The sequence below is a fragment of the Gymnoscopelus microlampas genome (genome assembly GCF_963454915.1).
Source record: "Gymnoscopelus microlampas genome assembly, chromosome: 1".
In the NCBI taxonomy this organism is placed as follows: domain Eukaryota; kingdom Metazoa; phylum Chordata; class Actinopteri; order Myctophiformes; family Myctophidae; genus Gymnoscopelus; species Gymnoscopelus microlampas.
The window spans coordinates 20,960,333-21,030,764 of NC_139962.1; the positions used below are offsets into that span (position 1 = coordinate 20,960,333).

The window sequence follows — 70,432 nt, forward strand, 5'->3', positions numbered from 1 at the left end:
GTTTTTTGTTTTGTTTTGTTTTACATTGGGAAACACATTTAACTGAGGCCAATTCAATTCTACTGGGAAAAATGTAAATCATTTAATCATACACCTTATTCAAACATGGCTATTTGAGATTCCCACATGGGCAAAAAAGAGTCAACTGGAGTCTCAGAGAGTAAAATGTGCCAGAACAACATTATTATTATTATTATAATACTTCAAATAATATACATTTGCTTAACAATTAAGACACACTGAGCTAGAGCTCTTGACGTCTGATTTAAGGATGACATTTTTTTAGACAATGTTTCACCGTGTTAAGGTGACTACATCATAGAGTTATATGACTACGTGGAAACAAGTCCCCAGGACTTTTTGTCTTTTAGCTTTAATGTCTTACTGTGTACAACATGCTGTTGTTTACATTTCTGTATTCAATCAATCAATAGGAGGAGTGCCTGTCTTACAAAAAAACAAGGGAAAATAAATACCATAAGTAAGTACTCGTCATGCCCGGCTACTGTTTACTGCTCAGTGCTGACCATTTACCATACCATTTACCATTTACCATCTACCATCTACCATCTACCATACCATTTACCATTTACCATTTACCATCTACCATACCATTTACCATTTACCATCTACCATCTACCATCTACCATACCATTTACCATCTACCATCTACCATCTACCATACCATTTACCATTTACCATTTACCATCTACCATGCCATTTACCATTTACCATTTACCATACCATTTACCATTTGTGAGCAGGTCTGGTGTTTTGGGCATCAAGTCGCCCATTGACAAAGATTAGAAAATAGCTTTTCTAACTTTTTTTTTTTTTTTTGTGATTTTCGTTTTTTTTTTTTCATATTAACACAGTTCGAATGTTGAAGAAGGTTTATAGTCCAAAGGATAGGTGTTTTAGAATCATTAAGTGGTTTAAATTACATTACAAAAACAGGAGTGTTTCTGTGTGTTTCTGTCGGTCTTTTGGGGGCGGAGAGTGGTTTTAACTTGCAGGGACAACATTAACATGTGAGTGGTTTTGGTTGGTTGTTGGCCCATTGTTCTCCGGTTACAAGCCTAATCCCCGCCCATCAGTATCACTCCTCTCTGTGGTGGTGTAACGTAACTTGCTTATCTCATGGCCACGGGTGTTATAATTATGTACGGGCCCTCATAAGTACCCGTATCTTCGGTATTGTTCAATAAAAAGCAGCTGATCTACAAGCTCACAACGCGTCGCAATGCGCATTGTGAGCTTGTAGATCAGCTATTTTCAAATAGACTATGTATAAAATGGGGCTAAAGTGATTAATGTATGTTTTATAATGTAATAATTTATATCTGCAAAGTAACTAGTAACTCAAGTTTAAAATGATTGTAGTGGAGTAAAAGTACAATATTTCCCTCTGATCTGTAGTGGAGTAGAAGTTAAAGTATTGGAAATACTCCAGTAAAAATACCTAAAAAAAATGTAATTGTGTTGCATCAAATTTCTATATAGTGGACAGCTGACTGAAAGGTGTCAATGGGGGAGTGATTAGAGGAGTGGCTAGGTTGAATAAATTACCCATTGTTCACGCCCATTACCTGGAGCTGAGAGGTGCTATAGAAGTGGAAATTCTTTAGGAGGGATTATCTCAGTTTGGACTATTATAGATAACAAGATTAAAATGGTCACATCTTCTTCAAATATATTCCAATTTCAATGAATGATACATCATATGAAAGCTTACATTCTATACTTTAACAATCTGTAATAAAATGAAAAACGCCCCCTTGCTGCCTAAAGCACTGTACCCGTTCACATTTACCATACCATTTACCATCTACCATACCATTTACCATTTACCATCTACCATTTACCATTTACCATTTACCATCTACCATTTACCATTTACCATCTACCACACCATCTACCATCTACCATCTACCATTTACCATTTACCAGCTACCAGCTACCATTTACCATTTACCATTTACCATCTACCATTTACCATTTACCATTTACCATTTACCATCTACCATTTACCATTTACCATTTACCATCTACCATTTACCATTTACCATTTACCATTTACCATCTACCATTTACCATTTACCATCTACCATACCATTTACCATTTACCATTTACCATACCATTTACCAATTACCATTTACCATCTACCATCTACCATTTACCATCTACCATACCATCTACCATACCATTTACCATTTACCATTTACCATCTACCATACCATTTACCATCTACCATCTACCATCTACCATTTACCATTTACCATCTACCATTTACCATTTACCATCTACCATCTACCATTTACCATCTACCATTTACCATCTACAATTTACCATCTACCATTTACCATCTACCATACCATTTACCAATTACCATTTACCATCTACCATACCATTTACCATTTACCATCTACCATACCATTTACCATTTACCATCTACCATACCATTTACCATTTACCATTTACCATCTACCATGTACCATCTACCATTTACAATCTACCATTTACCATCTACCATCTACCATCTACCATCTACCATCTACCATTTACCATTTACCATCTACCATCTACCATTTACCATCTACCATTTACCATCTACCAACTACTATTTACCATCTACCATTTACCATCTACCATACCATTTACCATCTACCATTTACCATCTACCATCTACCATACCATTTACCATCTACCATCTACCATACCATTTACCATACCGTCTACCATCTACTATACCATTTACCATCTACCGTACCATTTACCATCTACCATACCATTTACCATTTACCATCTACCATTTACCATCTACCATTTACCATCTACCATTTGCCATCTACCATACCATTTACCATTTACCATCTACCATTTACCATTTACCATCTACCATTTACCATTTACCATTTACCATCTACCATTTACCATCTACCATCTACCATACCATTTACCATTTACCATTTACCATACCATTTACCATTTACCATACCATACCATTTACCATTTACCATTTACAATCTACCATACCATTTACCATTTACCATACCATTTAACATCTACCAAACCATTTACCATTTACCATCTACCATTTACCATACCATTTACCATCTACCATACCATTTACCATCTACCATCTACCATTTACCATACCATTTACCATCTACCATACCATTTACCATTTACCATCTACCATACCATTTACCATCTACCATCTACCATCTACCATTTACCATTTACCATTTACCATCTACCATTTACCATCTACCATACCATTTACCATTTACCATCTACCATCTACCATCTACCATTTACCATTTACCATTTACCATCTACCATACCATTTACCATCTACCATCTACCATCTACCATTTACCATCTACCATTTACCATTTACCATCTACCATACCATTTACCATCTACCATCTACCATCTACCATTTACCATCTACCATTTACCATCTACCATCTACCATCTACCATTTACCATCTACCATTTGCCATTTGCCATTTACCATCTACCATTTACCATTTACCATTTACCATCTACCATCTACCATTTACTATTTGCCATCTACCATTTACCATTTACCATTTACCATCTACCATTTACCATTTACCATTTACCATACACCATCTACCATTTACCATTTACCATTTACCATCTACCAATCTACCATACCATTTACCATCTACCATTTACCATACCTTTTACCATTTACCATTGACCATTGACCATATACCATATACCATTTACCATCTACCATACCATTTACCATTTACCATCTACCATACCATCTACCATCTACCATTTACCATTTACCATTTACCATACCATTTACCAATTACCAATTACCATTTACCATACCATTTACCATTTACCATTTACCATCTACCATACCATTTACCATTTACCATTTACCATACCATTTACCTTTTACCATTTACCATCTACCATTTACCATCTACCATCTACCATACAATTTACCATTTATCATCTACCATTTACCATTTACCATTTACCATCTACCATAATATTTACCCTCTACCATCTACCATACCATTTACCATCTACCATACCATTTACCATTTACCATCTACCATTTACCATTTACCATCTACCATACCATTTACCATTTACCATTTACCATTTGCAATCTACCATTTACCATCTATCATTTACAATCTACCATCTACCATTTACCATTTACCATCTACCATCTACCATTTACCATTTACCATCTACCATCTACCATTTACCATTTACCATACCATTTACCATTTACCTTACCATTTAACATTTACCATCTACCATACCATTTACCATCTACCATCTACCATCTACCATACCATTTACCATTTACCATTTACCATCTAACATTTACCATCTACCATTTACCATTTACCATCTACCATACCATCTACCATACCATTTACCATTTACCATTTACCATCTACCATTTACCATTTCTAATCTACCATTTACCATCTACCATTTACCATTTACCATTTACCATTTACCATCTACTATACCATTTACCATTTACCATTTACCATCTACCATACCATTTACCATTTACCATTTCATACCATTTAACAATTACCAATTACCATTTACCATCTACCATCTACCATCTACCATACCATTTACCATTTACCATCTACCATACCATTTACCATCTACCATTTACCATTTACCATCTACCATTTACCATCTACCATACCATTTACCATTTACCATCTACCATACCATTTACCATCTACCATTTACCATTTACCATCTACCATTTACCATCTACCATTTACCATCTACCATCTACCATTTACCATTTACCATCTACCATTTACCATTTACCATCTACCATACCATTTACCATACCATTTACCATTTACCATCTACCGTACCATTTACCATTTACCATCTACCATACCATTTACTATTTACCATCTACCATACCATTTACCATCTACCATACCATTTACCATTTACCATCTACCATACCATTTACCATTTACCATCTACCATCTACCATACCATTTACCATCTACCATACCATTTACAATTTACCATCTACCATACCATTTACCATTTACCATCTACCATACCATTTACCATTTACCATCTACCATTTACCATTTACCATCTACCATTTACCATCTACCATCTACCATCTACCATTTACCATTTACCATTTACCATACCATTTACCCTCTACCGTACCATTTACCATTTACCATCTACCATACCATTTACCATTTACCATCTACCATTTACCATTTACCATCTACCATACCATTTACCATTTACCATCTACCATACCATTTACCATTTACCATCTACCATTTACCATCTACCATCTACCATTTACCATTTACCATTTACCATACCATTTACCCTCTACCGTACCATTTACCATTTACCATCTACCATACCATTTACCATTTACCATCTACCATTTACCATTTACCATCTACCATACCATTTACCATCTACCGTACCATTTACCATTTACCATCTACCATACCATTTACCATTTACCATCTACCATACCATTTACCATTTACCATCTACCATACCATTTACCATCTACCATACAATTTACCATTTACCATACCATTTACCATTTACCATCTACCATTTACCATCTACCATACCATTTACCATTTACCATCTACCATACCATTTACCATCTACCATTTACCATTTACCATCTACCATACCATTTACCATCTACCATACCATTTACCATTTACCATCTACCATACCATTTACCATTTACCATCTACCATACCATTTAACATTTACCATCTACCATACCATTTACCATTTACCATCTACCATACCATTTACCATTTACCATCTACCATACCATTTAACATTTACCATCTACCATACCATTTAACATTTACCATCTACCATACCATTTACCATTTACCATTTACCATCTACCATCTACCATACCATCTACCATACCATTTACCATTTACCATCTACCATTTACCATTTCTAATCTACCATTTACCATTTACCATCTACCATACCATCTACCATACCATTTACCATTTACCATCTACCATTTACCATTTCTAATCTACCATTTACCATCTACCATCTACCATTTACCATTTACCATCTACTATACCATTTACCATACCATTTACCATCTACCATACCATTTACCATCTACCATTTACCATCTACCATCTACCATACCATTTACCATCTACCATTTACCATCTACCATCTACCATTTACCATTTACCATTTACCATCTACCATACCATTTACCATTTCATACCATTTACCAATTACCAATTACCATTTACCATCTACCATCTACCATACCATTTACCATTTACCATCTACCATCTACCATACCATTTACCATCTACCATACCATTTACAATTTACCATCTACCATACCATTTACCATTTACCATCTACCATCTACCATCTACCATACCATTTACCATCTACCATACCATTTACAATTTACCATCTACCATACCATTTACCATTTACCATTTACCATCTACCATACCATTTACCATTTACCATCTACCATTTACCATCTACCATTTACCATTTACCATTTACCATACCATTTACCCTCTACCGTACCATTTACCATTTACCATCTACCATACCATTTACCATTTACCATCTACCATTTACCATTTACCATCTACCATACCATTTACCATTTACCATCTACCATACCATTTACCATTTACCATCTACCATTTACCATCTACCATCTACCATTTACCATTTACCATTTACCATACCATTTACCCTCTACCGTACCATTTACCATTTACCATCTACCATACCATTTACCATTTACCATCTACCATTTACCATTTACCATCTACCATACCATTTACCATCTACCGTACCATTTACCATTTACCATCTACCATACCATTTACCATTTACCATCTACCATACCATTTACCATTTACCATCTACCATACCATTTACCATCTACCATACAATTTACCATTTACCATACCATTTACCATTTACCATCTACCATTTACCATCTACCATACCATTTACCATTTACCATCTACCATACCATTTACCATCTACCATTTACCATTTACCATCTACCATACCATTTACCATCTACCATACCATTTACCATTTACCATCTACCATACCATTTACCATTTACCATCTACCATACCATTTAACATTTACCATACCATTTACCATTTACCATCTACCATTTACCATTTACCATTTACCATCTACCATACCATCTACCATACCATTTACCATTTACCATCTACCATTTACCATTTCTAATCTACCATTTACCATCTATCATTTACCATCTACCATCTACCATTTACCATTTACCATCTACTATACCATTTACCATACCATTTACCATCTACCATTTACCATCTACCATCTACCATACCATTTACCATCTACCATTTACCATCTACCATCTACCATTTACCATTTACCATTTACCATCTACCATACCATTTACCATTTCATACCATTTACCAATTACCAATTACCATTTACCATCTACCATCTACCATACCATTTACCATTTACCATCTACCATACCATTTACCATCTACCATTTACCATTTACCATTTACCATTTACCATCTACCATCTACCATTTACCATCTACCATTTACCATCTACCATTTACCATTTACCATCTACCATACCATTTACCATCTACCATTTACCATCTACCATTTACCATTTACCATCTACCATACCATTTACCATTTACCATTTACCATCTACCATCTACCATTTACCATCTACCATTTACCATCTACCATTTACCATTTACCATCTACCATACCATTTACCATCTACCATTTACCATTTACCATCTACCATACCATTTACCATCTACCATACCATTTACCATTTACCATTTACCATCTACCATCTACCATTTACCGTCTACCATTTACCATCTACCATCTACCATACCATTTACCATTTACCATACCATTTACCATTTACCATCTACCGTACCATTTACCATTTACCATCTACCATACCATTTACTATTTACCATCTACCATACCATTTACCATTTACCATCTACCGTACCATTTACCATTTACCATCTACCATACCATTTACTATTTACCATCTACCATACCATTTACCATCTACCATACCATTTACCATTTACCATCTACCGTACCATTTACCATTTACCATCTACCATACCATTTACTATTTACCATCTACCATACCATTTACCATCTACCATACCATTTACCATCTACCATCTACCATACCATTTACCATCTACCATCTACCATACCATTTACCATTTACCATACCATTTACCATCTACCATACCATTTACCATTTACCATCTACCATCTACCATTTACCATTTACCATCTACCATACCATTTACCATTTACCATTTACCATACCATTTACCATCTACCGTACTGTAGCGGCCCCCACCGAAAGATGGTCAAGACTTGAACTGATGATTATGAATTTATTAAAATCCAAAGACCACCGTAAGAACTGACAAGACAGTACAAAAACACAAACAAAAATACTCTGTTAGTTTCACACATTTTGTGAAAGAACAACAATACCATAACATTAGTTCAAATAAGCTACAAATGTAAATAACCAAAACTGTACTGAAAGTACTTTTTAACATGGCTTTTACCATCAGTCAGCATTGCTGTAATTACTTTTAGAATGAACTAAGACAAATATGACTTCAAAATCATCACTTCTAATGAACTCGTTTTCCTTATTTTTAGCAGTTGTTTTTAACTCAATAAAACATAATGAAATGCCTTTTTATAACATTTTTAAGTGCATATAATGACATGAAATAATGACGTTTTTTAACCAAAGTGCATGAAATACTGTAACATCAAATACCTTCCTTTGCAATTCAAAATGCAAACCTTTCAATGTCAACACCTTTTACAGAAAGAGTAGCAAACTAAACTCTGGTCTAGTTAGTTATCACTATCCTTAGCACCATATACCTTTGTTGCAGAAAAACTTTTCTTTCATTTAATGTCCATCAATATACCGTATGCTGAACAGCATGTAAACAAAACAAGCAATGCATTTTTAGCAAAGACCTGTCCTTTTATAACCAAAAAACCCTGTGTTGTTTTGTATGCAGTAAGCACAGTCCATGGCTACTAACCTTATGCCTCTTCGGGGGGTGCTAAAACTATAATTGATCATCTCAAAAGATAAACAATATGCGATCTTTTTGCAGCTAGGAACAGCACATGTGTCTCCACACTGCTGTTGTGTCAAAACTGTCTCTCTGCGCAACGCGCAGGTAGTAACGTCGTCCAAAAGTATTTTCAAAATAAAAGCATTTGGCTCAAAACACAAAATAAAAGGATACCAACTTAAAGCATTATCTGTTCACCCAGGATATATAATATTTTAGTGCAAAACGTATTTGGGTTCTTTACACTCCCACCAAAATTATGAATGTTTTCAAAGGATAAACCATGAATAATTTTCACACAAATAACAATAGTGTCCTTTCACTGTGCTGGGCTTACTGTGGACCAGATGATTGGGTTTGAGGGTGAGTGGTTGTAGGCCGTCAGGACTGTTCAAGTTGTCGCCAGGGAGAGGTCCACGGTGGGCCATCACCATGACTTTGCAGAAGCATCGTTGAATCTGCCATGAGTAGTGGTAGAATGGTCTTTATTTGGTGCTCCCACACGTCACCTGTATGACTAGAGTGGGGGGCGTTCAAGCCTTTTCCTTGGTGCCTTTTGGGGATGACCTTTGGGTGCTTGAATGAGTCAGGGAGTGATGCCTGGAGGAGTCTTCCTCCCACCTTGAGGATACCGCCTGTGTCTAGAAAGACATCAACGTGGTGCGGTTTGTTGCACTGTGGTAACTGCTTTCTTTTATTGAATTTCAGTAGACGTTCTATCTCATGTGCTTGACTTTGCAGATCTTTGACTATGACCTTTTCAGTGTTTTCCCATTTACTCACAGGTTCTGCGATCTCTGTTTTCGTGGTCAGAGCCCTTTTTGCTTCTGGATCTCTGATGGTCAAAACTGGAATTCCAGTTTTGGGGGTAAGTATTTCTTTTTTAGGGGAACAGGGGAATGTGGGAATAGTGCACTCTGTGTAGAACTTCCGTCGAATGTGACCGACTTCATCAAGCCTTTTATTATCAGGTAAGTGTGGCCGTTGTTTGAATGCTGGAGGCATCTCATAATGTCCCTGTTCCTTTTTCCTTATGCTGTCTTTGAGTGTGCAGAGAGCAATGAGAGCCTCTTGTGTCTTGACATCTCCTTTGGTATCCTTAAAGTCTGACTCCCAGGCACCCATCACATCCATAGCTGTCACTGGAGGGAGTTCCTTTACAATTACTCTGTGACACAGACTGAAGGATGCACCATCAGGGCATGGGGTTGAGCAGCCCACAATGCTCCATCCCAAATCTGTTTTAATGGCAAAGGGTTCATTGTCTTTTCCTGATAACACCTGTCTGGGGGTTAGTGTTCTGGGACAGTTGTATCCAATTAAGAGTCCTACATCACAGCTCAGGAGAGGTGGCATCTCATCTGTGATTTCTGTTAAGTGAGGCCATCGTTTAGCTGTGTCGTGGGTGGGTATGTGATCACGTTTTGCAGGAATGCCGTCTTTAGTGTATGAAGGGGGGAGGTCAATGTGCACAGATGAAGTGTAGCCCCTCACACGGAGACCATATACTTTCTCACATTCCATGATCATGTTCTCTTCTAACATAGTGGTGAGATTCAGTTTTACAGGGTAAGTATCTGCTTGTAACTTATTGCTTATGTCCTTGACAATGAATGTGCTGTCACTTTGAGTGTCTAATAATGCATAGACTAACTGTTCATTCAGTGGGTTTTTAACAGAGGACACCCACACAGGGACTATCATGGAGGTGCTGCGTGACTCACCCACTCCGGTGACATTGAGTGCCGTGGCTGTCATGTTTTCATTTGAAGCACGTGAAGATGTTGCTGTAGTGGGTACAGGCCTTTCTCTATTTTCAACCTTTCTGTAGTTTTCATCATGGAGACAGGTCGGGTGTCTTCCATTGCACACCTCACAATTGTGGCGGTGCTGGCATTCCTTTGCACTGTGACCTGGGTTTACACATCCATAACACAGCCTATTATCTTTCACGTACATCCGTCGATCATCAAGGGACCTTTCCATGAATTCTGAGCAGTTGTGGAGTTGATGCTCATTATCTTTGCACCAAGTGCAGGGGTAGAGGGGCCTTGGGTTTCCGTTCCTTGGTGTTTGTTCATCATCACTCTTCACTGCAGTTTGGGTGTTGAAGACATGGGCCTTGTTTCCTTTTATTTCCTTTGTGACTCTTTGCTCATGAGACGAGTCAGAAGAGTGAAGAGCGTGTAGGGAAGTTACTGGGTTGCATGCTATTTCTGCTTCTCTTGACACGTATTTAGAGAAATCTTTAAATGTGGGAAAATCTTTACCCTCCATGAGGGCTGTTGAGACCTGGCGATTCCAACGGTCTGCTACCCAGTCAGGAACCTTCTGTAGCAGCTTTTGGTTCTCTTCACAGTCGCTTAATATTTCTAAGCCCTTCACATGAGGCGTGGCTTGCAGGCAGGCGTTTAAGAAGTCAGCAAATTCTCTTAACCCTTCGACATCTCTAGACTGTATTTTTGGCCATTTTGATAGTTTATCTCTGAAAGCCCTTTGGACAACAAACGGCTGACCGTAGCGTTGGTTGAGCTTTTTCCATGCATCTCTGTATGCCTCATCATCATTACGATAGAAGGTACCTTCAAGGCATTTGTGAGCAGGGCCAGTGACATATTTCTTTAAATAATAAAGTTTATCAGCTGCAGAAATAGCTTTTCGGTCTATCAATGAAGTGAATGATGCTTTCCATTCAATGAAGAGGATTGGCTCTCCACTAAACACTGTGGGCTCTGGCGTTGGGAGTCTGTTTGTAGCTAAGCTGTCTTGGACTGCTTGGGCTAAATAGTAAATGTCAGTAGGGGGTGATAAGGTGCCACTGACAGGCAATGGTGTGACAGTGGAGGGGTTTCCGTTTTGTACAGGGGGTTTAGACAACTCCTGTCTGTTGCTCTGTTGTATGGGCAGTCCATCCGTTTCCTGCTTCATTTCTCTGTCATAGACTTCCAGTTTGGCACGAGAGGCTTCAATATCTCTTTTTACCTGTAGACATTCCAGTTGAGATTTTTGCATCTCTAATTCTTTCTTATGTTGTTCTTCCAACATTCTTATTTTCTCCTTTTGCTTCGTTTCTTCCTGCATGACTTTGTATTTGGCTTCACTTGCAGCAAGCTCTGCGGCTGCTTCAGTTCTTTTGACCGATATGGAGGATTCAGCGTTGGACAGGCTGGAACCTGACAGTGAGGCAGTACCATATATGGAGTAAGCGTAGTTGTGGGCAAGTAGCTGATGGAGACTTTGTCTTTCACGCTGTGCATCAAAATCCCCATCTATCTCTGCTATCCGTTCATAGATGATTTTCATAATGTTTCTAGTTACAGCCTCACATGAATCTATTTTGCGCCTCAGATCAGTGGATGGAGTGACACGTGCGTGATCTGATCTCCTCATAGTCTCTCATGAGGCCTTCCTTTCCATGTTCAATCATGTCTGCCATTGTAGCCAAATCCTTGTCTGGTATGTCATTTTTTAGATTTTCTCTGGATGTTCTGATCACAGTTTTCCATTGTTCATACATGCTAAGCAGTCTTTTCTCCTTTTTGCTCAGGTCACCCTTTTGATAGGCAAGCATTTTCTCTGTGGAGACTGAATCACGTGTTGTACGCCGTGGTAGTGTTCCATCGGTGTCATCCAATTTCAGTTGAAGCTTAGCAAGTTGTTTCTCCTTACAATCAATGTTGTCCTTTAATTCTTGCCTTGACATGTCTTCATGATGTCCTTGAGCTAGTAAGCCTCTGCTCTCTTGTATTTCCATTTGTAGCCTTTTTATTTGCTCCGTTATGTCATCCATCTTGAGTGTAACAGTCGTATTCCTTGACCAACACTCAGCTGCTGCAGCTCACTGCTTTGTGTACCGTGCCGTCTTGGATTCCGTAGGCAGCGTGCTGCAGCAGGTGAAGGTGAAGTTCTTACTGTAGCGGCCCCCACCGAAAGATGGTCAAGACTTGAACTGATGATTATGAATTTATTAAAATCCAAAGACCACCGTAAGAACTGACAAGACAGTACAAAAACACAAACAAAAATACTCTGTTAGTTTCACACATTTTGTGAAAGAACAACAATACCATAACATTAGTTCAAATAAGCTACAAATGTAAATAACCAAAACTGTACTGAAAGTACTTTTTAACATGGCTTTTACCATCAGTCAGCATTGCTGTAATTACTTTTAGAATGAACTAAGACAAATATGACTTCAAAATCATCACTTCTAATGAACTCGTTTTCCTTATTTTTAGCAGTTGTTTTTAACTCAATAAAACATAATGAAATGCCTTTTTATAACATTTTTAAGTGCATATAATGACATGAAATAATGACGTTTTTTAACCAAAGTGCATGAAATACTGTAACATCAAATACCTTCCTTTGCAATTCAAAATGCAAACCTTTCAATGTCAACACCTTTTACAGAAAGAGTAGCAAACTAAACTCTGGTCTAGTTAGTTATCACTATCCTTAGCACCATATACCTTTGTTGCAGAAAAACTTTTCTTTCATTTAATGTCCATCAATATACCGTATGCTGAACAGCATGTAAACAAAACAAGCAATGCATTTTTAGCAAAGACCTGTCCTTTTATAACCAAAAAACCCTGTGTTGTTTTGTATGCAGTAAGCACAGTCCATGGCTACTAACCTTATGCCTCTTCGGGGGGTGCTAAAACTATAATTGATCATCTCAAAAGATAAACAATATGCGATCTTTTTGCAGCTAGGAACAGCATATGCGTCTCCACACTGCTGTTGTGTCAAAACTGTCTCTCTGCGCAACGCGCAGGTAGTAACGTCGTCCAAAAGTATTTTCAAAATAAAAGCATTTGGCTCAAAACACAAAATAAAAGGATACCAACTTAAAGCATTATCTGTTCACCCAGGATATATAATATTTTAGTGCAAAACGTATTTGGGTTCTTTACAGTACCATTTACCATTTACCATCTACCATACCATTTACCATTTACCATCTACCATTTACCATTTACCATCTACCATACCATTTACCATTTACCATCTACTATTTACCATTTACCATCTACCATACCATTTACCATTTACCATTTACCATTTACCATACCATTTACCATCTACCGTACCATTTACCATTTACCATCTACCATACCATTTACCATTTACCATCTACCATACCATTTACCATTTACCATGCCATTTACCATCTACCATACCATTTACCATTTACCATACCATTTACCATTTACCATCTACCATTTACCATCTACCATACCATTTACCATTTACCATCTACCATACCATTTACCATCTACCATTTACCATTTACCATCTACCATACCATTTACCATCTACCATACCATTTACCATTTACCATCTACCATACCATTTACCATTTACCATCTACCATACCATTTAACATTTACCATACCATTTACCATTTACCATCTACCATTTACCATTTACCATTTACCATTTACCATTTACCATCTACCATCTACCATTTACCATTCACCATTTACCATCTACCATACCATTTACCATCTACCATCTACCATCTACCATTTACCTACTACCATCTACTATACCATTTACCATCTACCATCTACCATTTACCATCTACCATTTACCAGCTACCATTTACCATCTACCATACCATTTACCATTTACCATCTACCATCTACCATTTACCTTTTACCATCTACCATTTACCATCTACCATCTACCATTTACCATTTACCATTTACCATCTACCATTTACCATTTACCATCTTCCATTTACCATTTACCATTTACCATCTACCATTTACCATCTACCATACCATTTACCATTTACAATCTACCATTTACCATTTACCATACCATTTATCATTTACCATTTAGCATTTACCATCTACCATACCATCTACCATTTACCATTTACCATACCATTTATCATTTAGCATTTAGCATTTAGCATTTACCATCTACCATAGCATTGTTAAACAAAAAACAGTATTTGATAAATGAAATTCGGAAAACGGTTAGTATTCTAAATACTATTTAAAACTGGTTAAACAAAAAACAGAAATAGGTATTAGGTCCGGGTAATGACCCGATTCCCGATTTTCGTTGGTGTGGTTCTAAACAGAATTAGGAATTTAAAACAACAGTGCGCAAGCCGTACTGAATTCTGTGTCTCCATATTCCAGGCGCGTCTTTGCTATAGCCACGCCCCCTTCTGTCACGCACCCGGAACTGATGAGCAAACTTTTCTTTTTTTCGTTTTTACATTATTTATCGACAATAAATCAATATAAACAAACAAAAAACACACACAAACGCTGGGAGGTGTCTTAGAAGAGAGCCTTAGAAGATTTATGATTATCAAAAATCGCTAAAATAACTATTAAACAGCAGTGGAAAAAGTACTCAATTGTTTTTACTTAAGTAAAAGTATCAATACACGTAGAAATACTCTGTACAAGAAAAAGTCCGGAATTCAAAATATACTTGAGTAAAAGTACAAAAGTATTTTTATCAAAATGTACTTAAAGTAACAAAAGTAGAAAGTACTCATTATGCAAAAACTTTCCCATTTCACAAGTTTTTAAATGTATAAAAATATTTTGAACAGATCTACAAGCTCACAATGCATGGCATTGTGAGCTTGTAGATCGGCTATTTTCAAATGGCCGAAATGTATCTAGGGCTGAAGTGGTTAATGTATCTTTATACATTTCTGTCTAATAAAATATTCAATCAATCAATCCACCTGACCAGCTAAAAAAAATGGCATTCTGACATACAGTATATATACAGTATATAAATGTCAAGAGTGATTGTTTATTATATCCACAGTAATACCCATTATTATTATTATTAGTTATGAATTATTATTATTATTATGTATTATTATTATGCAGTTTTTGTTGTTGTTATCATTAGTTATACTAGTAGCCTTGGTTAGCTTTGGATTCATGAATATGAATTATCGCTAAAATGACAATGAAATTGATTATGTATAACCATAGAGTTATAATATGATAATATTTGTTTCAGACCTGTGGATCAAAGACAGCGCAGCACATAATATAAAAAGAGCAGTATATAACAAAACAAAAAGATCACTCAAGCACCCACCCCCCACACACATACACCAATACATGAGGCGGCTGTCTAGCTCTAAGTCAAAATATTCAGGAAAATAAATATAGAGGCTATTATGCCAGTGTTCTCTGAGCCTGGATGTGTATCGATAACTGCTTCTCATAGGGCTTGTTACAGCCTCTATGATGCTGTTCTCGGACACATCAAGCCGACACATAAAATTGTACATCTACTGTCTTAAAAGTGCATCACATGTAGGCACACCAGTGGACACAAACAATTGACTGGCATTATGCCATCTGGGAATGTGGAGCAACAACCTCATACCATCATTATAAGCCACTCTGAGCCTCTGCATACCTCCACTATGTATGAATGCCAGAGATGAGCCATATACAGAGGTGTGACATAGGCTCTGAACAGTGAACACTTAACATCAACAGAATACAATTTCAGGAGCAGCATATTGGCCTGTGCATTCATTGTCTGTAGACATCTCTGTGTCCATCCAATCATCACAGTGAGGACATGACTACAGTATTTTATTTCCTTGCAGATTATGAGAGGACTATCACACAATTGAAAAGCAGGGAAAGATAATTTCCTGTTCTCTCTGCTTCTCACGGTCATGATGTTATTTTTTTTTTGCATTATATTTTAGGTCAAAATCTTTGCAATACTGTGTGCAGATCTTCAATAATTGTTGAAGCCCAGCACTATACATATAACTAAATCACCAGCATACATGATTGACAACAGTCTCACCCACCCACACAGCCAGTGGTGCACCCATTTAACATTAAACAACTTAAAATCCCTCCCTGGCAGACCCATTACTGACATGGAATGGTTCAGAAATGTAATTGCCCCATTTTGCCTGAAACATCTGACGGGCATACCAAAAGACTAGTGTTCTTACTAAGTATTTTGGAACACCTCTATCAATCAATTCCATAAATAACTTCTTTCCAATATTTTAGACAAGACACTGGCAAGTCAATTAGGTCTATAATTGTCCATGCTATTTAGCTTCCCAGACTTGTCTTTCAGGACAGGCACCAACTAGAGATGCACGATAGACCGATATCCGATACCCGATTATTTGCTTGGTCATATCGGCCGATACCGATCCGATACCGATATATTATATATTATATTTATATTGAGCTCATTGCTGATTTGTTTTATTTTAATTGGTTTTACTGGTGAAAGCTGATGGTAAACTCCCCTCTCCACTAGCCCTACTGTGATGAAAAATATTTATGGAATAAATACATTAATTATATATATTAATGTATATATTAAATAACAAACTTAACTATGACATAATTTTTGTATGCTATAAGCCATCACAGAATTATTTGAATCTTTGTATAACACAAAACCATATGTTATGTGGCCTATGGAACTAAGATCATTGAATCTAGTTTGTTATTAGTGTTATTCATATTGTCTGTTGCCTAAATTAAATAGCCTCTGCTCGAAACAATAAAGCCCCCCTTAGGTCTCCCAATCACAACTCCCTGGAGCCACCACTGTGTGTGTGAGTGATATACAAACTAATCTTACCATAAATACAATCATTGTTTGGTTTATCACTAACTCTAACATTCTATAACATCAGTGAGTTTCGGAGAGGGGCAGCTTGCTTCGTACACTCTACACTACACTACACTACACTACACGTACACTATTGTAGCTGTTCGAATCCAGTAACGAGTGTTTGTTACGTCGATGTTAAATAACGAGGCAATGTACACATCATAGAGTTGGTACACATTCGTGTTGAAAATATATCCTACGCAGTGTTACTCTAATCTAATTTAAGATGTACAAGAAACCCTCTGACTGTTCTGGGTATGAACTATGGACGTGAAGAGTTTGTTTGCTGTTAGTTTGACAACTTCTCTGTTCACGCAGCAGCTTAGCCTAGCACCCTGCTGCTCACTGCACTGTCTGTCTGAGAGAGGACGAGAGAACGGCATGTGGAGGGGGGAGGGGCGACAGCTGATTCTCTTAAAGAGACAGGCAGACGGTCATTTTATTAATGCTCCTCAACATCGGTGAATTTAATCGGGTTTATTTTGAGATCGGTTCGATACCGATATGTCATTTTAGGGCCGATATCGGCCGATTCCGATACGTTACCGATTATATCGTGCATCTCTAGCACCAACAGTACAGACATAATGGATTCAGGAAGAACACCGTGAACCATGAGGCATGTGAAACACATAGCAAGCAGTGGACAGAGCCTATAGCTGGCATACTTTAGGTGTTCTGCAGTAATATAGTCCAAGCCACAAGCCTATAGTCCAGGGGCCAAGCCATATTTTGGTACCACCTAAGGTGACCGTAAAGTTTTTGTATTTTTGTCTTCCTACATGTCTCTAGTTTATATTTTGGTATGATAACCCTTCCAATCTTGTAGCTTAATGGCAGTTATCACTACCTACCGGCTACGGCTAATGTATTCGGTAGGAGACACAAAGTAGAATCTTTGTGTCTCCTACCGGAAATACACCCGGGCATCAAATTATTGCGACAAAAAACAAAATATATCCATGTATTCAAGGCTTCCTTGGGTGTGCAATTGATGGAAAATAAATATTTTTTTGGGTGAACTCCTCCTTTAAGTTTCCCAGGGGGACTCTCTACCCATTCAGCTATGACCACCCTAGACCGAAGGAGGGTCAACTTTTGCAAGCTTATGGAAAGCAGTCTTTTTGCAAACACCAAAAATCTTAGAAGTTATTGAGTACTTTTTCCACCACTGTTTAATAGTTATTTTAGCGATTTTTGATAATCATAAATCTTCTAAGGCTCTCTTCTAAGACACCTCCCAGCGTTTGTGTGTGTTTTTTGTTTGTTTATATTGATTTATTGTCGATAAATAATGTAAAAACGAAAAAAAGAAAAGTCTGCTCATCAGTTCCGGGTGCGTGACAGAAGGGGGCGTGGATATAGCACAGACGCGCCTGGAATATAGAGACACACGGCCGGAAACGGAAGGCCTACAAATTCACGCCCACTTTTGACACTCGGGGTCCGTTAGAACCATAGACATATAAAGGTAGACGCCTCCTTCGGCTCTGAAGCGTTCGTATCTCGGGCACGCTTCCTTGTTCCGCAGGGCTATCCCATATAAGGCTTGGGCAAGCTGGAAACCTCCGTGTGCGTCACAGAAGGGGGCGTTCGGTAGGCCAATCAAAGGCAGGTGGGGCCGGTCTTTTCTTAAGAGGCAGTCGCGCAGCAACTAGTCAGTTAGACACGCTGTGATTGGCCAGTAGTTAAAGCGATGTGATTGATCAGTAGTCAAACAGCCCTGCGGAAGAGCCTTGTATTGAGATACCAGTCGCTGCAATGAACTGCAGAGGCCAATGAGGTATCTAGGTTTCTATATCTATGGTTAGAACGATGAACTGCAGCTCTCAATGCAATCTCTATGAGAGGCATTGTAAAATACCGTAATTTCACTGGTTAACTACTGAGGCAGTAGCGATTTTTTTTGTGTTCTAATAAACTGTCCCATTTGTTTAATTTGTCCTTTTTAATGTCCCATATCTGTCATCTCGATATACTACCCACAATATACTATAATATACTCCATCAGTATGTCAAAACCGCTAGCATCGGAGATCTATAGTTTAAGTGGTCGCACGGTATATACGTCACGGACGCATCCCTTGAGGTTTTCAATACCCAGAAAACTGGCGAAAGTGTCCGTTTTCAATATGTTTTGGTCATTATCTCTGGAACAGAAGGTCCAATCTGCTCAATTGAAAGCTTGTTGGATGCGTGATTTTGAGGACATTAAGCACGCATTGACACATTTTCGGGTTATTTTTTTTATTTCTTTAGGGGAGGCGAGATCTTAGTTGGGCAGGCGACCGCCTGTCCTGTCTCTACAGCGAACAGCCTTTTTGCATGTAGTTTAAGCGCAAGGGGGCGGGGGGCGGGTGGGGAGAGAGTCAGCGCACTGAAGTCAAGGCACAGACTACTGTGTTGTTGACAGACAACGGATGCACGCTTATGAGAAACAACAAAAATAAAACCTGGCAAAACAGTTGCGTGCATTAGCGCAAGATGAGGATAAATGAAACATTCAGTCTAAATGTCCAGTAATTCGCAACTACTACCACTACTTTCGCATTTGAAACTTTAAATTTCTCTAAATATTGTTTTAAAAAAAAATGAAAAGGCTACTATAGGCTACAGTGAAGTCGGACTGAATGACTGAAACGTTTTTTCTTTTTTTTTAACTCTCTTGGTGATTATCTGGCACAGTAGTTGTGAATTATTAGCAAACTGGACTGGTCTCTACAGTGGGTACACCACTGGTCAGCGCTCGGCGCTCGTAAAGACAGTGATGTCACTGAAATGCGACAACTTGTCTGTCTGCCGTCTACCCTCTGCTGTGTTAACATTATGGGTAACTCGTTAAAGTGGCAAATTAAATGTGAAACACATCAACTATTAAGAAAACAAGAAGATATGTTGACAAAGACACTCCATACATTTGGAAACATATTTTTATTTAAATCAATATCGTCTCCAGTTAATGTAGGAATATTTTAAACGTAGGCTAACTCTCATGTCCTCTCATAGGGAATGCATTGAGAGCTGCAGTTCATCGTTCTAACGGACCCCGAGTAGCGGCGCAAATCCAAAAGTGGGCGTGAATTTGTAGGCCTTCCATTTCCGGCCGTGTGTGTCTATGGAGACACAGAATTCAGTACGGCTTGCGCACTGTTGTTTTAAATTCCTAATTCTGTAGAACCACAACAACGAAAATCGGGAATCGGGTCATATAATACCTATTTCTGTTTTTTGTTTAACCAGTTTTAAATAGTATTTAGAATACTAACCGTTTTCCGAATTTCATTTATCAAATACTGTTTTTTGTTTAACAATTTCTAAATAGTATTTAGAGAACGGACCGTTTTCCGAATTTCGTTTACCAAATATAAAATTAGAATTCAAATGGCCGAAAAATACACGGACCAGCCCGCCTACTGGATCTGGCCTTGTACCCTTGTACACACATTAGTCTCGCGTCACCAGACAACTATTTCACAATCTCTGAATGCTAGAAACATTTGTAAATTGTGGGAGGCAACAGTCTGGTAACGCGAGACTATACAAACAACACACATGAACACATCTACACAACACAGTGCGTTTCCGTATCCGCTCTAGACCGGATATGTAAACTGCAAAGGGAATGGCCCGCAGTGTAAAGCCCAGCGGAAGCCAGTGTTGCCATGTCCGCTTATTATAAGCGACCATGGGCTTCTTTTTCTGTTAAATTGCGTGGAAATATTAGTGGTTGCGGGTTGCGTTTTTTGGGGCGTGTTTATAAAGTGCTAATCTCTCAAGAACAGAACAGAGGTCGCTGTTTTTCCTTTTTCAGTTGAATCTGGGTTCCGAGATTGATAGCCCCTTTCGGGGGGTGCATTTCGCCTTTCCGACATGTCGCCTTTCCGACGTTAACGAACCCTATACCTAACCCTAACCCTAACCCTAACCCTAACCGCACGCGGAAGCCACTAGTCGGAGTGGCGAGATGTCGGAATGGAAGGAGCACCACCCTTTCGGGACCCTGTTTACCTTTTTTGTATTTGGGAAGGCGGTATCCAGGGTCCCTTGTCGGTTAAAGCACTCTCTCTCGTAGTCGCGGGTACCACTGTCTCGTCTCGGGCTAATAGCTCGTCGCTTAGAAGTTGCAGAGATTTCTCAAAGGTACCAAAAATAGCAATACTAGCGCGCGGTTAATCTGCATTAATGCGCTCGGATCGGCGATGCCGTTTAACATTTTTAATAATTTAGTAAAACTTAAGCTCCTCTCTCACACTCTGCTCCACTTCCCATGTCCCGCCTCCCCTCGGTGATTGACAAGCTGCGCGTCCTACGCATACCTCTATGGTCCTACGGTACTGCCTCTGATTGGCGAGCTCCTACATGCTTGCATGACAATCACAACGCGGGGAGGCGGGACATGGGAAGTGGAGCAGAGTGTGAGAGAGGAGTTTAAGTTTTACTAAATTATTAAAAATGTTAAACGGCATCGCCGATCCGAGCGCATTAATGCAGATTAACCGCGCGCTAGTATTGCTCTTTTTGGTACCTTTGAGAAATCTCTGCAACTTCTAAGCGACGAGCTATTAGCCCGAGACGAGACAGTGGTACCCGCGACTACGAGAGAGAGTGCTTTGAGCGACAAGGGACCCTGGATACCGCCTTCCCAAATACAAAAAAGGTAAACAGGGTCCCGAAAGGGGCTACGAGATTGATAAAGTGCAGTTGCTTATTTGGGCTTGCTTTCTAATGTTATTCAAACAGTGGTTCTCAATCATTTTCATGTTAAGAACCCCCAAATTAATATGTATTTGTCCACGGACCCCCATCTGAAAATATGTTGAGCCAGCAACCCCCGTACCTTTGTGTTGTTAAAATGTTTTTTTTTTTTTTTTTTTAATGTCACGATAAAAAACTAAAAAACAACAAAACAGATCTACAAGCTCACATCGTCTGTTTTCAAATAGCCAATGTAAGGTTTAAAGTGCTCATGTGGCGTATTAAGTCGCTTCTTTTGGACTTGTTTTCATAGACCGGGTTGCTTATTTCCCACACAAACTCTGGCAACACTGCTCACAGCCAATACTAGTATTCATTGACCATTCATGACGATGTAGTTTCAAATTAACAACACATCCCAACAGCCTCACGTTGTTACAACAACGCCATTCAACCCGCAACTTCCTTACCTTGACGTCACTTTTCACTGGTAAGTAGCACCATTCTCTTTAACTTGACGACGTTTGACGTTATATTTAGACGCGAGTAAAGTGTTTTTAAGGTAGCCTTTAGCCTTTTTTAGCTAGCAAGCACAAGCAGGGTGAAATGCTTAGAGCTGTATGGAAATAGCATATCTAGATCTGATATTTTCAGACAGCTAAACTAAAGTTTTCAAATAAATGTAGTGGAGTAAAAGTACAATATTTGGATCCGATATCCGAGATGTAGTGGAGCAGAAGTAAAAGTATTCCACCACTGGTCAACGACACAACACTTTTCCCAAAAGTTGTCATCTATCTTGATACTGCACTGTTAACACCGGGAGGCATGCGTTAATCCGACAGACCTTTTCTCCGACTATGTGGCATCCGCGTGCGGTTAGGGTTAGGGTGCGGGTTTGGTTCGGGTTTAGTATTGGAAACGTCGGAGCGCTGCATAGCCACTAAATGTATAGTTAATTCAATTAAATAGGCATTTTATTTCACACACATGAATTGAAATGTGTGAATAATTTCTGATGATTTACACGAGCTTGTTAACTACTACATTACATTATTGATTACACTATTCAGCGGATGTAACTTATATTATTGTATGCGTGGCTCACCAGGAAATAATGAGTAACAGTAATAACTCTTGTCTTGATAATCTCATCTCACTTAATAATACATATATCAATTATGCATATATTGTTTGATTTCATAAACGTTGCTATAGCTACGAAGCATTATTTTACTTTACAACTTATAAAGTGTCATAAATTGGACTACTTGTATTAAATGCTGGCCTTGGTATGAATTATGTGGCATGATAGGCCTGGATCATATTACATGTCCTGAATAGGAGGTGTGGTTGTCACCAAAATCCTGTTCCAAGGTTGCTCGATACTAGGTGTGTGTGTGTGTGTGTGTGTGTGTGTGTGTGTGTGTGTGTGTGTGTGTGTGTGTGTGTGTGTGTGTGTGTGTGTGTGTGTGTGTGTGTGTGTGAGTGTGTGTGTGTGTTGCATAGCATGCCTTTGTATAAAGTATACTAAATAACCACAGGGTAATTGAATACTCACGAAGCAGGTTTTTTTCTTCTTTCTTTTATTTTTATTTCTTATATATCGATGAATCGACACAAAACAAATCATTTTTTTAATAATTGACTAAAATTATTAGTCTGATTAAACACGTATTATTCTTCGTTGTACAATGGTGGCGTGCAGAAAAAGTCAAAATAGCTGATCGACAAGCTCACAACGCAACACATTGTAAGCTTGTAGATCAGCTATTTTTTACAATTTAAAAGTTTGAAATAGTGGTGATATTTATTTGAAGTCATATCGCCCAGCCCGAGTGTGTATCCACCCAGCTTTACATATACTGTCTGACAAGTAACAGGTCTATAAAACAGTCAATGTCCGTTGTGCTTGGTGACAACTTTGTATGTATGTATGTATATTGTGTACACATGCATAGAAGTGTATTTACCAGGACAAAGTTCTGTGTGACCAATCAAACACAATCCTTAGGCTACTTGTAGTGGGTATGATGATCCAGTTCACGGGTACAGGGTTTTGTTTGAGTTTAAGGCTTTGCAGGTGGTTATTCAGTGGGCTGATGGATGTATTGTACTGTACACTGGGAAAGTGACAGTTAGTTACTTTACTTTGTTAGTTTATTTGGGAGGTACAGAGCCATGAACACAGCAATACAACTTCTGTATATACAGTAGTTACACTGTCTGTAACCATGTCAAAGTTAGCAAGGATGCCAAACTAGCCCCTAACGTATAACAAAAGAGATATTACAGAAATAAACAGATACATGTAACCTCAGACAAAACAATTAACCACAACAATGAATACAACAATAAACCACAACAGCAATATAACGTGCACAACGTGCACATGTAAATAAAACCAAACCCTGCGTCTGTGTTAAAATAGACAGTTACAAGAGATTAGTGAAACCACTAACAAAACAACATAGTTCAATTCATTCATGTGTGTCTTTTGTTACTTTCTGCTCTTTGGACATTTAAATCAAACAAGTTTGTCAGGTTTACCAGGGGTCCAAACAATTTTGGTCTCAGTCCCAGAGGCACCAATCTTTATCTTTGAATGTAATTCATTATTATTTCATTTTTTTATTGTTGTCAAAAGAATGTGTTTATTTGTCCAGGCACGGTGGAAACCGACCCGTTGATAATACAGGTGAACTTGAGCAATAATGGAATGTTTTAAATAATACAATGACAATAGTACTAACAGTAGTGTGTGTGTGTGTGTGTGTGTGTGTGTGTGTGTGTGTGTGTGTGTGTGTGTGTGTGCCTGTGTGCATCAGTCAGTGTGTTTCTTAAGTTGAGCTGGTGGAATGCTGCTGGACGACACTCCGCTCTTTGAGCCCTCTCTGCTGCAGGATGTGGACTGGAGCAGCAACTCCGTCCCGTTCTCTCCGGCCATCTCCCCCTCGGACCCGGGCCCCGGCCTGGTGCTCAGGCCCCTCTGCACCGCAGACTTCAACAGGGGTGAGACACCACGCACACTTTACTGCCTACGTCAACTTATTTTATTATTATTATTATTATTATTATATTAAACAAAACATTTTAATTGATTATATAAAATCATCTATTTTTGAGTGACACTGTTGTGCGTATATTGTTGTAAGTATTAAATAGGGCTTAATCAACTAATCGATTCATTGATTCATAAAAAAAAATCAAACAAATTATAAAACAAACGTGCTTAATCTCGATTACCGTATTTGATGAATCGGAAAAGTAATCAATAGAATAATCGCTAAGAAAAACGGGTTATAGAAGTGTTCAAAGATACTAGCTACCACAGTGGTTCTCAAAGTGGGGTCTGGGGACCCCCAGGGATCCTTGAGGGGGTTCCAGTATGGTAAAATAATTTTAACCACTTTAACCCTATACACTGGCTATTTGAAATTGCTAATCTACCAGCTCGCAACGTGTCACAAAGCACCACGCTGTGAGCTTGTAGATCTGCTATTTCCAAAAAATCTTGAAAACAAGTAGGGGGAAAAGATAAGAAGTTTAAATATTTTTGAAACATTTTAACAACAATAATCTTGTATGGGGGTCCCTGGCACAAAACATTTTCAGATTGGGGTCTGCAGCCAAATAAATATTAATTTGGGGATTTGACATGAAAAAGTTTGAGAATCAGAGCTTCTGTACCTGTTTTTTCTTCCAGGATTCTTTAAGGTCTTATCCCAGCTCACCCGGGCAGGTGATGTCACACCAGAGCAGTTCATTAGTAAGTCCATTGTTATCAGTATTTTCATTCATCACCTTGATCACATTTGAAATAAACAAATAAGTGTTAGATAAGTGTGTCTGTCTGTCTGTCTTTCTATACGCACAACAGGGTGTGTTTGTGTTAAGTTAACAATTTGCAGAAAACAAAATCAAGTGAATGAATGGCATTTAACCATATTCCCATGGCAGCCATTTTGCTCTTATGTCATACACACACAGGATGTGCCATCCTACCCTGAGTATGACTTAAGAGCAAAATAGTGGGAATAATACTATACTCTGTCAATTAGAGATAATAAAGCTGGAGACAGTAGAGAACTGACAAGGCTCCCGTGTGCTGTTTCACAGAGAAGTTTGAGCACATGAAGAAGAGCGGTGACTACTACGTCATCGTAGTAGAAGACTCCAACATGGGACAGATTGTCGCCACGGCCACCCTGATCACAGAACACAAATTCATCCATTCTTGTGCTAAGGTACATTCTAACCTGACATCACATCCTGACCAAGGCTGTAGACCAAGACACGTAGTCCACCGTTATATAACCAAGAATAAACTGTGCAACTCAAGACAAAAACTCATATTAACCCGGCACGACAGTAGTCCCCAGGTTATGTCTTAATCAGGATGGTCGTCCCTGGCTCACAATCACTTGAAGACCCCCTGATATAGATGATGCTATTATTATATTAGTCCAATGAATATTGGAAGAGAGTACATGCACTTGCGTCTTAATTTCTGTGCCCAGTCAAGCCAGGAAGCAGCAGCTTTTTTCAGATTGAAATGTCACAACATGATTTGCTCAGCTGGACTAGAAAATGTATTTTTAACAGAAAACATTGGGAATCATATGAAACAGTAGGTCGGTCAGAGTGGCTTGTTGTCAGTATCGAGGCTATCAGCTCGCCCCAACAAAGAATGATTTCTAATGCTTGCATGTGTCACACAACTAAGTAACTAACTCTTTACTTGACTTACAATGTGGTATGGTTTTAATGATTTACTGCTGTACGGTGTGAAATGATTGATTGTATGCATTTACTACGTCTTATTACTGGCTGTAAAATTAATTGGCCTTTGTAGATAAAGTGTCCTGTCCTGTGTTTGGTTTGCAGAGAGGCCGGGTGGAGGAGGTGGTGGTCAGTGACGTCTGCAGAGGGAAGCAGCTGGGGAAACTGTGAGTTGAGGAGGCCAAACATTCATTCAGAAAAGATATCGCTTCTTTTGGTTGACTGCTTGAAAGTTTGTTCAAACATTTTCAAAATAGTGAAAATAGCCAATGTACAGGCTTGTAGATCCACTATTCATTATTTTCGCATGACTGTGTATAAAATAATGCTTATGTGGTTCATCGATTGGGTGATATACATTGTTGATATCGTTGCTGTCGGGCAGAAACCAGCTAACTCCATTTTGATGCTTTTGCGTTTTTTTCCATAAATCAGTGCTATTAAACCACTAAACCAGCTAACTCCACCAAAGGGGGGTGGAGTTAGCAGGTTTTGCTGACCCCAGGCTCCACCCCTTTTCGACCTCCAACCTCATTGTGAGCTTCAATGATGAACAAAACAAAATAATTTCTAAGAAAGTAATTGATAGTTGCAGCTCTTGTTCGTTTTAGCTGTACGATACATCTAACACAGTGGGTGGGATAGACCCCATCATGGATATATAACATAGTTTCCTGCATGTGAACGCACGTTATAGTATATCGTTACTGGCTCCATTCCTACGTATTTAATTATCTTCCTATCATTGTTACATCACAGGTTTACAGGTGTAAAACAGTGTGTGAAATTATTTTTCATACCTGCTCTATCATTTGTAGTGTTCAGGAAAGGGAAGAAGAATAGAGAGAAAACATGAAGACAAGGAAAACATGCCAGATCCTGATATGAGTAGAGTCAGTGAGATATAAATACTGTATACTGTACAAGCAGGTCAGATAAACCAGATATTCCTGAGTAGAGTAAAGTGCCATTCACACCGAGCACTAAAACTATAACGATAACTAACTATCGTTCACTACTGTATCTTTCTTTATAGTTGGTGTGAACTCTGTCATCCATTTGACTTGGAATGATTTTTAAAACAAACTTTTTATAGTTATAGTTATAGGTCAAAATAGCTGCAGATATAGTAGCAGATGTATACAAGTATATTAGTATATTTTTTGCTTTTGTTTTTTACTTGGTGCCTGGTGTATTCTCCTGTTGTACAAGTTGTACAGCAGGTAACTGATTCCCATATCATCCCAACAGAGACCCAAGTCTGAAAAATGTCCTTACCCTAAAGCCCACCGTGTCTAATGTAGGCATATTCCGCCAAACTTTTCTTGACAATAGGTTTTTGGCTTCTGTATAATTCCTACTTATATTTTCTGCATGTTCTCTCCTGTAGGTTGGTGTCAACCCTCACTCTCCTCAGCCAGAAGTTGGATTGTTATAAAATCACACTGGAGTGTGCCCCCAACAACGTGGCCTTCTATCAGAAATTCAGCTACAGCGCCTCAGACGAGACGTACATGCAGTGTCGCTTCTTCGACTGAGGTCGAACACGGACTCGGAAAGCCCTGTTTTGGGGCTGTAATGCCAATATCTTTGACCCCTTTGAGATGAGGACTGGCATTTAATGAGTGTCTTTGGGTGTAGGAATGCCGCTCTAGGACACTTTTTGGCCATAGATTTCGAGCGAATGAAACTGCAGATGGGTTCCCGACTGCTCATCGCATGCTTCAGCCCTACTTGCTCTGAGAGACTTAATAAATCTGTCGTCTTCTCGACTGAATACCGCTCTCCACCCCTTTGGTAACCACGGCTACCTCACCAGGCTGGAGTTCCGATCCCACCCTATGAACAAATGAATGTCAGTAACAGTTCTTAACCACATGAACGCTAGCGTCCCTGTTCTTGGCATGTCAACTGGGCAGGCCAACATTTGGCAATAATAACCGATCTACAAGCTCACAACGGATGACCCGTTATGAGCTTGTAGATAGGCTATTTTTGACAAAAAAAGGAGGGGGCCTATTATAGACCTCTGGTACCCAGGGGGGCCGGGCTATAAATATGTGGACTTGTATAATTATGTATGACTTCTAGGAAAAACTTTGGGCAGGGTCTTATACATGTAATCATTGCAGTGGACACAATGATGGTATTTATTTTAAGTTATAGTTTCAAGGAAGTATCAATCTGAAGAAACCTCATGTTCCCAATGAAAAGAATATCTTCCATTGAAAGTTTTATTTTGTGGTTGTCGGGTGGAAACCTTGTTTCCAAAAAAACCTTGTTTGTCCAAAAACTGTTACTTTTCGGGAAGTGGGAAGAAATAACGCGTGCTGACTGCTCTGATGGATCGAATGTAGTTAGTCAGATGCTCTCGTTAAATACTGTATTTTGTTATTGTATAGAGACTAGAGTTACGGGCTGCTACGCGACTCACATGAGTTCGGTCACAAAAGCGCAAATCGACAGCAACAGTTTCTGTTGTGTCTGACATCACCGCATGTTACGTTTGTGACATCAACCGTCCACCAGTCTCCATATATGGGCATGTTACGTTTTTGACATACACCGTCCGCCAGCCTCCATATATAGGCATGCTATGTATGTTTGTGACGTCCACTGTCTGCCGACCCACAAGGCAATTTGAAAATGGGATAAACCCAGGCTTTTCTCATCTCAAGAGAAGAAAAGCCTGGTAACGACCTAACGTGCCTGTAGGGCGGGACTTCCTTTGTATGTATATCCTCCAGCAGTCTGTCTTTTCCGGTTAGATGCTCTCAGTAGCAGGTCTCGCCCAGCGTGGTATAGTTATATATTATATAACTTTTCATTGCTTGAATATTAATAAAACCTACAGACAGACTTAACTGCCTTCCAACCTGGGGACAGGCGTCATTACAGGCGGACAAAACATTTAGAAATTGTTAAATGTTTTTCAAGAACAGCAAAAATGGCAGAAGTAAAGCTCAGAATGCCACACGTGATCTTGTAGATCTGCTATTTTTGCCACTTTTGAGCAACAAAATAATTAATAATATGTTTTCTGGCCAACAGTGATACAGAAAAAAATCAGGGTGTATTGTAGTTCGTCAAATTATTGATTCCACAAATAGTTTTCCGAATAATGAAATCATGTTGGCCATAGCCACTGGGTCAGGTAGTCAGCCACCTTAAAGGTCCTCATGAAGGCAACAGCAGACTGGGAAAAAAAGTCCATACCGTTTAAAGAATCTGCATTTATTCTGAACAAAAAATATTTTATAAAACTGTCAATTATGAACATTTCATATTTGGTAAATATCAGGAATTGCAATAGTCATCAGGAGCAAATGCACTTTTTAGTATTATTGCTTAGCTTATTTAAGTTTTTGTAGTTTATTTTGCTGTTTTTTTCTGGGAACTGGGGGACATTTAAGTAATTTATTTTCGAAAAGAAAATGATGTAATAGTCAAATAAAATATATCTGTGCAATTGACTTGTTTGGTTCAGTAGTTGTCATAATATATACAACACAGTGTAATTACAGTTTATTATAATAATCAGACAAAAGGTAAGGATAAACACAAATATCACTCTTAGTGAATTAAACCACTAAGTAATGTTTACGGTACATTTTCTGGCTGCAGATTAGGTCCGCTTGTTTTGTCTTCATTTGAGGAAGTGCTCCATAAATGAACAGCTTCCTTGTGGGGCGATATTCAGTTCAATAAGTGTCCTCCACAGTAAATCATCAGACAGCATTTCTGTCTGCATGTTTGTGACAGTGGTTTGAATTAAATGACAGTTCATGTCAAAGATACCGACTTAGGCAACTATCAATACAAACCCAATACAAACCCCTTTAGTAGAGTTAAGGAGATTTGACTAACAATATATAAAGCCCCCATTACCTGGGAGCAAGAATGTTTTTTTTTTCTTTCTCTGAACATGTTCTCATGTCTTTTCCTTTGAAATGTTTACATTTCTTGTTGCCACACCTTATGAATATGATGCCGATTTAAAAAAAAAAACACCTTATTTTATGGTCTTCACAAAACATGTACATGGCCCAAGTTGTTGTATACTGTACATATCAAACACTCACACAGATTTAAGTAAGACATCTTTTTTATTAAGCAGTGAGTCGTTATTTTTCATTCCTTACTATTCCACAGTAAGCCTCATTAGTTCAAATGTATAATTTCCAAGCCAAGGCTTAAGCTATTCCTCTGTCATAGTCACTGGGTTCACTTTCCCTTTTCCATACTGCCCCCATCTGGTTGACCACAGTAATAATTCAAGTATTGAAAGTGCATAATTGCAATACTGTCCCGCTGCAAATGCAAAATGCTTTAAATACTATAAAACTGCAAAAAATCTCCCATCAGTGCATACAGCGCCCGAAAAAAAAAAAGAAAAAAAAAATTACACAAAAATGTCAGTTATCAAATCGTCCCGTTGCCCATCACCTCCGCATGTCTCAGACAGCAGGAGCGCTCTCCCCCTCCCTCCCACCCACCCCTGTCCCCTTAGAAAAAGTTCAAATATTTACATTTTTAATCCCAATAAAAATGTAAAAAATAGAGTGCACTGCGCCACGTGTCTAAGTAACAGCAAAGCTCATCCATTCTGAGCTGCTGTGACCTGCATCCCCCCGAAGTCCTCGTCTTCCTCCAGGCTGCGCTTACGGCTTCCTGCCGGACACACATGAACAAAGAGTTTCAGTCTTTATTGCTCAGTAAGCCCTCTATATACTTGCAGGCAGCTAAAGAAAAACGATTTCTGTGGACACAGCCCCTAAATGTGTCTTCGGGAAAGCATGTCTCATTTTATATACTGTATACATATAAGAGAGATAGACATGAAATCTCTCTTAGGAATTAGAACAGTGGTTCTCAAAAATAGCAGATCTACAAGCTCACAGCGTGTGCTACGCTGCGAGCTTGCTTTTCTCAATCTTTGAACATTTTTGGAAAATCTTGTGAAAAAGTGTTTAAAGTGTTTTAAAAATGTTTCATGTTTTAACACAAATCTTCTCTTCTGGGGGTCCCTGGCACAAACATTTTCAGATGGGGGTCTTCGTCACGAAAAAGTTTGAGAACTACTGATTTAGAAGGCATTTGTAGAATCAGCCTCGGGTCTAATGGGTTAAGCTGAAGTGAGGAGTGAGACTGGTCACACACTAACCTGGCAATCCAGCCTGCACGGAGAAGGACCTGCCCAGCTGCATTGGCGACATCATTTTGATGGTCAGCTTGGCAAGGTAGATCGCTTCATACTCCTGGGAAATTAATTAACCACATCAGTATCACAACTAAAAGAAAACCAGCCACTGGCATAGATAGTAGGTTGAGTTCTGAAAGTATGTTCTATAGGTAGGCATTACATTTTTTTGCTTCAAAATGTAGTTTTAAGATGGTTTGACACAAAACTGAAGGTAGTGCTGCTTGTCTTGTGGGTTAGACTTACTACGCTACAAAAATAAATAACCCCGGCAATTAAAACGTAATGAATAAAAGTCTCATCCATCTCATTAAATGGTCATCGCTGGAATAAACTTAATGATTTCTCGAGTGTCTTGTTTGGGTAGTCTATTTTTAAGTGCCCAGGTAATAACTTCTTATTCTTCTTATTGTCCTGGGTTAGGGTTAGCCCTGGAGCTCAAAACATGGCTAAAGTGCCTTAGATGCCACATTGGGACTTTAAAATACTGTACAGTATGTGATCGTTATCTATTTATTCATGTATATCCAAACTGAGATTGGACAAAAAACGTTTTAGGGTAACGCTGCGGTTCGTAAGAAAAACAAACGAAAGGAAACACATCTTGATTATTCAATTCATCAAAAAAGTAATAGATTAATCAAAAAATAAAACTAGAAAAAGTGCTCCTCGGAGCACAAGTCTCCGCCAGGTCTGGTAGGTTATTATGGCCTCCTGGTGGCGCTATAACAGGCCAAGGTGAAAAGGGTGGCATTTCCTCGGCCTAGTGGGAATGTGCGTGAAAAATTTCACGGAAATCGCACACTGTGTTCATGATTTGAGGAATTTTGTTCAAAAGGGACCTATCCTTGGAAGGCAATGTTAGCCAAGTCGGATGGAATATGAAATATCGGACACATCCATGTTGATCACATGACCATAGAGATACTGTCTACCGATTTGCGTGATTTTTGGACAATCTGAAGGAGTAAGAGCAAAAAAATTGTATTACAAAACTCAACCTCCTCGTGCCGCTTTAAAAGGTATATGTGAAAAATGCAGGGCAAAGGTTTTTCCTTGGCCTCTAGGGAGTGTGGGTGCCAAGTTTCGCACAGATTGGTGCAGTTATAGCTAAAAACGTGAATCGGCCTGTTATAGCGCCACGGCTGATGTGAACGTTTTCAAGTGGTATTTCTTCCTGGGCCAAGTGGGAATCTCTGTGGAAAATTTCACAGAATCGCATGCTGCGTTCATGATTTGAGGCATTTTGTTCATAATGTACCAATCCTGTAAACTTTGGAATCCAATTTTAGTGTGTTGATCACATGGCTATAGAGATACTGTGTACCGATTTGCGTGGTTTTTGGACAAAATCTGTAGGAGTAATAGCAAAAAATGTGTTTTGCAAAAGTCTGCCTCATGGTGGCGCTATGACAGGCTGATCTGAAAAATGTGGGGCAGAAGTTCTGCTGTGGCATCCACGGAGTGTGTGTGCGCAGTTTCACAGCGACCGGGCCAACGGTGGCGGAGATTAGCTGCTCGCAGACAGAAGGACGGACACACACACACACACACACACACACACACACACACACACACACACACACACACACACACACACACACACACACACACACACACACACACACACACACACACACACACACACACACACACACACACACACACACACACACACACACACACACACACACACACACACGGACGGAGGGCAAAACATACTCTCTCGCAATGCCTATCGGGCTGGCGGAGACAATAATCGATAGTTGCAGCCCCACTTTACCACTTTACAGTAGACCAGGGCTTTTCAAAGTGTGAGGCACTCCCCCTAGTGAGGAGCCAGAGCATTGCACTCACAGAGAGACGGTGAAATGAATAGAATCAACATGAAGATATTAGTTATGCTGTGCTGCATTCGTTTGCCTAAATCCAGCATATAAATAGTGAAACGAGAAGCACTTAAACTTTGGCTTTTTATTTATAACTAGATTCATCTGTAACAGGCCGTAAAGCGTTGCATGTGACGTGCTTGTATAAACTTAAACTCGCAGTCGTACAACTCTTCACGTGCAGCAAACGTTTACTTGAATTATAAGTTGAAAGTGGTGCATTGTCTGTTTATGAGGAAAAAACCTTGCTGGACCCGACTCTGCTCTCTCGTTTTCAAAGATTTCAAAAGACAGCATGTGTCGGTTTACATTTATTAATTTCTGACAGCATCTATCCGAACGACACAGCTGTGGTTTGCTCATTTCTAGCGACGAAAGAGAGTCGTTTGGGCCTTCATAGGGCACAGAGGGTTGTAAATATAAATGCAGTTCGGCCTGTTTGAAGATTAGCACCAGGAGATAATGTATCCTTTACCCAAATCTACACATGATTGCCAGGAATCTGACCTGTAGCTGATGCACAAAGCCCACATTGGGGTTGATGCAGAATCTCCTCTCTTGGACGTGGCTGAAAGCATCCCTGTTGAATAAAGATACAGGGTTACCTCCAGAGCCACTGGTACACTGTGCCTGGACAACTTACAGTAGTAATTTCAAGGGCAACAATATTTTATTGACAATTGACCTTATGTAAAACCGTAAAAAGTCTGTGTCCAATCCTATCTTAGCAACCGGTAGCTACTTTTAGAAGGTCCTTTCTCCAAAATGGAGACATGGTGTGCAAGAGCGGTCTACAAGGATGTTGGTCACATTTTATGATGAGTTTGAGGCTTCTTTGAGATCTGTATGCTTCGTGTCTCTTGTTCTCATTTTATTATGAATGTATCCCTCCACTACATATTGCAATCCATTTGCCTCCATAGATATCACATTGGTATTACTCCAAAAACAATCACTCTACACTGCTGGCAGCATACTCCTATTGATTGGTTAGACACTCAAAGCGGTCGTGATTTATATCGTTTCATTTCAGCCAACTGCCAGCAACGTCTGATTAGGTTAGGAGTTTGAACATCTATAATCCCTCTCTGAGTGACAAGCAACACAATCAGACAGCAATGAATTGATGGAGAGACATAGTACAGACTTTCACTGTGTATCTCGGCAGAAATTATGCCAGAGCATGTCAGAGGTTGATGTAAACAAACAGAAGAGATCCGGCAGTGTATATAGTGGGCAGGTCTAAAGTTCAGTTAATGTGATAATTTCCACCTTCTGTGTGTTCCTAAGGGTCGGTTGCACCAAGAGGGATTAAGCTTTAACCTGGTTTAAATCAAGGTTTATCTATTAATCCAGTTGCACCAAACTTTAAACCTAGTTTCCACTAACCAGGTTTAGTTTTAAACCATCCTTTTAATCTTGGTTTTCATTTTCACAGTAAACCTGTATTAATGTTAATCCTGTTGCACCACTACTTTAAACTCCAATTTAAATGTCAGTAAGGGATTAATTCTAAACTTGCAGTACAGGTGGTTTAAATGTAAACATGGCAGCATATATCAGATGGCTTCATGAAAACGAAAGAGTAGCTCAAAGAAAAATAAGGGACCGTCTAAACCCAGTCGAATGTTATGATAATGCTGAATTTAAAAGGCGGTACAGATTCAGCAGAGTCTGCAATGAAAATAATTGATAAAATTGGGCCTGCAATTATCTCAAAAGTGAATAAAAAAGTAATTCTAATGATATTTGGCTCAAGAGAAGAAGTATTCCTTTTTATTTACAGCGCAAATCCAAGATGGCGGACACACAACAAAGTTTAATCCATGAAATAATCACTGTTTAAAGTTTTAATCACTGTTTAACGTTTTAATCACAGGTTAAGGATTTAAATCACAGATTTGTTAAGCAATGCTTAAAATTAAGTGGTGCAACACAACTCGAATTAAAATAAATCCTAGATCAACAAATCTTTGATTAACCCTAAACTAAGCTTTATTTAATCCCACTTGGTGCAACCGACCCTTAGTCAGTCATCCTCAAAACCCTGCCTCCAATCGCACTGATTTGCAATTTGTGCATATATACCAAATGGCACAGAATAATCAAAGACCTTCAACAGAAATCCTAGATTAAGTTTATCTTCATAGAATAATCAGTTAATCAAAGTCAATTAAATTAAGTGTAGATTTGTAACTCACCTGTACTTCATCCCAAATGTCTCCATAAGGTATGCAATCACTAAGGCAGCACTGAAAGAAGGAATGAAGTATGAAGTTTATATGAACCTGTAAACTGTATTACCGTGTAAATAGAATGTCTCCATAATGGAATCACTAAAGCAGCAGTGAAAGAAGAAATTAAGTATTAAGGTTATATCTATCAGCCTGTAAACTGTTTAAGTGCATAAAGATCGTCTCTATGTTATGCAATCACTAAGCCAGAACTGAAATAAGGAATTAAGTTTATACAGTATATTATATTAACCTGTAAACTGTTACTGTAATATAACTGTATAAACAAGATCCTCAGAGGTGCCCCTAATACAGTATCATGGCTAATTAGCCTGGGTCCTTTATAAGATACACAGCAGGGGAGAGATTAGCCTAAAACTAGACCCCTTACCTTCTTGATATCCCTGCATTACCATGAATAAGTACCTTTCCTTAGGGAACAAGACAAATATGTTCAGAGCAATGCTAAAAACAAAATGTGATTGATAATCTACATCAGGGGTTCTCAAACATATTTACATATACCAGGAAATATTTCAGCAATCCCACACTTGATTTATAGTGCAATTTAAAAGTTGAAATAAAACATATGCAAGTATAAAGCATACACTGGTAGCCTCGAATAGGAATATGTATTAGAAAATGCATTTATAACGCTGCAATCCCTGTTAATTTTGTGTCTTATCAACATAGTTTAAAATTAAAAGCTATAGAACAATGTTTCTGTGAACACAAGCAAATGAAAACTGATGCATATTTACCTTCTGTTGCTAAGCAGTTATCAATAAATTCTTTAGTCTGTTGAGGAGGGAGAAATGAAAGGATCAGAAGCACTAATGACAATTCAATTGAACCTTATTAACATGCAAGCCAAGTAGCCAACGTTCTTACTCACCATAGGGAAAAATCGTATTATATTTTCCACTGGATTGTCAGCAATATCTAACACAAGGTATCTGCAAGCATACAACAACATTTAGTGTTTGCATTTCTATCAAACTAACAAACCTTTGTGTGCAGCTTCACTTCATCAACTTTGACAATAAATGTTCAAGTGTAGTCTAGTCAGGTGTCAGATCTCAGTTGATTGCTTACCTAAATGTATGCGGGAAATTAGGCTTGATAAAATTGGCTTCAATATCTTGGCGGACACAAACAACATGAGTTATGCCCTGTCTTTCAAGGATTGGCAGCTAGACAAAGAGAAAAGTGTGGATGTGATATGAGTTATACAAAGAGAGACAACAGACAAAATGAAGTCTCACAAGACAGGTGCTCTCTCTACCCATCACTGGGTGTCTCAGTTTTTAAATAGTCTTAACATTACCTTGCTCTTCATTGCAGCAGAGTAGGGGCCTAAAAATAGTCCGGGTAAAATCTCCTAAAAAGAAACATACAACACCACCATATTACTATAAGTAAAATGAATATCTCTTGCTGTTGAATGTAGTTTAGATTGTGTTGAACGTATGACATTCCGAATGTATTAGAACTGAGGTAACCTAAAATACAGTCTGTGGCAATGTGTGGGTTTATCTGTACCACTGCTTTTGCCACTGATTACCAATGTTTTCAGTGACCCCTATTTAGATGTTTTTCCCACACACAAATTTAAACTTAATTTGATCCACTTATGCCTTAAAAAAAATCAATAGCTGATCTACAAGCTCACAAGGCATTGCATCGTGATGCGTTATGAGCTTGTAGATCAGCTATCTTTAACAACTTTAAAACATTTTCAAAACTTTGGAATATTTGCTTATATGACATGCAAAATAGGGACACCACGTTGAAAGTGGTTACAAATCAGGACACATTGATGCATAATTGCCGATACAGATGTCATCCAAAAAGTCAAATCATGACATACTGTTGTATCATCAGCCAAGATCAACTTCTCAGTTTTATTTCTATAGGGTCCTGGTATATGAGCGAAGAAACACTTTAGTATCTCTGTTTAACGTCTTCTTGTCATATCTTAAAAATATTTTCAAATGTTTTAAGCCCACGACATCCACGTTGATAGTTGGCCAGGAACCTACTATTGAGAGAATTTGAATACTATAAATTTGCTATACTAGGATGAATTAAATGCTATGATTTTCATTACGGATTCAAAGATATAAAAGTACTGACAGATAGCAGTAGCTGATCGTTCCGGATTAAATGTATGCTTATTTGAACCAGTGTCAGTTTCACTTTGTGTGACAACTAACTACACGTTCTAAAGTAGACAAATTCAATGATAGTTGGCCAATATAGAGTATCATTATAATGTAAACATAATTTTCAAAATATCCTCCTATAATTTGAGTAACCTCTGTCCGTTTGTCTGTAGTGGTGTAGTGGTGAAGCTACCCGGTTCTCCTCAGTGGCTGGAGCAATTGCTCTGATTTTGCACACAGCCATTGACCATTACCATCTGAACTTAACTGTGAAGCCCGTTTTTCAATTTCATCAAATCTCAGCTTCTTATTAGCGTTTATGTGTGAAACAATGTCGCCTCCCGTGTTGCTAGATCATGTGCGCATATCCCCCCACGGATGCGTCGACCGGGTATGGTCTAGTGTATTCAAACAGAGCTCAAATAAGAGTTCCTCTGACATCAAGGGTCCTGCAGACAGAACCTCTCTCCGACATGGTTGGACAGCAACCTAGACATAGGTCTTCAACAGGGGGTCTGAGAGCCTAGGGGGTACTCAGTCTTACTACAGGGGGGGGGGGCTTCTTTTTTTTTTACATTAACCACCCAAGCATCCCTATTCTGGGGGAAACATTCGCCGAAAATAGCTTATCTACAAGTTTTCAATGCGTCGCACTGCAAATTTACTAATTATTGAGTGTTTAAATGTCTGAAAATATACATTAAAATGAAAGCCACATATTAGAAAAGATCAACAAAAAAATAATTTGCACAACAACACTGATGATAGTGCAGTCAAACAAGTCTATGAAGCCATCTATGAAATCTACAAAAAGGTTTAATCTGCAACACAAGTTTATACATAATGTAGTATGCTTCATCCTGCTTCATCTCTGTCAGCAAAGTGGTCCTTGGCCTGAAAAACGTTAAAGACCCATGACTATCTATCTATCTATCTATCTATCTAGTAAAATACTAACACTGAGGGCTTTATTTTTCTTAGCTAGGGCAGTGGTTCTCAACCTTTTCAGGCCGTGACCCCCCAACATAATCATATTTGAACTGGGGACTCCTTAAATATTGTGAAAATAGCCAAACTACAAGATCGCAACTAGATAGGCTATTTCCATTTTTTTTTGCCTCTTTCTTATATTATTTGATAATTTGGCCAATGTTTATTGTATAGTTAGTTGATTACTTTGGTGCAGTAATTGTCTTTTTTCATTTCATTTCTTAAAAGTCCTTAAACTGTCATCTGAGGACCCCCCCCCCAAGATTATGTGGGGACCCCCCTGGGGATCACGAACCACAGGTTGAGAACCAGTGAGTTAGGGTGTCGTTGGGAAGGAAATGAAATGGACAAATATAAATAATCATCATCATCATCATCATCATCATCATCACCACCACCACCATCTACCTGCATGTCTCGTCTCATTGGGTAAGCCCAGTCCTGAGGAAGAGACAGCAAAGGAAACAGTTAGCAGAGCTGACTGCAGACAACATTATTTGAGGCCATCTTTGAGCCTCATGCATGTGTCACTTGCTTAAAAGAATATATCTACGAGCTAACAACGCGTTGTGTAAGCTTATTAGATCTGATCTTTTTAAGGCATGCGACAGACGCCCTGACACCGAGGCTGCTGCAGCTGCAGCAGACTTGAATACGTGGCTAACGTTAGCAACAAGGCTAAGGCTCAGTGGTGGAAAAAAGTACTCAAATGTTTTACTCAAGTAAAAGTATCAATATTGCAATGTAGAAATACTATGCAAGTAAAAGTCCGGAATTGTACTTGAGTGAAAGTACAAAAGCAGTAGCATCAAAATGTACTTAAAGCACCAAAAGTAGCAAGTACTCATTATGCATAATGTCCCATTTCACATGGATCAGAATGAATTGTATAAAAATCTTTTGAAAATAGATTAACAAGCTCACAATGCGTCGCATCGCAAGGCATTGTGAGCTTGTAGATCTGCTATTTTCAAATGGCCCCATGTATATAGGGCTAAAGTGGTTCATGTAAGCTATGTCTTGTAATACTAATCAAAATATACAAAGTAACTAGTAACTTAGTACGTTTTCAAATAATTGCAGTGGAGTAAAAGTACAATATTTGCCTCCCGAGATGTAGTGAAGCAAGTAAAACTAAGTACTGAGAATTGGAAATACTCCAGTAAGGTAGAAAAAAATACCCTCAGAATTGTACTTAAGTACCGTACTTGAGTACAAGTACTTAGTTACTTTACACCCCCTGATCCAAGCAAAGCAAAGTGTTAGCTGAAACGCACCAGGAGCTCCTCCTTGGACGCAGGGAGAGACGGGAACTGAAGCTTGTTCTCCTCTTCCATGTTGCGGTGTATCTTTTTTTTAATTAAAATACACGGTTGTTATGATTGTGCTCGGCGTCTCCGACAGCTGGTTAACTGAAGAAACGTTGTTGCGGTTTGTTGTCAGGATGCACATGCATGTCCGCCATGCTGTTTAGCAGCCTGACAGATGTGTCATGTGACCGCGGTTGCCAGATCTGCTAATTATGACTTTCCTGCAAGATTTTGAAAATAGCCGATCTACAAGCTCACAACGCGTCGCATCGCGACGCGTTGTGAGCTTGTAGATCGGCTATTTTCAAATAGCTGATGTACATGTTAAACTGATCATGTGGGTGGCCCATAGTCGCTTCTTTTGGGCTGGTTTTCCTAGACCTGGTTGCTTGTTTCTCTCACAGAATCTGGCAACACTGCATGTGACCGGCGCGAGGCAACACATTAAAAAAGGAAAGGAAGGACAAAGTGGAAGAACAGCGCCAGCCCCCTGTGCCACGGCCCGCCTGGGAACTGCACTGTACTTTAAGTAGGCTACAACTGTATTGTTGTTGTTGTTGTGCGCCATCTAGTGGCTATCACATGTAAATGTGTATGGACCCATCATTGACAGACAAGGAAAGGGGACTTTGAGGCAGAGCATTGACATTACATTTCAGGTTAAAAAAATCCTTATGTAGAGGATTCTTTTTCTGCTTTCTGAGACAATATAGGCTCAGACCTGATGCCACATGTCCAGGGGTGTAAAGTCAAGTAGTACTAGTACTCAAGTACTGTACTTTCTACAAGTACTGCAGATCTACAAGCTCACAATGTGTTGCGATGCGATGCATTGTGAGCTTGTAGATCTGCTATTTTCAAAATATTTTTATACATTTGAAAAGGCCAAGGGACATTATGCATAATGAGTTGCCTACTTTCTACTTTTGGTACTTTAAGTACTAAGTAATAACTATAAAGTTTAATTATCATTGTACTGTAGTGCACGGTAAATTCCTGGTTATAAGCCTTTTAAAACATGATTTGTTCTAATAGGAAACAGACTCACCAGACAGAAATGTCCACTCAAAGCAGGTGGAGACTCTATGAGAGAAAGGTTAGAAATACATTTATTTACACGCAAAGAAGCCAGGATTAAAAAGTGTTTAACAAATTGAATAAAAATTAAACGTGTTGTTTTGTTTATACTTTATGCTTTGCCCACAAAAATTGGCCTAAATTATTTGACCTATAACAGAATCACAGTTATTTAACACTGTGATTTGTTTGCTACTGAGTCTGTGGCAGGCACATGCATTTTATACACAGAATACAAATTCCATACAATGCAGGATTCTATTTTAGGATAGGCTAAATAAATCAAGTGCAGAATACGTGACATTTCCCTCTCTTAATTTACTCACTGCAGTGATGAGGTTTCTGGACAAAGATTCCCACCACCATGCTCATCAAGACATAGATGCCTATGATATATTTAATCATCTTTCCTGTTTTAGTTCCAACAAAGTTAACAAACTGTATGCAGCATTAGACAAAGTGATTGTCACTGGAGGATCTAATACACTTCCTTATAAAAGTGGCGCTCAGGGGAGGACATATCTGTGCCAGGAGGAATGCCCCTCCCTCCCTCCTGGTTTGTGTGTGTGTGTGTGTGTGTGTGTGTGTGTGTGTGTGTGTGTGTGTGTGTGTGTGTGTGTGTGTGTGTGTGTGTGTGTGTGTGTGTGTGTGTGTGTGTGTGTGTGTGTGAGTGTGTGTGTGTGTGTGTGTGTGCGTGCGTGCGTGCGTGCGTGCGTGCGTGCGTGCATGCGTGCGTGCGTGCGTGCGTGCGTGTGTGTGTTTGTGTGGGAGGCAAAAAGGCTGGCAAAGTACTGTTCTGTCTCTGCTATAATTGGCAGCTGCCACATATGTTACTGTTACCCATAGAGTACTGACTGAAGACATATGGTATGATTTTGTGAATGTAACCTTAACTGTACTTTTAATATTTGTGTCCTTGTGTGCTCTCCTTTGTGTGGACATGAATACATTGTGATTGTGTGCGCGCGCGCGCGCGTGTGTGTGTGTGTGTGTGTGTGTGTGTGTGTGTGTGTGTGTGCGTGTGCGTGTGCGTGTGCGTGTGCGTGTGCGTGTGTGTGTGTGTGTGTGTGTGTGCATGTGATGACATTGTTTTGATGTTGTGTGCGTGTATGAAAAGGAACAGGGCAGTGGGGGGAAAGCTATGTTTCTGTTATACAAGGGGCGGAAGGGGAACACAAATCAGAATTGACCATTTCAGCACCACAGAGGCACGGACAGAGACCCAGTGGCCTGAGCTGTCTATCGGTTAGTATGCCTATTTAGATTTCCTTTCAGTAATAATGTTTCAAAATTACATTCTCCTCCTCTGTGAGACTGCAATTAGGCTGCCACTAATTGACAAATCTATGTTCTCCTCCTCCGGGTCCATTTGTGCACTTGCGCTGATAGCCTATACTTTCTCTGTGCTCTCCTTGTGCCAGTACATTTTTATTTTAGCATCAATTCATTCAATAACATATAGTATAATCATGCACACAACCTCTCTCCAACCAGTCCAAGGTTGTTGTCACAATGTGCCTATCAAGTCAAGTAGATTCAAAGAAGGCTAAATCCAAATCTAGTGGCTTCAATGAACAGTCGTCCCACAGAAATAGCTGGGCTGCTGTAAAGGTCCAGTGAATGGGCCATCCCCAAATCTGTCATATTCTCTCTTACATTAACACACATTTAAACTAAGACATTACTTTGTCATTGTTTTAATTAAGGTTATTGTTTTCATCGTTTGTATACTCTGTATACACAATCTGTTTTATCCTGTTCTTATTACATTATGATTACTCTGTTGTGTTATGCCTTTTGTAATCTCTGCATAAAGGTCGAATTAATGAATTAAACTTACCCAACCCCCCCCCCCCCCCCCCCCCCCCCTCTCTCTCTCTCTTGCTCGCTCACACACACGCATGCACGCATGCACAATCACACGCACACACACGCAGCTGCTGGGCTGGAGTAGAACAATCTGGAGGTGGTTGTGGAGGTGAGGAAGAGGATGAGGAGCATGTTCAAGGTAAACACAGGCTCATCCCTCCTCATCACACCACAAAGCCACCAGTTGTTTGTACCAGCTATTAGGCCACAATCAAAGATCTATATGCCATGTCCTATAATCGGTTATAGCTTCATGTTCCTGTGGCTATCATGTTAAACCCCTCCTACCCCCTACCCTAGGATAATGTGGGGCGGCTGGCTGAGTACCAGCGGTGAATGCAGAATCACCCTCTCATCACACCCGAGGAACAATGGACTCTCTCAGTCCTTTGAGCAGGCAGCCATAAAGCTGTACATTACAATGATGCCAACGGTCGCTCCACTACCATGTATTCCTCCCAGTCCGGGGACTAATGACTTAATGACCACGTTGCCTCTCTTTTGTTAGCCAGCCAGCCAGTCAGCCAGTCAGCCAGCCATATCAACAGCAAATTTCCAGACATATCTGTCCTCATAAAACTTGCAATCACTGGTCTAGGGTGTAGGTAATGATATAAAAGAGAAGACAAAACCTCACTGGAGCCCAAATGTATTGCAGCAGCAAAAATAGAAGGCCAAGACCAATCACTATCTCAAACTGACAAACATGCTGTAGATGCAACAGATGTCCAATGTGTATGTTAGATGCAATAAAGATATAGTTACCTACAGGACAGTGGTTCTCAAAGTGGGGTCCAGGGACCCCCAGGGGTACTTGAGGACGTTCCAGCCTCCAGGGGGGTCCCCAGCAAATGTAGTTAATATAGCATCAAAATCAGTTTAACCATATACTGTACAGACTATTTGAAAATAGCTCACAAAGTGTGATGCGACACGTATAAGCTTGTAGATCTGCTATTTTCAAAGAACGTTGAATATTACATATTGAATATTTTATTTTATATTGAAACAGTTTAACAACACACATCTTGTATGGGGGTTCCCTGGCACAAATCAGATGGGGGTCTGCGGCTAAATATATTAATTTGGGGGTCCTTGACATGAACATTTTTGAGAACCTGGACATAACCAAGGGGTTCTGAACCCTGTGGGCTGGATCTGGAGGCATGATGAACAGCTGACCTGAACACCTGCTCACATACTTCCTTGACCAAACCTTCCACACCATATATTGTTTAAAAGGCAGTAGTTTACTTTAGATAATCCTGTGACAGTCACGCTGTCTAATGCTGTATAGTGTGCATACAGTCGGTTAACTTAGAACTCAGACAGACAAGGGCTATCGCCCAGGTACATCTCACCCCCTGGTCATAGGGGGAGTTCAGGTTATGTGAGACATAAAAGTGTGACAGCTATACTTTGAAATAATGATATCTGTAAAATCAACAGCCATTAATCAAAAGTGATCTTGAATTGTTGCTACAACACCTCTTGCCACTAAACTGGTTTGGATTCAGTTCAACTGCATAGGCCTGTAATATTAGGCCTATGCCTATAATATTATAGGCATAGGCCTATAATATTTCTCAATGATAAATCAGGTAATCTGTTTATGGCATTTAAATGAGGTAACAACAAGAGTGAGCTATAGTTGGTTGCAGGTAAAAAGCTACCTGAATTCACCCACCATTCATCAGCCTCCATTCTTCAGGGTGCTGCTGTTGAATGCAACTCGAATGACTCCCTCTCACACCAGTGGTGGACAGTAACTAAGTAGGCTACATTTACTTGAGTTCTGTACTTAAGTAATTGGAGTTCTTTCTTTTAAAAATATATTTAAATTAATTAACTTTTTCTACCAGCTGACCTCCAATACTGAATGGTCGTTGTGAGTGTGGTTTCTCTCTGCTCCCACACAGCACAGCACAGCACAGCTCCTTGGTCTTGATAGTGTTAAGCTCGAGGGAGTTTTCCTGAAATGTCTGGATAAGGTTGTCTACCGTCTGATATTCAGCCAGAGCATTGGTGTTTTTAGTCATGATACTCTATACATAGAAGATGATTCAGTACAAGCTGCATCAATGGTATGAAAGCGTGGGGGCTATGCCTAAGCCAACAGAGTGCAAATCAACAGTGGGCGCTTGTCAGCGAGGCCTTAAGGCTTATAAGGTGCAGCCAAATCAACATAACGTTGCTGTCGGTTGGAAACCTTGTATGTCCAAATGTGTTACTCTTCAGGAAATGGATCCAATGTAGTTATTAAGTCACAAGCTCTAATATTAAAGCAAAGGTCACAAAGCAGCTACTGTAAATAATCCTCTGAAGGAGGATTTTTACCTGATGGATGCATAGATATAGATTATCAAAGGTGGCTCCAATAACCATTTGCATTTGATGGCCACTAGATGGAGCCCAAGCATAACTTTCTGACGCAGCAGGAGTCAGATCCATGAATGGGAATTTGCCATAGTAGGCCTATACTTGATTTGACTCAAATCCCTTGTACAGGAAACAGGATGTAGTTTTAAAAGTAAAGAGAGATTATTGATTCAGGTTTACAAAATTAAAACAAATAATAAATGCACTTTAAAAACATAGTAATAGCAGATCTACAAGCTCAAAAAGTGTTACATCACATCACATGGTGCTTGCACGCTATTTTCGTTATTTATCCTATGAAATATATGGGCTTAAGTGGTTAAGAAAATGTTCCCATCTCTGTTCTATTTAATAAACCAAATTGAAACAACAATAATTTAAAGGATCCAGTGATAAACGCCCCTGTTCTGTTGTAGGCCTATTCCCGATCAGAGTAATCTTCTGTCATATCCCAGGCTCTTCAAAATAACCTCCAGCATCATTCCACAACCCCCTTACACGCAAACGCGCACGCACGCAGGCAGGCAGGCACGCACACACGCGCACGCACGCACGCACACACACACACACACACACACACACACACACACACACACACACACACACACACACACACACACACACACACACACACACACACACACACACACACACACACACACACACACACACACACACAGTATTGCAGACACTGCAATTTTTCATCTCTCACGGGGTAAATATAGCCTTTGATAACTGAAAATAAATACTTCACATAATGAGCTGAAGGGGAAGGAGAGAGCTATATGAGATGAGACGGCAACCAAATCTCATTTCCAAATCAAATGGAAATGAGATTTCTGGAGGGAGGGTTTACCAGGCTAATACACTAGGGGTCTTCAATGTTTTTCAGGCCAAGGACCCCTAAGCTGAGAGAGAGAGAGAGATGAAGCAGGGACCTCAACTACACATACTATTACTACATATTGTATTACATTGTCGACACATTATCTTTTCTCTTATGTTGGATTCACAGTAATGTGTATTTTCAGACATTTAACTTGAACTTGTTTTTTTGTTTTGGAAACTCATGACTTTTAGTTCATTACATTTCAAAGAAGAATATTGCACTTCGGATTCAACTCCATTTCTATGAAGGCTGTCAAGTATAACAAGTTCTGAATGTAATGGGTAACCAAATGTGATGTAACACTGCATCATGTCCGCTATTCAAACTACTAACTGGAGTGAAAAGAAAACGTGTCCAGAATCGCCAATCCAACCGATATGCCCATATATAGCCAAAACGTACATGGAGATATCAGGGATCTCCATGTAATATGGGCATAAAAGGGTCAAGGACAGACAAATACAGAGATATCCATATGTGGGCACAAAAAAATACACAAACAGACGTAGGCCTACGGCACTCCAAGCCAGGCTTTTCTCTTTATTTTATTTTCTCTTTTTTTGGGCAACTGTGATGCCAGAAAGAAAGAAAAAAAGAAAGAAAGAAAGAAAGAAAGAAAGAAAGAAAGAAAGAAAGAAGAAAGAAAGAAAGAGGCATAGACACAAAAAGATAACATGTACTTATAGTCAGGGATCCAGTTGCCCAACATTTGAGAGGACCTGAAATGGCCACCGGCATGCTATACTTTTTGTTTGTGCTTTTGTCCAAAAGATAAAGGCTTCATTATACCAAAATGGCCATAATATTTTATTGGGATGTTTCCGGCGGAGCAGGCCTCTCATTCAATGGACCTTAATGACCAAATTAACAGACAAATCACAAACAACATTGACATTTGACCAGGAGTATCTATACTTTGGCTCAAGCACTGGGGTTGAGTACTTTGTTCAACACTGACTGTATAGACAGGTTTCCGCGCGACGTCATCACAGAGCAGAATGCGCAATCTGCGCATGCCCGGGGTAGAACGAACCCGGAAGTGCCCTTCACTTTGTTGTTGTGTTTGGGAGATAGATAGGCATAATGCTGCTATTATAGGCATAATAGGCATAATGCTGCTATTGTATACAAATAAAAGACGAACAGATCCAACTTCCGACAAATCTAATTTTTATTGAGTAAACAAGATATTACAAACTGCATAATTCAATCTTTCATTAAACCTGGTGAAGACCATTTATTTTATGAATGTAGATTTGACCAGAGCTGCTGCGGGTAATAGCGCCCTCTATAGGCTCACCCCTCCACTGCGCGCGTATATCCTCTCATGTTTACAAACAGGAAACCCGTCTATACTGTAAAGTACAATACAGGGTACAGTACTTGTAGTAGGCAACTGTACATCATCCTCCATCAGTGTTGCCAGAGAGTGAGAAAGCGAGTGATTGAGTGAAGAGACAGTACAAAAAAAAATGATATATATATATATATATATATATATAAAAATAAAATATACAGTCCTATAATATAAAACAATATATATTTTTAAACATCCGTAATTTAACTCAGAGTGTACAGACAGTTTGGGTCAATCAAAGCAGATCACAAAACAACATGGCGGGGCAAAACCAAAAACCCATGGAGAGAGGGGTGCATTTGGGTCTACCCCAACTGTTTTTATTTGTTTACCAAACGTAACAAATTAGGATCTGCTTTGTGTTCAATCAAAAAAATATATATAAATAAAATAAAGAGAAAAGCCTGGCTTGGAGTGCCGTCTGTCTGTTTGTGTCATTTTTGTGCCCATATATGGAGATCTCTGTATTTGTCTGTCCTTGACCCTTTTATGCCCATATTACATGGAGATCCCTGATGTCATATATCTCCATATAAGTTTTGACTATGTATGGGCATATCGGTTGGATCGGCGGTTCTGGACAACTATTTTTGAGTGGTGCCAACCACTCCTATATCTGACTTTGTCCGTGTGTCCGTATGTATGTATGTCTGTCCAATAAACAAACATTGATGACAACATCAATACGGGGCTCATCAAAGGCACCACTCTCTTCACACAGGGTGTGATTTTTTTCTATCTTATATACTTTTTATTGGTATTTTCAATTTTTCCATGATTTTTGTTCAGATAATCCTGAAGAAATGAGAAATCAAATACATGAGAAAAAGACAAAGAGAAAAAAAAGACATAATTTTAAACACTCTCATCAACACAAAGAACAAAAAAAGATATTAAACAGAGAAGTAATAGGAATAGGATTTTGAAGCCGGACGGTTGGACGGTTCTCGAGATGCGACGGATAGTGTGGGATCATACATTTGTGTTATTTATAGTTCGATTTTTACGCTTTTCTTTTTTACTCTGCTGCTCTAATGTCCATTTATATGTCAATACTACACATGCACTGTATTTTACTGTACATATATGTCAATACTACACATGCACTGTATTTTACTGTACATAATATAGTACAGTGCACTGGTCCAGGCAAGTTTGTTTCTGCAGTACAACCTGGTGTCTGGTCCTTTCCTAGCCCCAGTGGTTTGTCTTTATCATTAGTATTTTGCTACCGATATCTGTATTTCCTTTTTCTGCATCTGTCTGTTCTGTCTCCTTCTTTAATGCTGAAACTGCCATTGACAGATAAGTTTCCCTGCGGATATAATAAAGGTCTATCTATTTCCTGTATCATGTAAGGGATGTCAGAGTGCAAGAGCTTATAAATTGCATTGCTCTGACACAACTGAAAAGTCTTTAGAAAGTAACGTAAAGCAATTCTGATCAACTGCTCACTTTATTATGGCTAATGAGGTAACGTCCCTGTGAATCCTATTGATGATGCCATAACAAAAAGAGAAGGGAAAAAAAAAGAAAGAAATTGGAGTAGACGATGAAGCCAATGAATCCTCCCCACACAGTTCTGTGTTGCCAATGCTTTTGTACACACTGGTCCACCTGCCAGTGAGAAGCCTCCACTGGAAAGACGTAGTGCTTCCATCCTAATTCATCCCATTCAACACGCTAGCGAACAAAGATCGCCCTCCCCGTCTGGCTTCTGCCTCCCCCAAACATGGCCAATTGTGTAGACGCTCGGCAAACCCCCAGATCTCTGTGATGGTTGACGGGGACTTTACCCCTGCGCCACCTGAGGGCCATGATGATGTCATATTTTATTGATGACATCAGGCTTGCCTCCTACCATAGCCACAGCAAAAAAAAAAAAAATCCCCACAGAAGTGCTAATTTCCTCTCACTTAAATAAGGTGCGAAAACAGACAAAAAAAAGTCTCCAGTTGGCTTCCCTTACTATCTCTGCTGCAAAGTGAACGGCACACCTGTGAGCTGGGGTTAAAACTCAAAGCCTATGGGTTTTGTTGTTTCAGAGAACACAATTAGGAATTCTGAACTGGGAACGTGTTGAGGGGCTGTGCAGCAATGTTAGAACCCCCCTTCTCATCTCGTCTGCCATAAATTGCTGTCATAGCATCATCCCTCCTTCTCCTCCCTTTGTTATTTTTTTTCCCAGAAACCCACTGCTGTCTTGTTTCACTCGGTTTTACCTTTGAGTCCTAATACCTTAGTCTGGACCTTTCCAACAACATCTTTAATCTGCTTGTTGACCAAACCCAGGCAGTGGTCAATTTGTACCTGGTGTTTTTCATAGACAATTGGTAGGCTGAATCCTCCAACCAGAACTAGAATAATAAGGGTGAAATAAGGGTTGAACAAGGCACAAACATAGGTGAGAATCCACATTAGCACAGCAAAACGTTTGAGTCCAGGTATCTTAGTCTGGACCTGTCCACCAACAGCTTTCATCTGCTTGTTGACCAGACACATGTAGTGGTCGATTTTTACCTGGTGTTTTTCGTAGAGGACTGGAACGCTGAATGCTCCAATCAGAACCAGGTTAATGAGGGTGAGTCCATTGAACAAGGCACCAATGTAGGTGAGAATCCACATTACCGCAGCAAACTTGATGGAGTCCAACAGGTCTTCTACCAGGAAGAGACGTCTCAGCTCAAAGATCATCTTGTTGATCTTTCCCAGGGCTACATCACCGTACTTATGAACCAGGTCATCTGACAGAGATATTTCCATGTCCAAGTACTGTCTGAAGGGGTGACCCTCTTCGGACTTCTGGATAGCCTGCAGGATGCCATTGTGTATTCTGAATGGGATAGTGATGGACAGGAGGGCCAGGCCAATGTAGGCGCAAACGCTGACGATGCTGCAAGCCGTCAGGGACAGACAGAGCAGGAGGGCCGCCCCAAACACCATCCCTGTGGTCTTAACATCACGCCAGTATAACAGATCCACCAACGCTGCTGCAGCGGGTGGTGCTGCTGCAGCTCGTGTCACCAGAACCAGACGTTGTGGGTACCGCTCTGCTGCCTCTTTCTCTTCTACTACTGGTGGAGGAGGAAGATTTGCCTCTCTTGGGGTTTCAACCACTGAAAGACCAATGTGCTGGTGCATCTGGATAGGCTCCAGTTCTGGTGGGACGATGTGTGAACTCTCGACCCCGGCTTCAGGGATCATAGACGGTTTGGAGACCGGTACCGGGAAGACGGTTATGGTGGTGGTGGAGTCTGGAACCTCCTCTTTCGCTTCCTCTGCCTCCTCTGCCTCCTCTGCTTCCTCTTCCTCTTCCTCCAGTGTGGTTGGTACCGGCTCAGGGACCAGTACATGTGACGGTACGAATGATACTGGCTCACGTTGCATCTTAAATGTGACCAGTTTTGTTTCCTTCGTGGTCAGTTCACTTTCTCTTTTTTTTCTTAAAGGTATTTTTCGGGGCATTTTCAAGCCTTTATTAGAAATCGACAGCAGCGGACATAGAGGGGGAAGGACATGCAGCAAAGGGCCTCGGGTCTTATTCGAACCCGGGCTGGCTACGGCAGAGACTGAGCCTGGTAGGCTCTCTACCAATGGCGTGTCCAGTGGTACAATTGTGCATTCTGTCCCGTGGAAGGCTTCTGCCGGTTTGGTGGGGACCAGAGTGGAAGTAGGGGATCCCTCCTTTGTCCGAATGTCATCGGCTGCTATTTGTCTCTCGATGGCGGAGCGCATGTCCTCAATGGCATCGTTGAAAACAGCAATCTCCTTCTGGTTGCGTGATGGTTGACTGTCTGATTCCGCTGCTAAGAATTGAGTAAAAGATATCCTTTTCTTCTCTACTTTTTCCTCACCTTCTGCCATCCTTTCCTTTTCTCTGGCCAAAAAAGTGTCCAGTGTAAAGGTCCCTTAAAAAAGGCTCTACAAAAATTCTCTGGTTTGTTTGGCAGTCTTTGATTTTGACACAAAGGTGGATGAAGTGCCCACAAGACCGAACTACAGACCTGCCTGTCTCTGACTGTCCGTCTGTCTGACTCTGCGTGCCTCTGGATCTCTCTCTGTCTCTTAATATCACGGTTTAACTCTCTCTCTCTCTTGATGTCTTAAGTAATGCTCAACACCTTCAACATCATAGGCTGGTCTGACATCACACACAACACAAACTGTAGCCATGGTTGTCTATAAATGGCAATTTGCGCAGATGATCCTATCTGTATAAAATGTATCTAATTTTCACGGCGTGGCATAATAGGAGGAAGATCCATCTACAAAAGGTTCTGTTTGTCTTTCTGTCTGTTTGTCCGGGGCTAATCTCGCAAACTGGACTTGATCAGCCCCAAAGTTCTTGTGCACAAAGGCCAAAGAGGTACCTCAATGCATCTGTTTTTTCTGTGTTCCCAAACTATGCCCAAATAAGGACACACACCCATATATGGAGCTCACTGACATCAGTGCAAATTGTTAGGCAGTGGTGAGAGAAAGAGAAGGGGAGGGAGGGAGAGGGATGAAAGGGAGGGAGGATGTGTGTGACCTCGGACCAGTGGCTTAGCGTTGTAGTTGCGGCGGGCCCATTGCAGGCTATATACAGGCATCCCACAGTGCACACTATTATGAAACATATACACACAGATTGCACATGTGGATTTCACAAAACACACATAGATACAATATCTCATATACTGCTAACTATTTCAAAGTGGTGCATTTTTAAAACCAACATGTAGGACCGAACTGGGTCGTAGCCCCAGCACCACAGAGTTAATCCGGCCCTGTAGACTGGATTAATGGTCTACACTACAGGGACAGAGCGCTCTCTGAATTTAAAGCAATGGGGTCTGGGGTCCTGCAGGGGAGCATCCTTGGTCCATTACTCTTTTTTATATATAAACAATTTTAGAGCGGCTATTTCACCTGCCTGTAACTTGTTTTTAAATGCGGATGACTCAGTATTAATGGTATCGCATCAAGATAAATCAGTAGAGAAGACGTTAAGTGATGATCTTAAACGTGTATGTGACTGGCTGTCAGACAACATATTATCTCGTCATGCTGTCAAGACAGAAACCATACTTTTTGGCTCCAAGATTAGATTAGCTAGATCCTCTGGTTTGGTCATCAAAATAATTTCAGTTAAGGACAAGGTAAACTACCTGGGTTGTATTAGACAGGGGGTATCTGGTGAGTATGGCACAACAAGCCCACACCAAGATAAATCAGCATATTACGTTCTTGGCCAGAAAATCTGCTTTTCTTGACAGTCCAATCATATGGTTGGCTGGTGCATTGGTACAGAGTCACTTGGATTATGCTGCCATCTGCTGGTATACTGGTCTCTCTCCAAAGCAAAAAAATTAGCTTCAAACGGTACAAAACATTTGTAAGGTCCATCCACGTACTCATTTGGACCAAACATTTTTCAACAGACTTAATTAGCTGTCAGTTGAAAAGCGATTTTTATACATCAAGCTGTTTCTCACTTTTGAAATAGTTAAAATACAGTGCCAAAATATTTGAAAAATTATTTTAAACTTGTGAGGGAGAGCCAATATTCCACAATAGGTAGGGGGAAACCGACTTCACCCCTAGCACATTCAAGACCCTGATGGGGGAAAAATCATTTCGATATAGTGCAGCATAACACATTGGAATACGTTGCCCACATATCTGAAACAGAGTGCTTCTCAAACCATCTTTAAAGGGGCTTTAAAAATTGCTTTTTAGTTAGTAAATTAAATTAGTGATTTAAGATACCTAGACTGTTTGTCAGTAAACTGTAATGCTGCTGCTGATGCCTGATGCTGCTGCTTGTAGTCATAATTTGTGATATATAGCCTATTGTCTCTGTTATGCTATGTTGTGACTGTTCTGTGTTTTTCTTAGAGGACCACAGTTGAAATAAGCCATAGGGCTTAATTGGGGTATACATCCTTGTGATATTTTTTCTGATGTACTGTTGTGGAAGTGCTGATGTGCTCTTATTTTTTATCACCAAATACATTCATTCATTCATAGACTAGAGATTATTTTACAACTTGAAAAGACATGAAGCTATATCCTACTATATTCAGAAGTGAATATTGCTGTCATGTGTCTCTCAATTTAAACCTGTAATCAATAACTTTATTTAGTGAATAAAACGTTATTTGGTGCAAAACATTAATCCGGCGCTGTGCCGGGGTTAAAGGCCTCCCAATTCCCAACATCATTGTGGTTAAAGGAATCAATAAAAAAATATTTTAGCCCATCATGTACTGTAATGTTCAGGTAGTCCTTACCTTGGCTTCAAGACGTTTAACTTACTAATTCCATATTTTCTTCTCTCTACCATCCTCTCACTCACTCCATCTTAATTTCACCTGTTCTTTCTCTCATTGGTTAGTGAGTCTGTGGAGACTGAGCCACAGCGCATCATTACAAAAATCAAGCGCAAAGCAATACAAATGAGGAGGTTGCCCTGACGGTTAATTGGTGCGATGTAATAACGTGGAGACGATATGTGGGCCCTTAATTGTGTGTTTACTGCACTATTTATTGGAGAGAGTCTCTCCGCAGGCCAGACGCTGATGAGATGAGCTGTGTTTTCTGCCACTGGGGCTGCTGGTGTACCATTAATCCTGCTTCATTAAGGGAACTAGGAAATGAGAGGAACAGAGTTTGTCTCACAGCTTGATTTTGGCAGAGGCAATGGAACAGAAAAACATGAGATGCTGTGTGAAGAACAACATTTAGAAGTGTGATGTGTTGCCTGGCTGGTGGTTGATGCCAGAGGAAGTAAATAAATGATGAGCAGAGGGTGGGCTGTTGTGTTACATTGTTTGAAACTTGCTGGTATTTGCTTGATTACAGCTTTCTGGGCAGAGGAAATCTGTGATTATGATTCAGTGTATGTGCGTGCATGTGCATTTCCCCCCCGCCAAATTTAGATATTGCCAAGTCCTCCTAGCCATAGATTACGACTCTCGTAGATGTATTTTATCGATTCTGACATTTTCAATCTACGAGAGTCGTAGCGACCATCCCCTCATTTCCCACTGGATTGTCAGCTCCAAAATAGTGTTTTAATCCCGCCTGTGGCCGATTCTGTCGGAAATTCCCAATGGGTAGTATGACAAAGCGCATGCGGAATTACACTAAATGTAAACAGGAAGTAAACAAGGTGGGAAAAAGGCAGACAGGATTAAAAGATTATTGGAGAACTACGGGCTTTGGAGCTGACAATCCAGTGGGAAATGGGGGGATGGTCGCTACGACTCTCGTAGTTTCATAATGTCAGAATCGATAAAGTACATCTACGAGAGTCGAAATCTACGGCTCAAGTCCTCCCATGTTTGTATAGTCCCTGTCACAGCCAACTCTATCTTGGGAAAGGTGTAGACAACCGCATGTCTTCTCTGGGGGTGCTCCTTCCATTCCGACATCTCACTACTCCGACTAGTGGCTTCCGCGTGCGGTTAGGGTTAGGGTTAGGGTTAGGTATAGGGTTCGTCAACGTCGGAAAGGCGACATGTCGGAAAGGCGAAATACACCCCTTCTCTGATACACATGGAGTCGCCAGCAACTTCTTTTCACCTGATTGATTGATTGATTGATTGATTGATTGATTGATTGATTTTATTTAGTGACTTGACAGTGAGAAGTTTGACAAGGAGGGCATAACAGGTGTTGAGGATCACTCTATCCCTCCCAGGTCGATTCCTTACCGGTAAGAGTGACATAGAAGTGAACATACATACAACCTGTGCAGTGACATAAAACAGTGGTTCTCAAACATTTTCATGTCAAGGACCCTCAAATGAATGTATATTTGGCTGCGGACCCCAATCTGAAAATATTTTGTGCAAGGGACACCCCCATACAAGATTTGTGTTGTTAAAATGTTTCAAAACTATTCCCCATTTTCCCACATGTTTTCAAGGGGCCACGTGTTGTGAGCTTGTGGATCGGCTATTTTCTAATAGCCGGTGTGTATAGGGTTAAAGTGGTTAAACTTATTTTGATGCTATATTAAGTAATTTAGCTGGGGACCCCCTGGAATCCCCTCGAGGACCCCTTTGAGAACCACTGACATAGAACATGGCCAATTGCGTTTGTTTGAGTCCCCAGCCAAGCTGGAGAACACCCATGTTCCACATCCACGGAGGTGGGCAGGAAATTTACCCCTGCACCACCTGGACACCCACTGGTTACCACGGTTTGTGATGCTAGTGTGCGAATATGTGAGTTTACAATTTTCTCAGTGTTCTCTGCTTCAGGGTTATGCCAGCTCTTTCACAGACACTGAACCGTACACCTTGGAGTGATCTGATTGTGTACGTCCATTGGTCTGATTGTCAGTGAAAAAGTTAAGGTATGTCAGTGAAAGAATTAAGTTATGTCAGTGAAAGAGTTGAGTTACTGTATGTCGTGAAATAATTAAGTAAAAAATAATTCAGTTGTCAGTGAAATAATTACGTTATGTAGGTGAAAGAATTAAGTTATGAAAGTTAAGTTATGTCGGTGAAAGAATTACGTGAAAATGGGCCATGTGTACAAAATCCTTCATGATGTATTTCATCCCTGGTGCAGTATGTCTATCTCATCTCTTGGGGGGTTGGTGGCTCCAGTCTTCCTGTCTCTGTCAACCCCCCCGGTCCCTCTGGGTTTATTCCTGACAGAAGACCAGGAGAGAAACAGCCATTTGTCTGTCATCCTTTCTTCTGTTCTTTTTACATCCCCTCAGCTATTCATTTCATGCATGTGAAGGTTACACTACCTGAAATATGTTGCAATACAAGTGCAACTGTAGCGCTTGTCTATTTTTCAGTGGGAGATCATGTATTTTTCCCTTTGTGTGTAGGGATCAGTTGTTTTTGAATTGCTTTGCAGTAAAATAATGTTCTTGGTGTCTGGTTGAGATAGTTACGTTTCAGTTAAAACAATATCCACAATACTCATTGGTTTTTGTTTGTTGTTTTTGGCAATATGGTCCAAATCGTATTAATATGGCATATGCAATTTCATTATACTAAACCTTTATTTGCCATTGGAGAGGGAAGTGATAAAAGGAACGCACGGGTGTTAAACACTGATTGGTTAGCAATCATAAGCTGTAGGTAAGAAACTGACCAATCAGCTCGAGCCAAAGCTGTATCTTCCCAGTTGAAAGGAGGAACAGTCATATGCATCACATTCTAAGCCTTCTTCCCCCACACTGAGAGGCAAACTTTGATGGAATACATGGACATCAATGGGAACCAGGTTGACAAGCGTAGGAATAAACATTATCTTTGAATCATAGGCGACCTTTGTGGGATTGTCGGGTGGGATTGTCGGGTCTCTTCTCTACATGTAAAGTGTCTTGAGACAACTTGTTGTGATTTGACACTTTAATAAAATTGAATTGAATTGAATTGAATTTGTCAAATAACAATAAATAGCTAAATAAATGTGTGATATGTCTTCTTTAATTTCACTGAACCGTTTATTTGACAAAGGTTGCAATAATTCAAAGATAGTCTTCATTCAGTCCCCAGACACACACAACCAGACAAGCACTCTTGCTGTCTGTCAATCCTTCAATGACGATGTGACCAATAAAAAGAACAAATTTGTGAATGGAGTTTATTTTGCTCCTCCTTTGCTACATTTTTGTTTGTCTCTTGACTTACTGTGCTCCCTTAAGTGGCTGCTATGCTTGGTGTCCGATTCAAAACGCTGGCGATGACCTGCAATTTCACCAAGGACATGACACCCACATAATTGCAGGATATAATCCAGCCCTACACTCCTTCCCACACATCAGATGCCTTGGCCAATGCCAAGTGTTACTGTACTACAACTACACTACACTACAAGTCAGTTTGTAGCACTTAATTGTTTTCTTGGCACTATATTTACTTGGCCGCTTACCCTGTTAGTTGACTAGACTTCATTCTTGCACTTTGTAAATCGCTCTGGATAAGAGCATCTGTTAAGTGTCTAAATTGTAATAACATGTTGTTACTGGTTGGCTACTTGGCACTAATGGCAATGTATTGTTGATCAAATGCTATTTTTTAATTGTCTTGTTTCTCACATGGAAATCACTAAAGTAGTTCTGCCACAATCAAATAATCCTGCCCACTGATTAATTACATAGCCCACCAGATGTGAACAACACTCATACGTACAAACATTGCGGGACCAGATGTATGGGTGTGAGAATTTATGTGTGTGTGTGTGTGTGTGTGTGTGTGTGTGTGTGTGTGTGTGTGTGTGTGTGTGTGTGTGTGTGTGTGTGTGTGTGTGTGTGTGTGTGTGTGTGTGTGTGTGTGGGGTGCTATTGCTGCTACTGCAGTATACTATCCCTCTCAATAGGCATATTATGCATTGGTATTACAATGCTTTTAAAACACTTTGCTGTCACTGTCAGAGAGACCACAGGGAATAGAAACATTAATTAACAGCATTTGACAGGTCTTCTACTGCAGACATTCAATCCCAGGACTTGACTGACAAGTGCAATGCAAGGGTCACACTTCTGTTGCCTCGGTCTCATTTTCTTTTTCTCCCTTTAGATTTTTCTCTCAGCCCTTCATCTTCTCACCTGTCATCTCTTTCGTCACACTTCATCAAGTTGTAAATGGACAGAGGAACACGACAGACAAAGCAGAGGCGTGGATTTGAGCAGCGCTGGTTACATCGCTGTGGCCGTTGTGTTTGTTTCACTGCGCTCATCCTGTCGGGATTTCTCACAAGGTGTGAGGCCAACAGAGAATTACAGAGACCCCCTCAGACATAAACAGACGCTCGCTGTTTCCCTTCAAACCTTTTTTTTTCTTACGTCTGTTCTGCTCAAACTAAGTGCAATGCAGGCTTATCTGCTTCTCCACAGGTATTGTTGTGAAGCTTGCTGTTCAGTGCTGTCCTCTTTCTTAAAGGGAATAAAAGTAATTGATGGGGGAAGCGAGAGAGGGGCCCCCCATCACCCCCCCCCCCCCCCCCAACACCAATGGCTGTGGGATTTTGTTCATTCCCCACCTCTCATTGTGATGTATAAGGTCTCTCGCTTGGAAGGAACAAGCATCTGGTTGATCGTCTAATCTTTCGGAAATGTTCCATAATTTATCATCATCAAATCCAATTATGGGCCACCCAAAGCACTATGCAATATCACTGGGTCTATGATCTAAAACAAATAAGCAAGTCACAACGCAGATCTCCACTCCCCCAGATTTCTTCTCTCCACTCCCTCTGATTAATACAGGTGATTAAATCAGGGCATAAAACACAACCACAGAAAGGAGGCTTGGCTTTAATTATTTCTGCTGGCACTGCACAGTCCGAGCAGTACAATAAAGCCAGGGAACCTTAAGACTTAATTAGAAGGGATGCAATATTTATTAGGGATGCACCGATATATATATCGGCCACATATCGGTTTCGGACGATATTAGCTGTAGCCGATATTTATCTGTTGTTGAGAAGCATACATTTTGCGCTGGTTATGTTGGTTTGTTGGTTATCTGCAACCTACCAAGCTGTAGATTCTGAACAGTTATCTTTTACAATGAAGCTGGATTTGTTTTCCTGGCACAAAAGGGGGAAATAATAACAAAAAAATAAACAAATATCGGTATTGGTATCGGCTATCGGTTAAATCAGTATTGGTCAAGACTTTCCATAGCGTTGCAGCCCTAATATTTATGGGTGCCCACCCACAGCCACATGAGATTTGTCGAGTGGGGAGGAGAGAGGGAGGGGGATTTGGCCTTTAGCAATTACTTCCTGGCTTTCATTAGTGCAGTGGTTAGTACGACACAGTTGTACGACTAAGTATAGAGTAGGGCTTAATTGGTTATCAGACTGATCGATTTAGTCAATTATTTAAAAAAAAATGTTTTCATGTTGATTCGTTGATATATAAATAATAAAACTAATCAATGAAAGAAACACTTTCAAATAATCATAAATAAGAAAATAATCGATAGTTACAGCACACATTTTAGGAGCTTTTTCCCAGCTGTGCACAGTTGGAAAAAATGTTAATTTCTAAAGGTTTATGGAACCCCCCCCCCCTCTCACACACACACACACACACACACACACACACACACACACACACACACACACACACACACACACACACACACACACACACACACACACACACACACACACACACACACACACATTTATATCTATTAGTATTCTAGACTAGATGAACGCATCAAATATTTAGAAGCTCAAAATACTGCTGTTGTAAATCTCATCTCCTCTTCCGTCGGTGTTCGGGACACTGACATCCTCTCTGGAGGTGTAATTCAAGGCATCGTTAGCTTGATCGATCACTCACATCATAGATGCTGTTTGACAATCCTAAACTTTATGATTGATGTGGCCCAGAACAGGAAGGCGGAGACAATGGCAGAGAATTGAAGCTACTCTGTTGTGTCCCCCCCCCCCGCCCCCAAAAAACAACAGTTTTGTCATTCCATTGTCATTCCATTAAGAGAGCCATTGCATCACATAAACAATCAGAAAGTCCTTGTACGTTGGGCATCAATGGCCTCATGATTTTATACCTGCTTTAGTAGCCACTTTCAACCTGGTGTCCCTATTTTGCATGTCATTACAGGTGAACATTCTCACAAGTTATACAAAGGTACTTTTTCCTCACAAATGTTCAATTTGTAAAAAATAGCACAAACAAGCTAATCTACAAGCTCATGGTCTCACATTGTGAGCTTGTAAATGTTTCACATTGTGAGCTTGTAAATCAATATACATTTTATGTCCGAAGCTAAAACATAATGGGGTTCCCGTCATTAGCTGACAGGTCACGTGACAGCACATGCCTTCTTATAACGTCTTTTGCTATTACTCGTACTGTATATATTTTGTCCACAACTCACGCACATCAGTACAGGTGAATCTTCATGTTTTTCTATTCTCAGATTCCATTCCGATTGGCTACAAATAGCTTTAAAATTTTGCAGGAGAGGACCATTTAGCAAAAAAAAATATCACATGTTGAGGGGCCTCTAAACAACACAGAGCCAAAAGCTATTTCACTTCCACCAGTAGGGGGCACCACAAATGCTACAAATCACAGTTTATTGCAGGCTCATGTTTTTTTTCACCAGATTAAAAATGCTCTCATGCGTCATGTGACAGTGACCGTCAAACAAGGTTTTTGTACTCCATATTGCCTGTAATTAGATTAACTAAATAATAATAAATAAATTGTGGGCAGGGCCTATTTCTTACGAATAAGCATACAGGCATATGTCCTGAACGACCAATCATACCCAAATTGGAATAGCATGTTGAGGGGCCTCTATAGAGCGCGCCTGCAAAAAATACTTTCACTTACGTCCATGGTGGGTGCCACAAACGTGCAAAGTTGCATCGTCTGTCGCAACACCACCCCGGAGACCTAAAAGGAGTGCCCTTTTCGAGTTAAAGTCTAAATTCCGTTGAAGTGAAGTATTATATTTCTGATAAGAATTTTTGCTGCTTTCTCTTTCACTTCTCCCCACTTTCTTAAATGAACTTCCATGTCAGAGTACTCTCAAATGTCGCTTGCTACCCCTTTGCAAGAATGAATATCACTGAGTTTTTAGGCTTCAATAATTGAATTAATTTGATATTGAAAGATATTTACTCTGAATACCAGCATGGAAACGACTATTCCTTGTGACTTTTCTGTATTATATCTTGGAAATTTGTGAAGCGGACAAAAGGCTCAAAACCATCAGGATGACTAGAGAAAAGGTCTCACTGAAATATATGCCATATCTGTTAGAAAACTCCTCAGGTGACCTGAGGAAACTGTGTCGTCGAAACGGTGTTGTTGCACAATTAAACATTATCGGAGCATACAGCTGTCGGTGCGGACTATTCTTTTTCTTTTTAGTGGTGGGGACGCAAGGTCATTCCTAATGATTGTATAGGCTACATCGGACACACATCTGAAAAGAAGTTCCTTGCACTCTCTGGCACTCGCTGCCCCGTACATTAATGTGGACGCTAGATAGTCTGTCTGTCTGTCAATGTCATCTACCATGTTGAATGTGAGTGCAGAGACAGAGAGGTGTGAGTCCTCTCCTTGGGTCTCCCTGGAGGACAATCTCCCCTTGTCAACACTGAACAGCCTCCTCTGCAGGCTCACCCGCAATTAGCATGATAAGAGACTTCAACATAAGATGTTTTGATGCATGCTAATGTTAATTATAATAGCCATTATTTCTCCTCCCCCTCTCTCTCTCTCTCTCTCTCTCTCTCTCTCTCTCCCTCTCTCTCCCTCTCATTTTCATTCCATTGTCTTCCTTCATTATGACTTCCCTTGGCACAGCTGCCAGCCAGGCAACAAATCAATGTCTCTTTCAGTTTATGACTCTTTATTGTGCTTATTGTGCAGCTTGTTTTGCTGCAGGAGATGGATACAGGGCGTGATAAGTGATTGCGTTGCAAGCGCACACGTTGGCGGGCTCCGGCGGGGAGTTAAATCAGTGTTTATTGTACCTGCTGCGACCGGGTGGTTATGAAATACAGCCGTCAAGTTGCTGTAACTCGGTTTTATTTCCACAGAGGCCCGACGTTGCACTCAGTCATTCAGGAAATCATGATTTGTCAACCACTCGTTAGTCATAAATACATGCTTAACTCTTATAATACATTCTTAATTGGGTAGTGAGTGGGTGATTGAGGAGTCGTATAGTGTAGGTAGTAAACTGTGTATTCATCATGCTGTGTTATGAACATGATTTGACATCAATGTGAGAATACGTGGGCAACTTTTGAAGCAAATTGGACCGGAGCAACAGCAATATGTAGCCATGGAATACATGTAATTAACATGGAACATCCATTTTTTGGAGGCAAAACTGACAATTTACCTTCTGATTGAAAAAGACAAAAGGTTTTGCATATGTGACTGGGTACAGTGCTTTATGCCGCATGTGGGCATTTTTCATTTTTGATTTTTTTTACATATTATTAAAGTACAGAATATAGGCTTTCATATGATGTATCATTCATTGAAATCGGAACATATTTGAAGAAGATGTGTTCATTTGAATCTGGTTAACTGTAATAGTGCAAACTGAGATAATCCCTCCTAAAGAATTGTCACTTCAGAGGACCTCTCAGCTCCAGGTAATGGGCGTGAACAATGGGTAATTTATTCAGCCTAGCCACTCCTCTAATCACTCCCCCATTGACACCTTTCAGCTGTCCACTCTGTTTAGTGCCAGGGACCCCCATAGAGGATCTGTGTTCTAAAAAATAGGCATAAGTAATCATCATCATAATAGATTTAATAAAATATTTATTTAAAAATAGCAGATCTACAAGCTCACAATGCATGCTTGTAGATCGGCAATTTTCAAATAGCCAATGTAAGTCAATGTATTGATAAAATCCAGTTGCTGGTGTTGTTCTGTGAGAGAAAGCTATGAAGTCTATGAAAACAAGCCCAAAAGAAACGACCAGTTTCACCACTTGAGCCCTATTAAATCAGCTATTTTCAAAAATAATCTTGAAAGCAAGCCCAAATAAGCAGTGGTGGAAAAAGTACTCAAATTCTCTACTTAAGTAAAAGTACCAATAATACTGCAATATAAAAATACTCAGTTACAAGTAAAAGTCCAGAATTCAAAATGTACTTGAGTAAAAGTACAAAATTATTGGCATCAAAATGTACTGAAAGTACCAAAAGTAAAAGTACTAAATTGTAAATAGCAGATCTACAAGCTCACAATGCGTCGCACCGCTTAAGTACAGTAGGCTACGTGAGTAAATGTACTTAGTTACTTTCCACCACTGCAAACAGCTTCACGTCGTCGTGACGTGACGTCTTTGTTGAACTGCAACATGGCGTTTGCACTTTGTTCATTTACAGCCTGTACATCTACATAAACGTTCGGATTTAAAATATAAAGTGCTTACATTATGGCCACGGATGTTACACTTGATTTCGGGTGGGTGTAAGTATCTGTATCTTCCGTATTTTTCAATAAAAGGCAATTTGATCCGATCGGCGGCCATTTTCTCATAGAGTTATAATGTATCAGAGTGCAATACACCTCCCAACCGATGCGGTCGCGTAGTTGAAAGCAAATGGATAAAATGGCCACCGATCATATTAAAATGCTTTTTATTGAACAATACAGAAGATATGTGTACTTATGTGGCCCCGTACATAATTGTAACATCCGTGGCCATGGGTTAAGAACTTTATATTTGAAATCTGAACGTTTATGTAGATGTCGGACTGTAGTTCAGGCAAGACACTCGCCACTACGAGCTAACGAGGCTATGCTATCTAGCCTCGCTACACGTTGTGGAATACAAACGAACGTCGAGCGGCCTGTTTAGCTAAAAGGTTGGTATAGCTCAAAATGGGGGGGGGGGGGGGTCATCAAACAAACGGAGGAAAATGAATGAATAAGAATAATCCTTTCTGATGAGCAGATCAGAGCAACTTTCGCTATGCACCGTCCTAAAGTTAAACAACAACACCAGTGTTGCCAGATTCTATGAGAGAAATAAGCAACCAGGTCTAGGAAAAAAAGCCCAAAATAAGCGACTATGGGCCACATGAGCATTTTAACCCTCCTTATTGTATACATCAGCTATTTGAAAATAGCAGATCTACAAGCTCGATGCGTTGTGATCTTGTAGATCAGCTATTTTCAAATATTTAGTACTTTTACTTTGGTACTTTAAATAAGTACATTTTGATGCCAATACCTTTGAGCTTTTACTCAAGTAAATGTTGAATTCTGGACTTTTACTTGTAACAGAGTATTTTTATATTGCAGCATTGGTACTTTTACTTAAGTAGAGACTTTGAGTACTTTTTCCACCACTGGAGCTTATACTTATAGATCTGCTATTTTCAAATACAATCTTGGGGGCTAACTTATAATAACAATACCTGGCAACACTGGCTCTTGCGCGCTCAGACCATGCGCTCAGCGACATTACAAAGTCTAAACCAGTTGTGCTATAAACACGCCCCCTTCTGTGGTCAACGCGGAAGTGCCTTTTTCAAACAACCGCGGACTCTTTTTTTTCGCCGATAAAGTATAGTTTTGGACCATGACGGAGGCGCGCCGACTCAGCAGACCTTGAGGCCGAGGAGACGCGCCCGAGCGCCTCCAGGCGCGAGTGCCCGCGTCGACCGGCCAATGGTCTGCTAGTCGACTCAGCGCCGTTCGAGTTGTGTACCGATAGGGACAGAATAGTATATAATGTTTTGGTGAGAGCGTTTGCCCCAACTGTCACTCAAAGTGGCTACTGGCCAATCACAGCGCGTCCTTGCACAAGCGTATTGGCCAATCATGCACAACTGGTTTAGCCTATGGAGTCACGCATCGGCTCAGGCAGTGAAACCGGAGTACAATGCCTAGCTAGCGACCAATCGAAACCACTATGCTAAATCTCGGCCAAGGGTCTCTCCACCCCCAAATACACAGACAAACTCGCAAAAAAGCAGCCTACTTTGCTATACTAATGTAACCATTTAAGGATTCTAAAACGACTAGCTTTTGCATTACAAGCCTTCTTCAACATTCGAACTGTGTTAATATGAAAAAAAACGAAAAACACAAAAAAAAAAAATCGATCTAAATGTTCCATTATCTACTGATTGTCACCTGGCGACATGAGGCACTTTTGACCAGTAGCAGTCACATATTACAAAAGTTACAAATGTTTGTTAGTGTATTAGTGTATCACAAAAGTACCACTAAAACATATTTAAAAAAAAAACTCAGTCAGTCATAACCAATCGGAATGGAATAGGAAAAATCTGACTGATACATCTTGATCACATGACTCCAGAGATAATCAATTTGTATGAGTTTTGGTCAAAAGGTGTAAGGGTATTAGCAAAAACGTTTTTAAAAAGAAAATGTATGTAAATGTATATATGAGGAGTTGCGACATGATACAAGGAAAACAGGTGCAGGGGTTGGTTGGCACACAGTTTTTTTTGGCATAATTTACGTTATTCTAACCAGTAGCAAATGAAAGGTTAAGGGCTCAGCAATAAATACATGTTTTATTGTACACAGATGTTGTGATTTGTTTTGTGATTGGTGCTTAAACCATGTTGTGCATTTATGCCAACGATCCCATCACAGGGCGGCTGGCACACATGGGGTTGACTGGGGGGTTGAATGACACAATGTTAAAATAAAAGAAGAAGCAACCAATAGATACAATTCGAACATTTAATTTAAACAAAAGGTTAGTGTTGCTTTCATGTGCTTTCTGTGGTACATGTTTGGATCTAGCACCTTATAGGGGTTTGTACAGTATCAGGAGTTACTGAACCAGTGCAAGCCACTCTGGTTTGAGCTAAGAATGTATCAGTGCTACTGAACCAGTGCAGAAAGAGCAGTGTACTGCTGAAGTGCATGTAGTTCATTTTAATACACCTAGGGCCCTATTTTGCGTGCTGCCTTACCCCTTATGCATGCCAATTTTTTGGGGGGCTTTTTTTTGTATTTTGAAAAGCATTTTAAAATAGTTAAAGTAGACGATTTACATCAACACATTGTGAGCTTGTGGAGTATTAAGAGTTACAAAAGTCAAAGAAGTGAGTGGGTGAGAGACGAAGAGAATAGAGGAGTGAGGAAATGAGAGATGATGTTGAATAGAGACAGATACTCGAGATATGACAATGTAGATACATAGGAGAGCGATAGACTGACATAGAGACAGACAGTGTGTTATCTTCATGCGTCCATCAATGTCTTACTAACTACCAGTGGCCATAAGTGCTCCAGACAGTGAGCTGCTTAAAAAGCTATTAGCCATGTTTCAAATCCCCTTGGGAAATATGCAACACAAAAATGGGAAAATGCATAATGGAACGAGATGTATCTAATCATGTCAACAGTCAAGCAGAGAGGAACTAGATTACTCCTCTTGTAAAGGCCTTAACCCTCCTCCACCACTACTTCCCCACCCACTCCTTTCTATTCTCTGCCATTTTAATCTCTCTAAGTGATTCTGAAATGCTTATTTGGATGTTGGTCTGCAGTGAGAGACAAGGCTTTCCGCTTCTCCCCGACCTCAGCAGACACTTTGTCCCTGGTGGGTGTAATACATCTTAATAGATGAGCTCGGCCATCACTGAATTACAGCTGAATGGGAGTGGGTGTTCTTTTATATATGGCTAGACTGCTGCAAGAACAAAACGTCTTACAGGTCCATTAGAAGTTGGGCACTAACTATGCCTTTGTTTAATTCCAAAATTGGACAGTCTGTTGAGAAGTATAGGCATTTTTCTTTTTGCAATCTTCTTCGCCACTTACAGTGTTTCTTAAAGGCTTCATTTTTTTTAAATAAAAAATTGAATGTTTTGCAAAAATTGGCCTCCTGGTGGTGCTATAATAGGGCAATGTTAAAAGGGTGACATTTGTTCCTCAACGTAGTGTGATTGTGCGTGCAAAGTTTCACCGCAATCGGACGCTGCGTTCATGATTTGCGGCATTTTGTTCAAATGGGCCACTCCTGCAAACTTTAGATGTCAAATCTTAGCCAATCAGGATGGAATATGAAAAATCAAACAGATCCTGAAGGAGTAATATAAAAAAAAAAAAGTTTTACATAAGTCGGCCCCCTGGTGGCGCTATAAGAGGCAGATGTGAAAAATGCAGGGCGGAGGTTTTTCCTTGGCCTCTAGGGAGTGTGCATACAACGTTTTACACATATCGGTGCAGTTATAGGTAAAAACATGAATCTTTAAAGCGCCACCATGAGGCTGATTTGAAACTTTCCAAGTGGCATTTCTTCCTCTGCCTAGTGGGAATGTGCGTGCAACATTTCACGGAAAACGGAGCACTCCTTCAAACTTCTCAGCCAATCAGGATGGAATATGAAAAATCTGAAAGACCTGTTTCGTTTAATGACTATAGAGATACTGTGTACAGATTTGTGGGATGTTTGGACAAAATCTATAGGAGTAGTCATTTGGGGCAGACGTACGGACAGGGTGCAAAACATATGGATATCTATTTGGACTGTAATTCAGTTGTGATTCTAAATGTTTATCACGCTGTCATACAGCTTTATTGCTAATCCCGTACTTTAACAACTGTATCTCGGTCACCATGACAGCTAGTCTATACACACTACCAACAGTCTCCACAATACACCATGAGACTAAGATCCATGAATAACCTAACCAACTATCTATCTATCTATCTATCTATCTATCTATCTATCTATCTATCTATCTATCTATCTATCTATCTATCTATCTATCTATCTATCTATCTATCTATCTATCTCCAGTACTATTTGCAGGATGTGAAGGAAGAAAGTGTTGTTTAGCCGTAATCAAAACGATGTGAAACAGAGTAAAACACAGAAGTGTGTGTGTGTGTGTGTGTGTGTGTGTGTGTGTGTGTGTGTGTGTGTGTGTGTGTGTGTGTGTGTGTGTGTGTGTGTGTGTGTGTGTGTGTGTGTGTGTGTGTGTGTGTGTGTGTGTGTGTGTGTGTGTGTGTGGGAGGGAGGGAGGGGGGGGGGGGTTAAGATCTGAGTAGAATGGTAATGACCAGACCAATCACACAGAAGAGGAGGATCGAGAGAGTGATAGAGAAAATGAAAGAGGAGGATGAGGGGAGAGAGAGAGAGAGAGAGAGAGAGAGAGAGAGAGAGAGAGAGAGAGAGAGAGAGAGAGAGAGAGAGAAAGACTACAATTTAAAGATGCAAGCGGTACCACGAGAATTAAAGAGTGGGGGACCAACACATAGAGAGAAATAGGGGTCAGACACATATATTCGGTGTTTAAATGTATAAGCATGCATGGTTCCTCACACACACACACACACACACACACACACACACACACACACACACACACACACACACACACACACACACACACACACACACACACACACACACACTTACGTAAGTCACATGATGCATATGAACAAACATCAATAAACGCGTGCACAGACAAACATGAGCAGACACCCATTACAAACTTGCTGTTGAGTGAGTGCATTAATCCTCAGATCGAAACACACTAGTCAATCAATAAAGCCAATTACAGCCGCCCTCAAAGTGTGCCGAGCAATTAAAGAAGCTATTATTGTAGGTTGAGATGGTTTGTTCGGCAGAGGATGACCACAGTGTGTGTTGGAACTGCTTAGTCCTAGAAAGGAAAGAAGGGGAAGAAAGGGAAGAAAAAGAATATACCACTAACTCAATCAACGTCATAATGTTAGGTATCATTGTTATCTGCACGCACGCACGCACGCACGCACGCACGCACGCACGCACGCACGCACGCACGCACGCACGCACGCACGCACACACACACACACACACACATCAAACATCAAGAAATACAAACACACAAACACAAGTGCATTTGTGCATGAATCCTCAGATAGATACACACTTGCAAATCAATAAAGCCAATCATGCCGCCCTAGTCATGTCATAACACCTCCTCTGTCCTGAGCCCAGGCTGATGGAGGTTTATAATTGTTGGATGTTTAAGATCCTGTTGCCTGAGCCTAGTTTTACCTGCATTAACAACACAAGGTCAAGTCTGTTTATTGAGCTGTGCCACCCCCCCCCCCCCCCCCGCTCCCCTCTCTCTCTCCAAGTGTAACATATTCAGATCCATCCTGCTGCTATCTCTCTCCTCTCATCATTTGGTGAACAAATATAACCCATTTTCATTTTTTAGCGGTGCCAACCGCTCTACAC

At 40.0% G+C, this 70,432-nt stretch overlaps 2 protein-coding genes across 3 annotated transcripts; one reads left to right on the forward strand and one right to left on the reverse strand.

Annotated features, from left to right (window-relative positions):
* Positions 1-22,937: 22,937 nt before the first annotated feature.
* On the forward strand, positions 22,938-30,844 carry gnpnat1 (glucosamine-phosphate N-acetyltransferase 1). Of its 2 annotated transcripts, none has more exons than XM_084057613.1 (6): positions 22,938-23,079; positions 25,418-25,601; positions 26,296-26,358; positions 26,709-26,836; positions 27,477-27,538; positions 28,762-30,844. In XM_084057613.1, exons 2-6 carry the CDS (start codon positions 25,448-25,450, stop codon positions 28,907-28,909), a joined length of 555 nt encoding a protein of 184 aa, XP_083913739.1. In that variant the 5' UTR covers positions 22,938-23,079; positions 25,418-25,447; the 3' UTR covers positions 28,910-30,844. The 2 variants fall into 2 exon arrangements, with proteins under 2 accessions (XP_083913739.1, XP_083913740.1); XM_084057614.1 differs by having other exon boundaries at positions 22,944-23,079; positions 25,422-25,601.
* Positions 30,845-31,458: 614 nt separating this feature from the next.
* styx (serine/threonine/tyrosine interacting protein) lies at positions 31,459-41,328 on the reverse strand. Its single transcript, XM_084060845.1, has 11 exons — positions 41,127-41,328; positions 40,258-40,290; positions 38,022-38,075; positions 37,790-37,887; positions 37,590-37,650; positions 37,456-37,492; positions 37,086-37,125; positions 36,662-36,712; positions 34,968-35,040; positions 32,536-32,629; positions 31,459-32,042 (listed from the first exon to the last, which is right to left on the reverse strand). The coding sequence occupies exons 1-11, from the start codon at positions 41,184-41,186 to the stop codon at positions 31,969-31,971; spliced, it is 675 nt and encodes a 224-aa protein (XP_083916971.1). The 5' UTR covers positions 41,187-41,328; the 3' UTR covers positions 31,459-31,968.
* Between the last annotated feature and the right edge of the window lie 29,104 nt (positions 41,329-70,432).

What these genes read in the sequence shown, in the direction of transcription:
- gnpnat1 (XM_084057613.1), top strand. Translation starts at nt 25,448, where the DNA reads ATGCTGCTGGACGACACTCCGCTCTTTGAGCCCTCTCTGCTGCAGGAT. An exon ending in CACCGCAGACTTCAACAGGG is followed by an intron (nt 25,602 to 26,295) that starts GTGAGACACCAC and finishes TTTTTCTTCCAG; the next exon opens with GATTCTTTAAGGTCTTATCC. An exon ending in TCATCCATTCTTGTGCTAAG is followed by an intron (nt 26,837 to 27,476) that starts GTACATTCTAAC and finishes TTTGGTTTGCAG; the next exon opens with AGAGGCCGGGTGGAGGAGGT.
- styx (XM_084060845.1), bottom strand. Translation starts at nt 41,186, where the DNA reads ATGGAAGAGGAGAACAAGCTTCAGTTCCCGTCTCTCCCTGCGTCCAAG. An exon ending in TAATACGATTTTTCCCTATG is followed by an intron (nt 37,493 to 37,589) that starts GTGAGTAAGAAC and finishes CCTCCTCAACAG; the next exon opens with ACTAAAGAATTTATTGATAA. An exon ending in CGTGCAGGCTGGATTGCCAG is followed by an intron (nt 32,043 to 32,535) that starts GTTAGTGTGTGA and finishes TGTGTCCGGCAG; the next exon opens with GAAGCCGTAAGCGCAGCCTG.